General features: G+C 40.6%; 4 protein-coding genes across 11 annotated transcripts in view; 3 read left to right on the forward strand and 1 right to left on the reverse strand.

Moving 5' to 3' along the window:
• Positions 1 to 8,999: 8,999 nt before the first annotated feature.
• Positions 9,000 to 10,990, forward strand: LOC307019828 (zinc finger BED domain-containing protein 4-like; the record flags this gene model as incomplete). The annotated part of the gene is made up of 3 exons (XM_079650933.1): positions 9,000 to 10,492; positions 10,752 to 10,947; positions 10,985 to 10,990. The coding sequence occupies exons 1-3, from the start codon at positions 9,177 to 9,179 to the stop codon at positions 10,988 to 10,990; spliced, it is 1,518 nt and encodes a 505-aa protein (XP_079507059.1). The 5' UTR covers positions 9,000 to 9,176.
• Positions 10,991 to 10,999: 9 nt separating this feature from the next.
• Positions 11,000 to 46,249, forward strand: LOC307019417 (uncharacterized protein). 4 transcript variants are annotated; one of them, XR_013802649.1, is made up of 3 exons: positions 11,000 to 14,176; positions 14,812 to 14,877; positions 15,003 to 15,439. XR_013802649.1 is itself a non-coding variant. In XM_079650283.1 (3 exons), exons 1-3 carry the CDS (start codon positions 13,939 to 13,941, stop codon positions 42,184 to 42,186), a joined length of 1,416 nt encoding a protein of 471 aa, XP_079506409.1. In that variant the 5' UTR covers positions 11,000 to 13,938; the 3' UTR covers positions 42,187 to 46,249. The 4 variants fall into 4 exon arrangements, 3 of the variants coding, with proteins under 3 accessions (XP_079506409.1, XP_079506410.1, XP_079506411.1); XM_079650283.1 differs by lacking the exon at positions 15,003 to 15,439 and adding an exon at positions 41,075 to 46,249; XM_079650284.1 differs by lacking the exons at positions 11,000 to 14,176; positions 14,812 to 14,877; positions 15,003 to 15,439 and adding exons at positions 27,990 to 29,210; positions 41,075 to 46,249.
• LOC307019418 (E3 SUMO-protein ligase ZBED1-like) lies at positions 21,818 to 24,831 on the forward strand. Its single transcript, XM_079650286.1, has 3 exons — positions 21,818 to 23,709; positions 23,921 to 24,107; positions 24,255 to 24,831. Exons 1-3 carry the CDS (start codon positions 23,207 to 23,209, stop codon positions 24,726 to 24,728), a joined length of 1,164 nt encoding a protein of 387 aa, XP_079506412.1. The 5' UTR covers positions 21,818 to 23,206; the 3' UTR covers positions 24,729 to 24,831.
• Positions 46,250 to 53,291: 7,042 nt separating the features above from the next.
• Positions 53,292 to 72,089, reverse strand: part of dbn1 (drebrin 1) — a 96,510-nt gene continuing 77,712 nt past the window's right edge. The window contains exons 4-15 of one of the 5 annotated variants that reach the window (XM_079650279.1): positions 69,655 to 69,729; positions 68,580 to 68,723; positions 67,911 to 67,988; positions 66,196 to 66,347; positions 65,417 to 65,474; positions 64,403 to 64,459; positions 64,118 to 64,232; positions 61,731 to 61,856; positions 57,270 to 57,377; positions 56,025 to 56,476; positions 55,825 to 55,921; positions 53,292 to 55,424 (exon numbers count right to left, since the gene is read on the reverse strand). In XM_079650279.1, coding sequence (XP_079506405.1) covers positions 55,369 to 55,424; positions 55,825 to 55,921; positions 56,025 to 56,476; positions 57,270 to 57,377; positions 61,731 to 61,856; positions 64,118 to 64,232; positions 64,403 to 64,459; positions 65,417 to 65,474; positions 66,196 to 66,347; positions 67,911 to 67,988; positions 68,580 to 68,723; positions 69,655 to 69,729 — 1,518 coding nt within the window. In that variant the 3' untranslated portion in view covers positions 53,292 to 55,368. Of the gene's footprint in view, positions 55,425 to 55,824; positions 55,922 to 56,024; positions 56,477 to 57,269; positions 57,396 to 61,730; positions 61,857 to 64,117; positions 64,233 to 64,402; positions 64,460 to 65,416; positions 65,475 to 66,195; positions 66,348 to 67,910; positions 67,989 to 68,579; positions 68,724 to 69,654; positions 69,730 to 72,089 lie in introns of all 5 variants that reach the window. The other 4 variants (XM_079650277.1, XM_079650278.1, XM_079650280.1 and 1 more) reach the window with 4 other exon arrangements.

The following is a 72,089-nucleotide window of genomic DNA, read 5'->3' on the forward strand; positions in this document are numbered from 1 at the left end:
GAAGAGCGAGAGCAAACCATACAAGACGTGGCAGATGCTAACAGCTACAACAATTTGGTATTGTACAAGTAGGCCTACTGTCCTACTCTTAAATAAACAACAAACTACACTGAATTCAACGGCCAGAAATCACCCCTCGCCTGTTAAATAACGGCAAACGGAATATATGAAGAAGGAATACGTAAAACATGGTTGCCAACTTTGGGTAGCCTACCTGGCTGGAGTGAGATTTTTATATCATGGGTTTGATTACACATATGCGCACTAAATGACTGCTATCGTGTCAGCAGCGGGACCTTAGCATATATACAGGATATATATATATATATACACAGGGTTGCCAACTCTCAAGAATCTGGCGTGTGACACACGCTTTCACTCTCAATCTCACGCTCTCACGCTGCCCAAACTATTCTCACGCCAAAAACAAGAATACCGAAGACTAGAAACGGTTTTGAAAACTTTTGTCACGTAGTGATCGTCTTCTCAATAGAACATCTTTGATAATGTCTTCTGGCCAATCAGAATCAAGATAACGGCGTTGTTGTTGCAGGAAGTCCCGACGGAGAATACTTTTGCTGTAGTACATCTCGATATACATCGGTACAACTATAAGACCCCACGGTTTGATGATTGATAGGTGTGTGGGCTGTCTTTCATTTTGACACACAGAACAATAGGGGCTATCCACCCTTGTCCACAATGTAAAGTAATTCACACGGCCTCTTCTCTCAGTGAGGAGCAGCAGGTTCAGCTTTCAGAACAAAGCAACTAAAAACTAATAAGGCATTAATTGTTTAAAAAATATGTCGTGTAGTAATAGATTCATTTTTTTTTCTTCTGTTAAATATGTTCTTTATTCTCGCGTCCAGGAGAGAAGCTTTAAAATGAGACTAAATGGAGTCTCTGAAAAGATTCAAATGGGATACTTTAATTAAAAAAGGCGCGGTAGTGTTACAGACAGAATATTGTTCCGGCAGAAAACAGCTGTGATCTGGCTCTCCTGAGCAAGAAGAGAAGAGACCGGATCTCTCCTCCGGCGCTGTTATATATCCTCTGCTGGCTCCTCCCCGCCAGCCGGCTCACCTCGTCTCCAATGTCCGTTATTGCATTTAAACAGAGGATAGGTTCTTTTCACATTCAATATATGCTTAGCACGCCGTTTCTCCTCATATTCTCTTTCATCACTTTTCATTTAACACATTCTAAACGCTGTAATCAATACTCTAAACAATACTTCTCGGCTCGTTTGGTTTCCGGTCATTCCGGATGTTGTCACATGCTACTCTCGTCTGTAAACAATAATGTATTCAAATAAACTGTACTTTCATTTAATATTCAACATGGTAGTACCTCGACATCTATAGTTGTAGTGTTAAATCCGTAGGTTTCGGTTTGCACCACTCCATATCATTTCGCTACTCAATTCACCTCTTTAGGAAATCGTATATTAGCCACATGCTAAATGCTAACCGTAGATGAAGGATTTTCAGAATAAAAGCTTAACTGCTTGTGCACAAGAATTTCTGGTTTTTCAGTATAAAAGAGCGTTTAAACTGACGGTATGTTTAAGCTACATTATACCATCAAAACATTGATTTTAATTTCTAACACTTCTCAAGAGAGTAGCCTACCAGAATGTGTATTTTATGTTTGTATTTCAAAAAATCTCCTGGGGTAGAATTCCCCCAGACACCCCTGCAGGGGTTGGGTTTTCACCATGTGAATTCACCTGTGGGGAAATTGCAGGTTTGGCTCCAGGTCGCCCTTTTTATTTACTACAGTTCAATTTGGATTGAGACAGGGAAATAAACTAAACCTCACGCGTGGCGTTTCACTTTCAAGGGGAGCGTGTATGTAATTACATTGCAAATACTGACTTGAGCCCCACCACTGTATGGGTTAGCCCTACTGCTTTCAACTGCCTGTATTGACCATTCTGTCAATTTTATTGACAATTTTAACTTTTCTGGGACCGCAGACATCTTTTTAAGGCTAATGGAGTTTGAATGAACAAGTCAGGAGTGAAATTGTTTATCTGTAACGTATTCAACTGCACTCAAAAAAATGATTTGTTAAACCAACATGATTTAATTACGTGACAAAATTCCACGCAATTACATTATGTTACTCTAATTTAAATGAAATATGTACATAATACATGATTCACTGTTGTTGACCCAACACATGTTTATCTCATTCATCCAATGTAAAATTAATGCTTCAGGGTGACATAATTTACCTTAGTTAACCCAACACATGTTTATCTCATTCATCCAATGTAAAATTAATACTTCAGGTTGACATATTTTACCTTAGTTAACCCAACACATGTTTATCTCATTCATCCAATGTAAAATTAATACTTCAGGTTGACATATTTTACCTTAGTTAACCCAACACATGTTTATCTCATTCATCCAATGTAAAATTAATACTTCAGGTGGATATATTTTACTTTAGCTTAACTAACATGTGTTTACCATTACAGTAAATTACATTTACAGTGGTTGCCTATGTCATCAATCTATTCCCTCTGCCAAGGACAAGCAACAAGAGGAATCAAAACAAGAGAAAGACACAACACATCGCTCAGAAAACCTTGAAAATCTATCACTGCACCCGCCTGAGGAATGTCTTGATTATGAGAGACAAATAGAGAAGTCTCCACCGCCCTTCATCCCCCCTATCACCTCTGAGGATACTCTTCCTTCACCCCACAGCTCTCTCTACTCTCCGTTCACCCTTTCACCCTCGCCCACCCTCCTGGAGATCGCTGAACACACATGAAGGAGATACAGAGGGTTGGCACCGATTCCTTCCTGGAGTTCAAAGACCAAACTAAGGCTATACGCAGCTCGCAGCATGTCCTTTACCCCCGCTCCTCAACGACGCCCACCAAAATCACCGCAGAGACGCGCACCATCAGCCCCGTCTTCATCACCATGCCTACCTCAGCCACCTCCCCCCCCCTGGCATGTCCTTTACCCCCGCCCAACAACGCCCACCAAAATCACCGAAGCAGAGACGCGCACCATCACCCCCGTCTCCATCACCGTGCCTACGTCAACCACCTCCCCTCCTTTCAAGAAAGCATCTGCAGTCTCCGAAGCCTGATAAGGATGTGTGTGTACAAAACACAACAATCTCTTACTGATATGTGCTGGATCCAGGTTCAAGGGCGTATGGCACTCTCAACTCTTTCCAGGACATGCCGGGGCCCTGCCTGCCTATAGCTTTGCCGATATCTGTTTTGATAGGTGATAGATTAAGAGCGGTGAATCAGCTTAGAAAGAGGAAGTGCTCAAACGTTTGTGTGAGTTTATCAAATTTAGCAGTGATTCCATGTCAGCCACAGCTTGTCACAAAAAATCTTACTGATAGTGTATCCAACCAACTTAAACTAGCTTTATTAAATGGCAGGTCTTTGGCAGGTAAAACATTTTAAATCAATGATTTTATCACTGAGCACAATCTCGATTTTATGTTTTTAACGGAAACTTGGATTGAACAAAATAACAGTGCAGCTGTTCTTATCGAATCAACACCTCCCAACTTTGGTTTTATGAGTCAGGAAAGAATGCATAAGAAGGGAGGTGGAGTTGCTATTTTGTACAATGATTCCCTTCAATGCAGAAAGACATCTTATGGGAACTTTGCTTCTTTTGAATATGTGGCCCTTCAGCTGAAATGCTCCTCTCAAGCTCTGTTCCTAAATATCTATAGACCACCCAAATACTGTACAAGCTTTTTTGATGATTTTACTGAACTGCTGTCTATAGTGTGTATTGACTTTGACCGTCTAGTCATTGTTGGTGATTTTAACATCCATGTTGACAACCCCCAGGACAGAGGGGCTAAAGAACTATTTTGTGTTCTTGATAGCTATGGACTGACTCAGCATGTGACGGAGCCCACGCACAATAAGGGGCACACTCTGGACTTAATTATCTCAAAGTGTTTGAATATCTCTAAGGTTGTGGTGACTGATGTTGCACTCTCTGACCATTCCTGTGTTTTCTTTGAGAGCTCTATTTCTGTTCACAAAAATGTTCAAGAAGAGGTTACCACAAAGCGATATTTAACTGAAAATACTAGGGAAATGTTTACTCAGAATTTTTCTTCCACACCTGCTAACATCTCAGTAAATGAGCTAGTAGATCATTTTAATTCAAAAATAAAAAAAATGTTATAGATGCCATTGCTCCAACTAAGGTAAAGGAAGTGACTGGGAAGAAAATATCTCCATGGAGAAAGGCCATGACCGTGAGAGCAGAAAAAAGAGAATGTCGAAAAGCTGAACGTAGGTGGCGAAAAACAAATCTCCAGGTTCACTTTGAAATCTATAAAGAGAGACTTGGCCTTTATAATTTGTAATTGAAAAACGCACGACAGTCTTTCTTCTCTGCTATCATTACCAAAAACAAAAACAACGCACGTGCCTTGTTTGCTACCGTCGACAGACTAACTAACCCCCCAGTGTCAGTAGCCTCTGAATTTCTATCCACCAGGGCATGCAATGATTTTGCCTTCTTCTTCACTGACAAAATTCAGAAAATCAGAAAAGCAGTCAGTGTCTCTGCATCAGGTACAGCAAATGTGTTGTCCCTATGTCCACCTAATATCAATTCAAACACCATGACAAAATTCCATCGGATTAATGATAAAAACCTCGAGGACATTATTCAACTTCTGAAATCCTCCTCCTGCTGCCTTGATATTATTCCAACAGGATTTTTCAAAGATGTTTTTCGTTGCATTGCCTCAGATCTACTTCATATAGTAAACAAATCTCTTCACTCAGGTATTTTTCCACAGGATCTGAAAACTGCAGTCATTAAACCGCTCTTAAAAAAGAATAATCTAGACGCTTCAGTAATGAACAATTACAGGCCCATATCAAACCTGATATTTCTAGGTAAAATCATTGAAAAAGTTGTTTTTCAACAGTTGAGTAATTTCTTGCATTTAAATAACTGTTTCGATGTGTTCCAGTCAGGCTTTCGTCCAAACCACAGCACTGAGACTGCTCTTGTGAAGGTCTTCAATGACATCCACTTAAACACAGACAGTGGCAGAACTTCAGTGTTAGTATTATTAGATCTCAGTGCTGCGTTTGACACTGTTGACCACAACATATTACTCGACCGACTAGAAAAATGGGTGGGACTTTCTGCAAGAGTTCTAAATTGGTTTGAATCCTACTTAAAGGACAGAAAAAACTTTGTTTCTATAGGTAAATACACATCTGAGTTGACAAATATGACATGTGGGGTACCTCAAGGCTCCATCTTGGGGCCTCTTCTCTTTAACATCTACATGCTACCACTGGCTCAGATAATGAAAAACAACAAAATAAGTTACCATAGCTATGCGGATGACACACATATTTACGTAACAATTTCACCAGGAGACTATGCTCCAATTCAAACACTGAGTAAGTGCATTGAACAAATCAATGACTGGATGTGTCGGAACTTTCTACAATTAAACAAAGATAAAACTGGTAATGGTTTTTGGAGCCAAGGCAGAACGTATAAAAGTTAGCGCTGAGCTTCAGTCTGCAATGTTCAAAACAACAGATAAAGCCAGAAATCTAGGTGTAGTCATGGACTCTGACCTGAGTTTCAACAGTCACATTAAAACAGTTACTAAATCAGCCTACTATCACCTAAAGAATATATCTAGGATTAAAAGACTGATGTCACAGTAGGATTTGGAAAAACTTGTCCATGCTTTTATCTTCAGTAGACTGGACTACTGTAATGGTGTCTTTGCAGGTCTCACTAAAAAATCTATTAGAAAGCTGCAGCTAATTCAGAACGCCGCTGCTCGAGTCCTCACTAACACTAAGAAAGTGGATCACATCACTCCTGTTCTGAAGTCTTTACACTGGCTTCCTGTATGTCAAAGAATAGATTTCAAAATACTGCTGCTGGTTTATAAAGCTTTGAATGGTTTAGGCCCAAAATACATTTCTGACCTCCTGCTAAATTATGAACCATCCAGATCTCTCAGGTCTTCAGGGACGGGTCAGCTGTCTGTCCCCAGAGTCAAAACTAAACATGGTAAAGCAGCGTTCAGTTATTATGCTCCAAATATCTGGAACAAACTCCCAGAAACCTGCAGGTCCTCTGCAACTCTGACTACTTTTAAATCCAGGCTGAATACTTTTCTTTTTGTCGCTGCTTTTAATTGAACTATTCACATCTTAAACTGCACTGTAACCTTTATCCATGTATTTTTTCTTTTAATGTTTCTTTTATTATCTTTTCTTTTTAATGACTGATTTTAAATGCCATTTTCTTAATGTCTTTCCTTTTTTGTAAAGCCCTTTGAACTGCCTTGTGTTGAAAGGTGCTATATAAATAAACTTGCCTTGCCTTGCCTTACTACCCAACAAAAATACTCTGGAGCCGCAACTGCCGACCCGTATTGCGCATGCGCAGATCTAAGATCCAGTAGAAATGATAAAAGTACTCTACTAGGCCAAAATATTGTCAAAGAGTATATGAGAGTGAGAGTGTGTTAATTAATATATTTGGCAGTTTGGAGTAAGTCTGTAGATTTGTCTGTGTGTGTGTGTGTGTTTCATGTATAGGCCTCTCACGATAATTAATTTTGTTGGATACATTTTCCCAGAGATTATTGCAATAAACGATAATATTGTTGGCACCGTTGTATGACCATTTTAGACCACTGACATAATGATAATATATAATAATAATTCAAGTAAACCCTTTCAAACTGCTAGTCACATCCTCATGTAAATGGCAATTTATCGAGTTCATTTTTATTTATCGTACGATAAGTTAATTAATTGCTTATGGCACACAATAAAAGGCACACAATGAAACAGTGGAAACAAACATGTGTTTGACTTTCATTAGTGAATGAAACTGTGTGCCCTTTATAGTCTGTGTCAAATATTGTGTATTTGTATATATTGTATATATATATATGCTAAGGTCCCGCTGCCAGTAGCCTACTCAAGTTGAAGGGGGATGAGGGGGGATGGCATCCCCCCTGAAATAAAAACGGTCAAAAATCATCCCCCTTCTAAAACTGCCATCCCCCTTTCCATCCCTTATGTCATTTTATAAATGAACGTGGCACTGGTATTACTGCTATTTCAACATTAATTTTGCGCATATTGACTAAAATACTGTGGACGAGGGAGCACGCACGTGTGCAATGACATTTTTACCAAGTTACTGACGCTATGCTATGTGAGTGCCCTAGAGGGCGCCAGAGCGCCGTCATGCGCCTGTTTGATTCATAGATATATATTTGAACACTAGATGGCTCATGGGAGATTTTCCAGCGTAGCTCACCGGCCGCCATCTTGCTACAGTCAACAGCTACTCTGGTACGCGCTATGGTAGCTGTTGTAAGGTGAGTGATCGGCACAAAAATACTCTTAAATCGCTGAAATATTGACTGATTTACAAACGGTTTGGTTTATTATAAACATTATTAGAATGGCTATGATACAGGATGCTTGGACATGTTGAAATCGCAGCTTTTCTTGGTGTATGTGCCGTGGTTGTATTTATTAGCTGGCTAATAACAAGAGGCTGTGAGTGAGACCTAGTATTTACAAAGTTGACCCAGCAACTTTACACCAGTGGGAGAGGCATAACTGCTCTTTCTTTTCAACATAACTTAAGTTACACATGATTTCTTCCAAGTGGTTTGGCTTGTTAAAAACATCTTACATTTTAGATACATTATGACACAGGAAATCGCTGGCTTTGTGTTTACAGAAGTACCTGACTATGCCGGACTTTTGTGCAGCCTACGGATGCTCTAATCGCCGCAGTCTGCAAACAAGAACCCATGGAATCACCTTTCACGTGTAAGATATGACAATATTATGACTATAATTAGGATAATCGTTAATTACTTAGTGGATGTATGTACATTACAAGTCCTGCTACACAGGATCAGTGGGGCTATGTGAGATAATAGTATTGCAAGATTGATGTTGACCCAGCCTCTTTAGAATATGTTGCTACCATTTCTTTACACAATTATTTAATGTTTCTTTTGGACACCTTTTTTATAACTCTTAGTGTGGTTGTCTTATTCTTAAAGTATACATTACATACATACATACATACATACATACATACAATTACCCCAAACATATGATAATTTCGTTGTGTATTTTTGTCCTTACCCTTAATGTTAAAGGAAAGAAGGGAGGATAATGTTGACAATAATTTATATATCTGGCTACCTTTCTCATGTTTTTAAGGTTTCCCAAAACCGGAGAGAGGAGGCGGCAGTGGGAAGTTGCCCTAAGAAGGGACGGTTTTGTTTCCTGTGGCAGGACAATGCTCTGCAGTGATCACTTCAGTTGTGAGGACTTTGACAGGATGGGGCAGACTGTCCGGCTTAAAGATGGTGTTGTGCCAACAATATTCAACTTCCCAGCTCATCTTCAAAGGGTATGTGTATCATTGGCCAACAAGAATTCAAGGTGTATAAGATTGATATATAAATATGTGATTAAATGTCACACTTTAGTTTTTCTTTCTGCACGTTTAGGAATAAATAATGTGTTGTGTATTACAGCACATTTTAAACACTCAAAATGTCTTTAATTATGTTTATTTTAGCCGGAAGCAACAAGAAGCACAACCACTTCAAGAAGAGCAGAAGATGAACCTCAGCCTAATGTTGTGAGTATTCTGAATGTGGCCAAGACCAGAGAGATGGTCATTGATTTCAGGAGGGTGAGGACGTCTCCTCTACCCCTGTGCATTCTGGGAGAGGATGTGGCCGTTGTGGAGGATTACAAATTAGGGATGTCCCGATCCGATCACGTGATCGGGGATCGGGGCCGATCACGTGATTTTCCAAAGATCGGAATGCATCGGAATCGAGAGCAAGGAGATCGGGGATCGGGAAAAAAAAATGTTTTTTTATAATTTTATTTAATGTTACAAAACAAAGATGACCATGTTCACATCTTAAAGTCATCCTGAGGCCTTAGTTTTGGTTTAAAATTACACAACATCATGTATGTGTTGCTTCTTTTGGGCTTGTTTTCATATACCTGGTTGCTTATTTCTCTCAAATCTGGCAACCGAGTGGGCAGGGCGCAGTGTCTAATAGTAGCAGTAAGCTAACGAGAGGCTACGTTCAGCTGGTGACTCGGGACACTGAAAATGTCAGGAGTTTGGAACTATTTTAAAATTGAAAGCGAAGGCAGTGTAACAGCCAAATGCAATGTTTGCGAGGCGGAGGTTCCGCGTGGTGGAAAGAACAGAGCTTCGTTCAACACGACCAATCTTATACGCCACCTGAGAAACAAACACCAAGAGGAACACGAGGAGTACACATCGACCACTCGGGCAAAGGCACTAAAACAACCGACACTTTCTGAGACTTTGAAAAGGAAAGAGAAACTGTCCCAGAACAGTGACAAGGCCAAACAAATAACAGCCAAGATAGCTGAATTCATCGCGTTGGATGACCAGCCGTTATCTGTGGTGGAGAACGTGGGGTTTCGCCGTCTCATGGAGCACTTGGAGCCACGTTACGAGTGGCCTTCTCGTCATTTCTTTACAGAGAAAGCTCTGCCTGCCCTTCATAACAAGCTTCGTGGCCACCTGCAAGCCCTGTTAACAGACGTGCCTGCTTTCGGGTTTACCACAGACATATGGAGTTCTTCTGTGTGTCCAATGTCACTCCTTAGCTTCACTGCACAGTGGATCGACTCACAGTTTAATTTACGACATGCGACCTTGCACGCTCAGAACTTTCGCGGATCTCACACAGCAGATCGTGTGAGAAAGGCCATCGAGGGGATGTTTAACAGTTGGGGAATAGATAAGCCTCGGGTCCATGTCATTTTGCGGGACAACGCGCGAAATATGGTGAAAGCCATGGATGATATGGAAATAACGAGTGTAGGCTGTGTTGCACACACGCTCCAACTTGCTGTGCATGAGGGTCTGCTGTCTCAGCGCAGCGTCATAGACGCACTGGCCACCACGAGGAAAATTGTTGGCCATTTCAAACATTCCCCGTTGGCCTATTCCCGGCTGGAAAATATCCAGAAGGATCTGAAGATGGACGTCAAGCGTCTACAGCAGGACGTGCAAGTGAGATGGAACAGCAGCCTCTACATGCTGCAGAGCATCCTGGAGCAAAAGCGGGCTCTCTCTGTGTACGCAGCTGACTACAGCCTGCCAGTCACACTGACAGCCAACCAGTGGACCCTGATGGAGAAGACAGCTGAGGTGTTAGCTCCATTTGAGGAACTCACCAGGGATGTGAGAAATCCCACTGCATCTGCAGCTGATGTCATCCCTGCAATAACAGCCCTCAAACGTGTACTCTCTCAGGAGAAGACCACTGACCAGGGGGTCAGAACAATGAAGAGCACGCTCCTAGAGGCGGTGGAGACCCGCTTTGCTGAGGTAGAGGAGAAGCCACTGTACAGCATCGCCGCTCTAGTGGATCCAAGATACAAAGACAGGCAAGTACAGTAAATGAATGTACCATTTGAATGCTATTATAATCGTATCTATTACGTTATGAATTATGTATATACAACCAACCAGTATTCATTATTCAAGCCAATTTCAATTTTTCTTTCCTTTTTAAATGTAGGTTTGTTAATGATTAGATTTGTATAGAAGTAAGGCAGTTGCCTGACTTAACTGTTGTGCTGTGTGGTTCTTCTTGTCTTATGTTTTTCTTTGTTGTGGGTAATTGTTACATTTATCTATTTTTAGATTCTTCACAAAGTCAGACAATCTGAGGCTTGCCACGGATAACCTCATCCTGGAGGTGGCAAAGATAGAGAGGGCTGCCAGTGAAGAGCCAGAGGCAGCAGAGCCTATGCGCAAGACACCACACCAAGAAGCAAGCAGCAGCCTGGGCAGCGTCTTGGATGAGATCTTGGAAGAGAATCAGCCAGAGGCCCGGTCCGTGAGTACATCAGCTGATGTCTCTCAGAGCAAACCAGCCCTAGGAAAAGCAATCCTCTACACTACTGGAAAGATAATGCTTCATGGTTCCCCTCACTGGCTACTGTTGCAACCAGGTTTCTCTGTGCCCCCTGCACCTCTGTGGACAGTGAGAGACTCTTTAGTGCAGTGTCCAACGTCCTTGATGAGAAAAGGAACCGGCTCTCACCTGACAGGGTAGAGATGCTGATTTTCCTTAAGAAAAACCTCCACTTAATTGTGAAGCCTGAGAGTGAGTAAGAAGTAAGAGTGCAGCTTACATTCAAGAGCTGACCGTCCCTTGATTTAAAAAAACAAACGGTGCCTTGCAATTTTATATCCATTTTTGTTTACATTTTATATTTGAATTACTGTGTTACTCCAGTAAGATGGAAATATAATACTTTGTTTATTCATGTTATGTTAAGCTGCTATTGTTCATTGCACTAATACTAGACTAGTTAGTCTTAAGGCTAGAATTCTGCACTAAGCCACATTTTTATTTTATTTTATTATTTATTTGTGACTGAATGTGAACTTGTGAAGCTAGTCAAGCTACCTCTTTCCAGTAGAGTTATTTTAATTTTGTTACTGCACTATCTGCACTCAATTTGTTTACATTGTTATTTTGTAGTGGACCACTGATAAGCTTTATCCAATGCTGCTTTGAAAAAAGAATATCCTATATCCATGTTGGATAGAATGGGTAGTTGGGTACTGTCATTTAAATAAAAAAATACCTTAAGGGACAACTTGAATGCTTTTTATTTTTTAATGCATCGGATCGGGAAAAATCGGTATCGGCAGATTGTCAAAATCAAAGATTGGATCGGGAAAATCGGTATCGGCAGATTGTCCAAATCAAATGATCGGAATCGGATCGGGAGCAAAAAAAGGTGATCGGGACATCCCTATTACAAATACCTGGGAGTGCACTTAGACAACGGGCTGAACTGGAGGATCAACACTGACGCTGTGCACAAGAAGGGGATGAGCAGACTCTATTTTCTGAGGAAGCTGAGATCCTTCCACATGTGCAGCAAGATGCTGGAGATCTTCTACCGGTCTGTTGTAGCCAGTGCACTCTTCTTTGCTGCGGTCTGCTGGGGGGGCAGCATAAGAGCCGGTGACACCGGCAGGATCAATAAACTGATCAGGAAATCTGGGTCTGTCATCGGCATCAAGCTGGACCTCTATGAAGCTGTGGTGGAGAGGAGGACACTGAACAGGCTGTTGTCCATCATGGATAACCCCACCCATCCTCTCCGCCTGCAGCTGGACAGTCAACGGAGCTCCTTTTCCAACAGACTGCTGCAGCTCCGCAGTGCCATAACTCTGTACAACAAATCACGTCTGGCTGGAAGATAACTCTCTGTTCCATAGTTTCTCTTGAATATAACCACGTTGTACATTTTACACATATATAATCTGTTCAATATTTAACATTAATATTCCATATGCCTTATATTTATGTATATTATATATATAATATCCTGCCAAACTCAACATGTATATTTTCCTCTTTATTTTTCTTGCTTTTTTCTAATTTATTGTAAAATGCCTTATCCCTTATGCTGCAGTAACAAAAAATGTTTCCCCAAATTGGGATCAATAAAGTACCATCTTATCTTATTTGCATGTGGAATGTCACTAACAAATGAGAGCATAATTTGGCTTGTCATATTAAATCCTTTATCTCGGTGGTACCCAGGAAGGTCTATGATGGTGTTAGTAGGAGAGCCCAATATAATTTGAGGTGGTACTCTGTGTAAAAAGTTTGAGAACCACTGGCCATCTCACTTGTTCTATGTCACTCATACACTTGAATAAACATGTGCAAACATTGAAACTACACCCAGGGGTTGGCAACCTTTACAATCAAAATAGCCATTTTTGTCCAGAGCCTCAAAACATATTTTTGCCTTACAAGGGGACAAGCCTATTAAGATCAATTTCTTAAATGTACGCGTCTAATAATGTGTCTAATAAACCCATACAATGGTTGTGAAAGAATACCAAAGCTGAGGCTAGACGATGATTGATTGTTGGTGTGCCATGTGTCACCGTGTGTCTTATTGGTTTTGTGTTATACTGTATTTTACTCCCCACCTGCCCCTGCTTCCTACATCCCCTCCACACCAAGTTGTTCTTCTTAATAATAATACATTTTTTTTGGGGGGGCCGCCTTTCATAACACCCAAGGACACCTTACAGGGCATAGGGGCAATATAGGGAACAATTAAAACAGTGGATTTAGTGAGATATCAGCCGGGGTAAGACAAGACAAACAACAGTAAATGGACTACAGAAGGACACAAAAGGACACAGGGTACAGTTTATATTATTCTTGGGCTTGTTTCGACTACAAGAACTCAGCGCACCGTGCTGTGAAGTGGTAACGTATTTCAAAGGTTCTGGATTTGTTTACAAATCTAGAAACTAAATACAAAACTAGGACGATATGAAGATCTGATGTCAAAAATAATTGTTATAAATGACACAGAACTGGCCTGTCTGTGAGCTCATTTTATGTTGGTTTGGTTCTTCTGATAAAGGTGTGAATATCTAAATAATATACCACCATATGCTATTGTCATTAGTTGTGTCCGTGTTCTTCAATCTAAGGCATTGCTAAATTAACAACTCTTGGCTTACAGAGTGGTAACATGAGACCGATTTTTATATATAAAATATAAATATATTTTTATTTTATAATTTATTTTAAATATTAACAATATAATAAAATAAATGGAAATATATACACCGACAAATATTTAATATAAATACCTTGTGGTTCCCTCTCTGTGTGTATAGCTATTGCTTTATCTGCTTAATGTTATTTTCATAAGAAAGTCCATGATTATAAGTATGCAGTATCATAACTACATCTTTGATGTTTATAAAAACCAAACCGTTTGAAAATTGGTTGAAAATTGAGCAAGCTATGGTTATTTAAATAGTAAACCATAATGTTATGAATGAGAGCACTGCCTGTAGCAAGATGGCGGCCATGTGGCAACGTCAACGTCGGTCTCCATTGGCCAGCAGCGTGGGTGAGTCATCTAGTGTTTATATCTATGGTTTGATTGATGCAAGAAGCTGCATAGCAGCAGTAGCGCAGGTAACGGTCATCATCACAATGGCCAAGCGACCAGGAGGACAACGTGATCTGAGGGACTTCCTATTTAAAAAGACTAAAAATAACATTTCAGGTAAGTCTAGAGTCAGTAATCTTAGTCATTACTCATTACTTTAGTCACCAAAGGTGGAATCTATGGACATAAGCAGCAATAACAACTTAGTTTGGAGTTTAGCTACGTTTTTCTCTCGTGTTAGCTAGCTAGTTAACTAATGCTAGCTAGCTAGCTAAAATATGAGGACTTGAACTTCATTAGCTAACTAGGCTAGCATTAACGTCAGCTAATCATGTTAAAAAGAGGAACACGACAAGGGACACTGACATAACGTCAACATAGGCCGAGTTGGGAGTGAGAATGTGTTGATTCAGAAGCTAACAGAATTGAAGGTTTGATAACTATTAAGTTTAAGATAATTAACTCTTTCCAAGTGCATTTTTGGGCATTTCTATTAATCTCTGGAGACTCAGAGAATATTTTGTTATATGAATATTTAAATAGTGATATTAAAAGGAAGGTGAGAAACTCCTTTTTCAGCCCCAAAACTGTTATTAGCCTATTATATCCAAACTTGAATGTTGGGCATTTTAATGAAAATATGTAGTTTTCTTAAAAATCAACTAGAAGAGTAATGTCACCTGCTTGCATAAGAAGTCTGCTCAGTCATTGTAACAAAACCATAATGACCTTGTTTTCCTCACATACTGTAGAGGACAACCATGGCCAGGAAGCAGGACATGACACAGCAGGAGAGCGAAGAGCTCGAGGAGGAACAGGTTTGATCATTCTTAATTCTACATGTTGGGTTAAGACACTGTTATTTTTCAATTGGCCTAATACAGCTCATTATGTCAGTGGACAAAAGGCAAATTAGTTTTATTATCGTTTTTTGTTTTTGTAGTGGAAAGAAAAAGAGGAGGAAGCAGCAGCAGGGCAAGATAGTGCTGAAGAAGATAGTGCAAAAGAAACAAGCATCCCAGATTCTGACGGCCCAAGTTACCAGGGAGAGAGCAATAATAATCAAGATATCCCTGAATGCTGGAGATCTAACATGTTTAGAGAGAAAACTAAGCAATACCCATGGCTAATATGCCAAAACAAAACACTTGGTTGTCTAACTTGCCAGAAGATAAAAGCAGTTGGGCCAAATGCTAGTGGGAGCCAGGTGCATATTGCTGACGAGTGGTCTAAAGTTAAAGTGACAGCCTATGGTGCAACGAGAGCAGCACAGCTGCAGTCTCTTCGGAAGAAGATACACAAGCATAGAATGTCAGACTATCATCAAGCAGCTGAGAAGACCATGGAAACGGCAAAAGAAAAAATAATGGAAACGTTGACTTAAGATATGCAGAGGGATCACTTCTTAACTACTGATCGAGTATTTCGCACAGTTTACAAGATTGTGAAATCCGCAAGGCCTTTCACAAACTGATATTGATCTGCAAGTCATGAATGGACTTGACATGGGAAGCAGTGGCGTCAATTCAGCCAAAGCTAAGGTATGGCAAGGTTACTAGTCACATGACTTAACTACAGTATCAATCAATATACATGCCCAGCAAATAATCATAACAAAAGTGACAAGTCTGCTATGTAGCTTTTCTGTGTGGTTAGGAAAATTTGAACTTTTTCAAATGCAGCCTCACTCACATCCCGCTAGCGCAAGTAACTATGGACACAAACACTTAACTACGCACGTCAATCAATCAATTCAGTCAAATGCGCCGTTACGCATCCGTTTTCAGCACCATGGATAGCAAGCGGCAGGGTTAGACAGCAGTAATAGCCTTTCTGACACAATTTCACTCTTTCTGTTCACTTCATTCACTATGTAATTGCAACAATATCACGTGAACATACCAGGTAAACTGCTGTAAACTGTTAAATTCCAAATATAAAGAGGAGAGGGAGGGAGGGAGGGAGGGAGGGAGAGAGGAGAGGGAGGGAGGGAGAAGAAAAGAGAAAGAGAAATCATATTAATAAGATGTTTGGGTATCTTACTTTGAGATGAACTTTATTAATTATTCCACAAGTGGATAACGGCGGGTCCTCAAAGCAGCAAAGTTATTGACGAGTTCATCTGCGTCCAGGGATTTTACGACAGCAGGCTCAACAGCCATCAACATGAGGTTTGTGAGCCTGTCATCGCTCATGGTGGTCCGCAGGTAAGTCTTGACTCTTTTTAAAACGGAAAAGAATCTTTCGTTGGATGCAGTGGAGACAGGAATTGTTGCTGCGATCTTGAATAGCTTGATGACCTCTGAAAAAGCGACAGACATGGTCTTCAGTCGTGTCAAAGCCAGCATTATGTTTTTCTCCTCCTCCACGTCCTCCTTCATCTCAAGTTCAAGGAAAGCTTTTGCTGTGTGACACTGGGAACTGAGAAGGGTGGTGTCGATCAGTTCATCATAGAGTTGTGCAAACTGTTCCATTTTAACTACATCCATGAAATGGGGAGATGAACAATCAAATGCCTGGATAGCATTAAGTAGCTCATCATTATCTGTAAATCGGCGATCTAACTCAGAGATGAAGCGGTCCAGTGTTTCAAAGTATAGTCTTTTTTCTTGGTCATCTCCTGTTTGTCTCTGGCCACTGGATGATCCGACAATAAACCCTGCCAAGGCTTTGGACACACTCCGTGCTCTTGCTGGTCGCAGAGGGGCAGTGTCGCTGCTTGGGAGGCCGAGCTCTGTGGAAAATGCCTTGGCTCTGCTCAGTGTGTCCTGGTACTCTTTATCTGACCTCATCTTTTCCAGCTGGGCCTTAGTACTCCGTATGAGGTTGGAAGCCATCGTGATTGCAATGTCTTTTGTCTGAAGCTGTTCAGACAGTCCATAAGTGAGATTTAAGATTTTTTCTAGGACATGAAGACGCACAACAAAAGTGACTGTCAGCATATTTGTCCGAAGTCCAGCAGCTTCAGTTGAACCCTCTGCATGAGCGTCAATAGTGGCATCTAACACAGCTAGTATAGCCTCGTAGCGCAGTTTTATCTTCTGTAGAGCCCTATACCAATACAGCCACCGAGTGGGACAGGTGCGCTCCAAGTGCAGTATTTTGTTGTGTCCCAACTTCTTTTGAGCCTCAATGAAAAGCATGTGTCTGGTATTGCTATTTGCAATACAAGTATATAGTGTTTGAACAACACCAAAAAACTCTGCCATCTCTGGTATTTCAGTTATCGAGCTCACAAGCACAAGATTTAGTCTATGTGCATGACAGTGTATATACGCTGCATGCGGCACTTTTTCACGTATTAAAGCCTGCACTCCACGCACATTACCCCGCATAACACTTGCACCATCGTAGCATTGTGCAACACACAGCTGAATATCTAAACTCGATAATTCCTTTATTATTTTCTGGGCCAGGTATTCAGCTGTCAGGTCCTTCATGTGATAGGTTCCAATGGCTCTTTCCTTTATAATCCCGTCATGTACATAACGGATCAAAATGGCCAGCTGCTCCTTCTTAGACAGGTCTTTCGTTTCATCCACTAACACTGAAAAGTACCGTGCTTCTCCTACTTCATTTATGATTATACTTCTGATATTTTCCCCAATAACTCTCACCATATCATTCTGGGCTTCTGGGGAAGAATAGTGCGCATACCTGCGTTCCTGTTTGCTTTTCACGTTCCTGTCATCTGTTGCAATAACGTCCAAAAGTTCAAGGAAATTTCCTTTATTTTCATCCTCATCTCTCTCGTTGTGACCACGGAGAGGGAGGGCCTGTCTTCCCAGAAATGACGTGATTTTGAACAAGGATTTGACGTGAGCCCGGTTCTCCTGCACCTCATCTGTCCTGTTTGCGTCAATCCGACTTGCGATGGATTCCTTATGTCCGCTGATCACAGCCTTAAAGTTAGACCACGCTAATGCAGCACAATTGTGTCTACTGCTCCCTTGATGATCCCGGAGATTTTTTTTCATGTTCTTCCAACATGTGTATCCAGTGTCTATGAACACACGCAGTCCATGCCTGTCACCTGTTAAAGTTGAGGCTCCTCCAAAATGACGGCATGCAAAGCAATAAACTGCATCTTCTTGCGCAGAATATTCAACCCAGTCATATTCCTGATACACACTGACATTAAAGCGTCTTCCATTTCTAGTTGGGAAGTGGGTCAAACGAGGACGCCTGAGTCCGTCTGTTTTACATCCACTAATATCCTTCTTCTCTGCTCCAGTTGACCCAGAGGCTGCTACTGCTGCTGCACCCGGGCCTTGACCTTCCTTATCGCTGTCCACGTCTGATCCAGCTCTTTCAATCTGAGAAATTGGTGGGGACTCAGACTCGGATTCAATTCGAGAAGTCGGTGTGGACGAGTTCTCAGCCTCCATGCATGTAGTCTCCGTCTCCCTGTTAGCATCTGCATCCCCGGCGCAGGTGCTGGAGTGGCTAACAGCCTCGTTAACAGCTTGAATCCCACCTTCACTACCTGGTCCTTCTCCCTCTGCTGCTGGGGCAACATTGGAGCCATCACCTTCACCTGCCTTTTTTTTGATAAAAAAAGATTCTAAAGTTCTTTGCTTTCTTTTCATTTTAGTTAATTAGCTTAGCCGAAAAATTTAAAAAAACGCGATAACATGACCCGCTCTGACCTCCGGCGGCTTCTCGTCAGGAGATACCACATTTCAAGATAGGGAGGGGGGATACGTTACGATAAGTATTGGGAAAGATAATATCTAGACTAGAGAAATTGATTGTGTTGTTCTGATTTTCATTTTTATTTAATTTATATGTATTAAATAATAGAATAATCAATACAAATTGACACAGAGTAATTCCATAAATTTATTTTTTTAAAACGAACATTTACATTTTCCCCTGGAGCCAAGGTGTGGCAGCTGCCATACCTTGCCATACCCAATTGACGCCTCTGATGGGAAGAACTTTACATTCAGACTATTCCTGTGCAACAATCAGCCGACACACAGGAAGTGAAATGAGAAAGAGAGTAGTCGGAAAGGTCCTTCAAAGTGGAACAGCATGTTCTGTTCTGATAGATGAATCTACAACTGACAGTAAAAAATCAGTTTTGATCATTTATATTAGAGCGAGCCTAGGGATGAGTGAAGAGCCACTAACATTCTTCTTGGATCTAGTTGAGCTTTCTGCTACCAATGCAGATGGAATTGATCAAGCTCTGATGAGTAACCTGTCACACCATGGCTTCTCTGAAGCTATTATGAAGAAGCGCTTTGTTTGCTTTGCTTCAGACGGAGCGTCCGTCATGCTTGGAAGTAAATCAGGTGTTGCAACCAAACTTGTTGAAAAGTTTCCCAACGTGATGGTGTGGCACTGCATGAACCATCGTTTTGAGTTGAGTGTTGGAGATGCTGTTGAGGAAATTGCAGGGATGAATGATTTCCAGTTTTTATACAGACAAAATATACAGTCTCTATCATGCATCCGCCAAAAACCGCCGCGAGCTCACTGAATGTTGTGAGGACCTTGCGTTACAGTGTCTGAACATAGGGAGAATTCTCAGCACTAGATGGGTGGCATCCAGTTATAGGACCATTAAAGCTGTATGGCAACAGTACCCAGCGCTCCACAAGCACTTTTCTGATGCCTCAGTTGATCCTAGAAGAAGATCAACAGAGAGATGCATGTTCAGTGGTTTAGCAAATCGCCTCTCTAATGCAACTTTTGTCCATCATCTTGGAGTCATGTATGATGCTTTAGAAGAGCTGTCTGAATTCACGCTCTCCCTTCAAGACAGGAACATGATTCTCCCCAAGGCCGAAGCAAGTCTCAGTCGGCAGATCCGCGTGTTAAAGTCAATGGCAGAGCAACCTGGACCAAGGGCAGAGGAGACTCAGACAGCAGGGGATTTGAAGCTATTCAAAGGAATGCCAATGACAAATAATTCAAGGTACAGCAGAGAAATAAACCACCAACGTTTTTTTCATGCCTTGGCTGCTAGTATTGAGACGAGAATGGGTTGCCTGCCTGGTAAACAGAGAAGCAAGGAAGAATACCAGAGCTTTCTTAACAACGTCAAAGTGCTGCAGCCGTCTAGCTGGCCAGATGCCTGTGGATTTCGTTATGCTGAAAAGGAAATACAGGAACTCTGCACCTTTTTCAAGCTTGATAATGGCAGACAAATTCAGAGAGGGATGAGGGAATATATTGACATGGTCAGACTCAAAACTGTTGATGAAATGATACCACCAGCACGAGCAGAGCTGAAACCCCTCCTTCAAGCAGTGAACACTCTGGTCATCTCCACAGCTGAGTGTGAACGTGGGTTTAGTAAGATGAACATTTTAACCACAACTACAAGCTCCCTAGAGGTAAAAAGCATGTCAGTCCTGCTTTTCATCAAGTGTGTTGGCCCTCCACTGAACAAATTCAGTATATGTCAAGACTTGCCTTCAAAGCCATTGCTTAGCTAACAATCCGAAAGCAAGAGCCAGAAAAATTGAGACCAAAAAGCATGATTATGAAAATCTTTGGAAACTTCTATGAGATGGGGGAGAGTGGAGTAGGCAGCCATTGACAAAATTGGTCCTATTTTGTATTATCTTATCACTTAATGCCCTGTTAAAAAAAGTAACATTGGGAATGTTGACATAAAAGATTTGTATTTGAACTGCAATAAAATGATGACGGATCCAGATTTTTCTAATTTTCTTCCTCAATTTTTTCATGAAGTGTTTAATTTACATAATGATTTAATTAATCACGATACAAAATTAACCCTTTAGATACCAGTTTTGATTGTATACCAGTAACTGCTTTTTTTGAAAAAATACACTATTTCAATATTCTAAAAACAAATTTGACTTTATTATTAGTATCATCAGCTGATCCATCTGAATAATAAATGAGAAGATTGATTTTGGTGCATTTGAACTTTTTGTATAATGTCAGATTGAACAAAAAGGTACTTTGGGACTGTTAACCTACGTGATTTGTACCATAGACTTCCATTATAACCACATTTTTTGATCCCCTCCCCCCCTTTAAATTAAAGTGAAAATAAGTTTTTTTGCAGTAATTGTCCTCTGCATTTGACCCTAAATGTAAGTGGTGCCATGGCAGCCCGGGGACAGACTCCAATTCTGAGGTGTCTTGGTCAAGAGCAATGGCAGGTAGGCCTGTCGCGATAATCGATAAATTGACTTATCGTACGATAAGTAAAAATGGACACGATAACTTTTCTGAGCTCGATAAATTGCCGTTTACATAAAGATGTGACCAGCATTTTAGCCTGGAGCGCTGTGGCTGCCAGGGGCGCTGTGAGGGGCGGGGCTGACACACAGCCAGGTCAGGACACTCCGCGTGCACGTGCAGCAGCATAGCAGCCAAATTAATAATATAGCGACAAGCGGGAGACAACGTGTGACTTACTCACGGGGAATTTAAAGTGAAATGGAATTGGTTACAAAACCTAACTACACATCTCGATTCTCCGGTGTGGCAGTATTTTGGATTCAAACCAAATCAACGAGGCGCATTGGTTTAAAAAAGGTAGCGACAAAAGCAGGCAATACCACACATTTTAAACCACCTAAAACACAACCACCCCATTCCGTTTTTCCAGCTGGGAGCAAACACGGCAGCTGGAGATGGAGAGCCCCCGCCCTACAATGCAAACATGTTGGTGTTCCTTGCTCGAAAACTTAGAAAAACAGATTTGGATATGGCCTGTTGAGGCATCTGGGTCTTTGACAGTGGACTGTACACTTGACTGTTGTTTTTTTTTGCTTGTGAGATAATGTGTGCTCATATTTATTTATATATATATATATATGAGAGAGAGAGTTCTGTTTTCCAGCCTGACTATTTAATTTATTGTTTTGGTTAATTAATTATCGTGACAGGCCTAATGGCAGGACTATCTGAACATCCATAACATGTTTGATGTTTTAGGAGTATAATAATTATCTTTATGGTGGTTGGTCTCCCACCCTCTGCGCGTTATCAGCACAAATTATGATTACATATTATACATATGATAAAATCCACCATCCCCCCTGATTTATTTTTACAACTTGAGTACTGCCCGCTGCTGACAGGATAGCAGTCATTTTGTGCGCATATGTGTATTTAAACTAGTGGTGGGCCGTTATCGGCGTTAACGTGCTGCGTTAACGTGAGACTCTTGTCGGCGATAAAAAAAAATATCGCCGTTAATCTATTCTCAAAGTTGGGTTGGGAGCTGGGTCTATACTACGCAAGCGATGATGACTTTCACCTTGATAATTTAGCGCGGATGTATACCTAGCCGAATTGCACTGTAGGGGGCGAGATCGAGTCTTTGACCTGTGTTTCTTCTACTGTCTATGGATCTGACCCCAGTCAAATCAGCCACATTAAACGTGACATGCTAACATGGATACAGCAGGAATGAAGCCGCGGGGTTTGCTTCAGGGGAAATTTATTTTTAAGAAGCTTCCTGATGGAAACCTCGACAAAAATAAGGTTGTTTGCACCTTGTGCAATGCGGAATTAGTTTACTGTAGGAGTTCATCCAGTCTCAAGTACCACCTAAACGCAAAGCATCCCTTAGCTAATGCGGAAGATGCCGGTCCGAGCACTGATGTAGCGCGGGGGAGGACTCGTCGTCAAACAACTATGTTTGAGTGCAACCGAGGCAAGCCCGTCAGCACAGCTCTATCAGCCAAGCTAACTAGTCTCCTCGCTCAGTGGATTGCCACCAGCTGCAGGCGCATTAGCGTGGTTGAAGATGACGGGCTCGAGCTTGTTCTCCAGGCGGCCACAGGTGACCCATCTTACAAACTACCTGCGAGGCGAACTATCATGAGGAGAATACATGACCAGCACGCAGAAGAGAAAGCTACGAAAGTTGAGAAGATGGTAGAGGCGAGGTCTGTAGCACTGACTGGGGACCATTGGACGTCCGTTAACAACGACAACTACCTCGGCGTTACAGTACACCTCATCGATGCTAGCTGGGAACTTCACTCCTTCGCTTTAGGTATGCTACGTTATGTCATTTTAAATTACATAATTTAATTTCGTAGCCTTTTAATTACCACCACGTTATGTTTGCTTCTTGATAATTGCTAGTTGTTTACTACTAGTAGTGAAATTATTCTAATTTACTTTGTCTGTCCGTTAGGTGTGATGAAAACAGAGGAGCGTCACTTTGCAGAAGCGTGTGCAAGGCAGTTCCTCGATGTCGCTAATCAGTGGGGGATAACTGACAAAATAAGCACTATTGGAACAGATAGCGCTCCTAATATGGTGGCAGCAGGGAGGATACTTCCATTCGAGCACTTGCCCTGTGTTGCGCATGTTGTACAGAGAGCTATTGTAATGTCATTTCGGGAAGGTGGTTTTGATGGTGCACTGGCCAAGTGCCGTAAAGTGGTCGGACATTTCAAACACAGTCCGGCCAACTCAGACGAGCTAAATGTCCAACAATCCTCCCTTGGACAAGTTAAGGAGTCACTCGTGCAAGATGTTCCAACACATTGGAATTCCACTCTTGAGATGATAAAGCGCGTGAGGCGCAACAGAGACGCACTGCACACAACGCTGTCGCTGCAGAAGCACAACCTGGCCCTCCCAACAAATGCGGATTATGAGAAGTTGGCAAAGCTAGAGAAACTGCTGGAGCCATGCAGGTATGGTCTACAAAGATAGTGTGTTCATGAATTGGCATACAAGTTTTTAAATGTCACTTTGTATGTAAGAAACACCTGCCCTTAAATGTGTAATCTGAGTTAAATTAATCTGTCACTAATAATTTTTTGCTGTGTGTCTGTCTGTCTGTCTGTCTGTCTGTCTGTCTGTCTGTCTGTCTGTCTGTCTGTCTGTCTGTCTGTCTGTCTGTAGGTACATCACTGAGCTCCTTGGTGGAGATAAGTATGTATCCTGCTCTGTGGTTCTACCTGCCCTGTGCCACCTCCAGCATGCGATGAACATCTCAGATGATGATCCTGCCTATATTGTGCGATTCAAGGCTGCCTTCATCAAGGACCTCAACCAGCGGAGGGAGAAAATAAACATGGAATGGCTTAAGGTATGTCAGAGTGACCAGAAGATAACTACATTGTATGACCATAATAGACTGTAAAGCCAGATGAATAAGTCATGAAGAAATATGGAGGTTGGATTTGGAAAGTGACATTTTCATCAATCAATAATTATTATTTTTTATTCATCAAAGGTGGCGACTGCTCTAGATCCACGATTTAAGGACCTCAAGTGCTTGCCCAGAGCAGAGAGGGAGCCAGTGTGGGCAAAGCTAAGTGCGTTGATGAAGGGAGAAGAACCTGCTCTGCAGCCACTCAGGGAGGAGAACCCTGAGCCACCCAAGAAGAAAACAGCCCTGCTACTGATGGGATCCGACTCAGAATCAGATGAGGAGACATCAGAAGATAGTACAGTGGAGAGGTACAAGGTAGAGCCCAGTGCCAGTCTAGATCAGTGTCCACTGAAGTGGTGGTCGGAGCACACTGCTGTCTATGGTAAGATGGCCCAAATTGCCCGTAAATACTTGGGGACTCCTGCCACAACTGTCCCATGCGAGAGACTTTTTTCTTTAGCAGGCCATATTGTGCAGAAGAGGAGAGCTTGTTTGTCACCAGAAAATGTGAACAAACTGGTCTGCCTGAGTGACTGGTGGAAGAAGGAGAAATAGAGCTTTGACTGACACAAAGCTACTGACTGTAAACAGTTCATTACAACCTGTTATATAGGCCTACTGTTCAACTAAAAATAAACAGTTAATAAACACAAGTACATCTCATTGCCATTGATTTATTTTCATCACCAGTTATCATAGAACAGCTTTCTCAAGCAGTTTGTGATGCATTTTGGAAACTGGAGATGAGCCCCTGGTCTAATGCACCACCTGGCTTGAGAAACCCGTTCTCAAAGACTTACTTTTAGTCATTATTTGGGTAGCACACATATTCTGAATGCCTTCGGCAGAATTCAAATGAGCCATTTTAATCTAGATTAATCTAGATTAATTCCAAGAATACAGTGAGATTAATCTAGATTAAAAAAATTAATCTATGCCCACCACTAATTTAAACCCATGATATCAAAATCTCACTCCAGCCAGGTACCCAAAGTTGGCAATCCTATACAATATATACAAATACACAATATTGGACACACACTATAAAGGGCACAAAGTTTCATTCACTCATGAAAGTGAAGAAAATACATGAACGTCACTGGAGTCACTCCTCAGTTTATACCGTGTTTTGTTTAAATTAATGTTTTTGAGAATTAGTTATTATTTTATTTTATTTATTTGGGTCTACAACAGATGATACAAATGAACTCCGGTTCAAGCTCCGTGCTAGAGCTTTTCAGGTTCAGAACCGGTTCTTCGGTTTAGCGCCAGCTCTTTTCACACTGCCCAGAGTCCGACCGTCACTGCGTCATCGTTTACGTCATGATGTAACCGTTTGCGTCATGATGTAACCGTTTGCGTGCCTGCTTCATAAAGCCAAACCACGCGGAAACCCCTCACAGCTGACACCGACAACAACAATGGCCGATTGTGCTCCAGCTTCCTCTGTACCTCTTCAGAAGAACAGATTCCCAGTAGGTAGCTGGTCTCTTCAGTGGACCACTGCTGCTTGTTAAGTTTCTCCATCGTTGTGTACACACTGGATAAAACGCAGGCTTTTTGTTGTTGTTCAGGAGTTGATCCCGCACCTGCCCCTGCCCCCGCCTCGACGTAAGCGTGTCGTATGTGGTGCTTTTGCTCTGGCCGGACAATTTTTTGGTGCTCGAAATGAACCGGATTCCGGAGCTAAGAGGCTGCTCCGCTGCGGTGTGAAGAGGAAAAACCTGGTGCTTTTCAAGCTCCAGCTCCGAACCGGCCCTGAAACACTGTTGGTGTGAATGAGGTATAGGAGTGGTGGGGGCGAGGAGCATGGGCCCCGGATGTTTTTTCTTTAGCCCCTGACAAATTCTCCCTCAATAATATAATAGATTAACCATACTTTACCTAGAGGACGGCAAAATTGTAATTTCCCGTGTTCAGTGAATGCAACAGAGGCAAGACACCACCAGACCAGAGCCATATAATAGAAGCTATCAGCTAACAGCTATCATACTGAATAAATATTTACTATGAATGTATGGAAAAATGTATGGCATATGGCTGTCTAACAGAAGTTAAATTAATTTCCCACTTATTCTGACAATGTACTTAACCCCAAATAAAAGAACCCAATGAAAAGAGTTGTTAAATAATAGTGAAGTCAGTCACGTTGTAATAACAATAACTCATCTCTCTCGAGTTTTATTTTCAGCTTTGCCAAAAGCCACTAGAGGTTTCTCAATACTCAAATTTCCCCTCCTCGACTCTTCGACTTGTCGGTCCTCCGGTAGTGACCCGGAAATGAATTTCACCGCGCCATTTTGAAGGACATCTCATTTCTCTAAATGCACTTCGAGGACCCAGGTTGCGTTCCGATAATCCAAAAATCAGCTCCTAAATTCTAACCCTATCTCCTATTCCTTGACCTCTGAGTGAAAAGTCACGGGGTTAAGGGATAGTGGATAGGAGAATTCAAAAGGACTTAGGAGAAGAGACTGCGGTACTTTAGAGAATCCGAATGCACTTTCACTATCCGACGTGTTTATGATGCGCCAGCGGACGTCATTGTGTGCGTCTGCTGCTGTGGTGAAACTATGGAAACTACAGTGTTCTATACAACGGACTACATGGATGTTTAATAAGAACGAGGGACTACTGTAAACTCATCTAGAGACTGTGCACCGTACTCTGATGCTGTTGTTCTATGCTTTATGAATGTGGACAATAGAGAAACCTATTCTTCATGACCAAAGTCGGAATTGAAATAAAAAAGGAAAGTGAAACTTATACTCGTCACCCTCTCCCTCCGGTCCACATTAATACAAATGATCCCAATACGTATGATTGTATGAACTATGAAAAGATAATAAAATCAATACAAATGTATTTATTATAAACGTTAGTCCTTAACATCTATCATCACTGTGTATATCACCATTCAAACATCTTTTAAAAGTTGAACAAACTCCACACAGCTCAGTAAAGACTGAAATGTTGACTTTATTTGATCATTTCAGTAAAAACTAACGTTCATATTTCTCTTTTTGATTATAATATTGATGAACGTTCAGAACAAAGCACTTTGGCAACTTACCACATACGTTTTAAAATGCTTAATAAGCAACGTAACGTTCATGATATAATTTCTCGGTCATAATCGGTTGTTTCCGTGAACGGCCGACTGTTGAGTGACGGCAAATGCTGCGGCTGCAATGAATTGTGGGGCAGCATTTTCTCCTCTCCTTTCGTCAAGGGAGGTCCAGTGGTTCCTAAGCTAAAGGGGGTTATTAAGGAAGTTTGAAACCTCCTTTCCTTTCATTTGGAGAATTGGAACGGCACTTAACATGGCTGCCACTGACGTACTTCCGGGTCATTTCACTTGGTTAGGAAGGTTCCTAAGCTAAATGGACTATTGGAACGCAACCCGAGCATCGAGCATCGAGGAGGCTCTCTGGAGGAGCTCTAACCGAGGAGACACTGATGCATCCTCCACGGCTCCTCCACGGATGCATTTCCGGGAACGGTGGAGGCATGACGCACGGCCGGACTTATCTCAGCCAATGACGGCTCTGCATGCATCCCCTGGATATTATTTTAGTAACTGCTTTCATCGCGACGCGATGTTTACAGTGAAAACAGCTTTGAGGTCCGTGCAGAAAGCAGAGCAGTGTGTAAAATATATATCACTCAGTATAACAGGCCTACATTACTTTCTGTTTTTGTATGCTGTAGTTTAGTAGATATCTACAAACAAAGAGTCTACATTTTTCTAAGACCATTTATTGCTTCACATAATAAAATACACAACGGCTGTAGCCTGATTATGCTTTAGGAGCAGTAGGTGTGTGTGGTACAGTGTGTAGGTGTGTGTGTGTGTGGTACAATGTCTAGGTGTGTGTTGTACAGTGCGTAGATGCGGCGGACAGACGGGTCTCAGTTGGTTTGGTGTCCTATGCTTACTTTTAATACTTGTACAACTTGTGGCCCGTAATTTCAATCCCCCATTTCAGCGACCAGAGAGAGGGGGGGGGAGGGGGGGGATATATCAAGTCTCTGATTGTGTTACGTTATTATGAGAGTGCTCTCATACTTGTTTAATTCTGAAATTGTAGCCTATATATTTATATAAATACATGTGTGTGTGTGTGTGTGTGTGTATGTTCGCATCTGTAGCCTGTTATTGTCTCATTATACCGCACTGTCAATGAATTAAAAGTAAATATATAGGTCGTCATGAACACATCTGTCCATCAGAGTGCTGCTGTGCCTCCTGTCATCATTAATGGACGTCTCTTTAAAATGACCGCTCAGAGGAGAGGAGTTCTCATTTCTCTAACCGCCTGCTGCTTCCACTCCTCTCTCCTCGGTTCCCCTCCTCAGTCGTCCGCTCGCATCTCCTGTGGGAGGCACCACGTCTCGAGGATAGGAGTCGAGGAGGGGAAATTTGAGTATTGAGAAACCTCTAATCTGTGTCAAGTGTCCTTCTTGGGTTGCCGTCCGGAGTTCTCCAATATGGCGGACCATCTCGCACATGCGCAGTACAGATCGGGCAGGGTGACGGATCGGTTAAATGCCCAGCATTCTGCGCCACTCTATTACGTAGTATACTTGAAATAGTTGCTCTGCAGCATGTGTACTCGACATTGAGAAACGGCCGCAGTGTTTTCCTGACAAAGTGTGTGTGAGCTCCAGCACTATTGATCCATCATCTGTGTGTTTGGATAAACCTCTGAATGGATTGTGTGCTCTTTTTTCTGGAGCGTTTACCTTGGACTATAGGAGCTAGCTTATTATGCTAGCATGCTTTGATGGAGAGAGAAACGGTGTGTTTAACGGAGTTTGCAGGAACAGGTGATCTAGGAAACATGAGTAAAGTCAAAATGCTGCTGTCGTTGAAGAAGCAGCGATTCACTGCTGCTGCTGAAGAGATATTTGCTCTGTTTGAAAAAACGATAGCAGAGCTCGAGGAGGAGCTGTCTCTTTCCAAAGAGGAGAACAAGAGACTCCAGAAACTACTTGACGCTGTTTTACAGCCTCAGCTTCGGATACACAGAGCAGGTATGTTCCCTTTACTCTTAATTAACACTTTACACTCTTCAGTAGCACTTAATTATCAAATTAATAACACTTTAGACCAGTGGCGGCTGGTGGAAATTATTTTAGGTGGGGCTATTGTAATGGTGAATAAACCACACGGGGAACATTTTGAGAAATTACCCCTTAAATTAAATTGGCTACACTATTTCATCGTTGCTGTTGTATGATTGGTGTTCAGCTACGGTATTTAGCGTCTACAGCACCTCCGCTTTTAGGGTTGACGTAGACCCAAACGTCGCCCGAAGGTCCCCCGGTGTTGTTGCGGGAGCTGCTGCACTAGCTAACGCTCCACTAGGCTAGCGCTACATTAGCAAAACAAACTCTTATTTCTTTTGCAAATGGTGCGACGGGGTTCAAACACGTTCCCCTCCACTGGTTTCAACCAAATACGGTTGAACTGACACTTCCCCATATTAATTTGTAAGTATATTCGAAGATACATGAGTTTCTGACTGCCGCAAGCTGAAGCTTGGTTGCTAGGTTACTAGCTGGGTGTTCTCTAATAAGGGGCCGGGGGAAACAAAGTTAGTGATTACTGGTTCCATGTTGATTTAATTCAATGCAAATTGTTGGAGGGGAACTGAAAGGCTATTACCGTACTGGTTACTTTGCAGCCCGGACATTTCCCCCAAAACACATTTAGACGCTATCGCAACACAGAAGTACCTTTCAAATCCGATCATTTTTAAGACCTTCTAAATCATATTTAAGACCTTTCTTATTTTTTTGGTCATATTTAAGACCTTTTTAAGGCCTTAAATTCAGATTATCAAATTTAAGACTTTTTAAGACCCCGCGGGAACCCTGAGGAGACTAAATACGAACATTATATGCAGACACAGACGTGGTTCAGAAAACAGACCATTAAGGCAACGTGTGTGTGTGTGTGTGTGTGTGTGTGTGTGTGTGTGTGTGTGTGTGTGTGTGTGTGTGTGTGTGTGTGTGTGTGTGTGTGTGTGTGTGTGTGTGTGTGTGTGTGTGTGTGTGTGTGTGTGTGTGTGTGTGTGTGTGTGTGTGTGTGTGTGTGTGTGTGTGTGTGTGTGTGTGTGTGTGTGTGTGTGTGTGTGTGTGTGTGTGTGTGTGTGTGTGTGTGTGTGTGTGTGTGTGTGTGTGTGTGTGTGTGTGTGTGTGTGTGTGTAGAGAGAGAGAGAGACCTGCGCAATTTCGATCAACGTCTTGCTAGTGCGTTGCATTATAGTTAGTCATTTTGTCCGGCTTGGTCTGGAGGCTCGCCGACATGAGACGTTGAAATCTCGCGGGACAAAGACGCCCGCAGCCTTGAGAGAAGAAGAAGGCGCAGCATCAGAAGAAGAAGCCGACTCGGAGCTGTCCGACTTCAGGCGAGCTTTTTGAGAAACAAGCCTAGTATCTGTCCCCGGCTGTTTGAAGAGCAAGCATGGGAAACAAAAGACAGTGTTTACCTCTTTGCATCCAGCTAGTCACACACACACAGTTACAATCACACTCCCTTTAATTGACATAATTAATAGATAGTTTAGCTTCTCACCATAATTTGCTGTGGCCCACTGATGTTAACGATCGTAACTGAAAGGCTGCCTGTCAAACGTAAACATTCAGCCACGTGACTTCGCAAACTCTCGCGAGAGTTTTACACAAGACTGATCCTTTCTAGCCATAACCCTCCACCGGGCGCTGACATTAGCGCCCGGTGATCATCAGATTTGACGACGCTGATTGGCTGAAATTATGTTTCGGAGACATAGTTTACAGATAGCAACAGTCAGCTGCTAGTGGCTGCTGCTGCACTGGTTGAGGGCTCCTCTCTTATCGCCCAGACGAGAGAGGGTAATGATACACGGGCAAGGCCAGGCAGGAAACATGTGACTTATCAGTAACTTTAGACATTGTAACACCATTTTAAACGAGATTTTATTGTAGATTATACATTTTACTGATACCAATTATATAATATTTACCTTGTTCATTAAAAATTAAAATAAAAAAAATATATATATATATATATTTTTTTTTATTTTAATTTGTAATGTGGGAAGAGGTGGGGCGGCGCCCCTAGCGCCCCTATGGGCCGGCCGCCACTTCTTTAAACCCTTTATCAGCACTTGCTGCAGGTAGTAGCATAGATCCTGAAGTAAAAGTACAAACACCACACTGTGAAAATACTCCGTTACGTTACATTAAGTTAAAGCATTTCATATCTTTAAGTTTATCTTATTTAAGTAAAAGTATGTAAGTATTATTAGACGCATGTACTTTATTATAATAATTAAAATGTATTACGGAAGAGCAAACCTACCACAATAAATATATTTATAAAAATACATACATTGAATAGTATGCCACTTAATTTACTGACATGTAGGCACTAGGGATGGGAATTTGAAAGCAAATGTATATTCAAATATTTGACCCCCAAAAAAACGGTTAACCAAAATGGATATCCTATAAAAAAAAAGAAGAAGAAATGTGTGAATGTTTTCCAAAAAAAACCAGAACATTTTTAATTTTGAAAAATAAATAAATACATGTTCAAATAAGTATAAGAACCAAGTCAAATTTTTCAAATGTATTGAACTGGTGATCACAGTTTGAACAGTTGACAGCTATAGGCCTACAGCTTTCATGCTTAAAACATAACTCGGTTTTTAAATGAAAGAGGGATCAGACACGAACAACATAACGGGTTATAGCCCCTACACACGGCGGCGTGCGTTGTCGCTTGCCGGCGGGGGGGGCTGAAACTCGACCAACAACCAATCACATGAATCTCCCGCCCCAGACACACAAGCACGCGGTTTGATTGGCTAGAGCTTGGACTGGCATATGATTCGATTGGCTGACGCCTCTGTCGAGGCGTCAAAAGTAGAGCATTGCTCTACTTTTGCAGCGAGCACCGCAAGAGAAGCTATGCTTTGCTCCCACAATGCAGTTTGGCGAATCGTGACGTCACCCCATTCAAAGTGAATGGGCAGAAGCGTTGAAGCGGCAACGCACACCGCCGTGTGTAGGGGCCGTTAGGGTTGCGCAACCCTATTACAACAGAGATCAACAACCTATAACCAAGCGGCAAACTGTGGGGTAGAGCCGGGACGCCAATACGGAAGTGCCACACACTGCAGTTCATATATTGGCCGATAGGGGCTGACTGCAGAAAGGAGCAATTTCCATAGACCCCCATGTTAAAATGCCCAACTTTACAGCAGAAAAAAACATGTTTCTACCCATGGATGCAATACATATTATTATAAATATAGTTAGATTCCACCTTCATGATTATGGATCTGTGAGTGAATTGTTTTCTAACACGACCCTTTTATTTATATTAGGTCTTAAAGTTTTTGCATAAATTAGGGCGTGGTCACATTGAGTGACGGCTCTGTCAAGGGCCTTCTGCTGCTAGCTTCTTGTCTCTCTGCTAGCTGCTCCGTGAAGCTACAGGGACTCTGCCTGGTCAGTTCATCCAGGAAACACAACTTGATGCCCGCCGCGGTTGTTTGTTCTTCATGCTTATATATCGGACTATTGTGACTCGCTCTGCGTTAAAACAGACGGTGCATGAATGCGGTTTTGCGGTAAGTGAAATTTGAGTACTTATTTATGTGTTAATGATTTTAATCAGCTACGTAATGAATGTTAAGGCTTGGGTTAGCATGGAAGCGAGTGGTAGCTACATCGGTGCTAACGATGCTAATCGTAGCCTCCAAGTTAAAATCATAGACTGTGTATATATAAAGGTTAAAACGAAATAGACAAGCGTTAAGCGGGATACTACTGTTGAACAAACGGCTTCTGTTTGAGGTTGATAAAATAAGGTCATCCTTGTAACTTAGAGATATTTTATTATGTAGGTAGGAACTGTATGCATCGCTAAGGTTAATTTAAATTGGCTATGCTCAAGTATGTCGACAAGCTAATGTCGGTGAAATCAACCTCACAATAAGATGTCTGTATATTACAATTATTAATTTTATATTTCAAGATGATTACTTAGATATTACAATTAGGGCCGGGACTCGATTAAAAAAAATTAATCTAATTAATTAGAGGCTTTGTAATTAATTAATCAAAATTAATCGCATTTTTAATCACATATAAATATTTGACCTGAGAACAGTGAGAAGCAATTTTTTTCACATGGATTTTAGTATACCATTGAATAATGACTGAATACATAAGCTTAAGCAACAAAACATTGTTTATTTTTTTCAAGGTGGTACACTGGCCATAAAGTGTAGCAATAGCATATTTAGGAATATAGTACATTTCAGAGATTCAGGTAGCCTATAGGTAGGTAAACCTTCTGTAAACTATAACACTTTGTTTTTTTAAGTAAAACACAATACTTTCAAGTACATTCAGAACATTGGAAACCCTGACTATTAGAAAACATCTCTCTGTTGCTTCAGAGGCCATAACAGACTTTGTTGATTTACCAACAGTTGTTTTCAAAAAATCTAATACATTTCAGTCCAACTCTCTCAATAACCTTGGCCAAAACAATAAACAGTTCAACATAAAGTGCCAGTTGCACCAACAACGTAATAAATAGTTCAACATAAAGTGTACCATTTAAAATAAAATAAAAAAAGTGCCAGTGATTGACCTCAATCCCTCCTATTATTCCAATATCCTGATGAAAAATAAAATCTCTCTGTTGCATAGGCCACTGTTTGATCAACGCGAATTGGGTGTGGGTCCTTGTACTCCGAGTCGGGCTAACGTCCACGCTAGCTGCTATAGGTTTTGCATTGAGGTGATACTTGAGGCTTGATGTGCTGCGGTGATATGCGAATTCCTTTTTGCATAATTTGCAAACAACCGTGCTCTTATCGACGCTTCCATCCGTCCGTTTTTTAAAACAAAATGTCCCATCCACGGGGCCAACCAAAGCGGTCTCATCAGCTTCTTCATTCATGTTTGACTATTGTTCACTGTGGTTTGTTGTTGTCTGAAGTCATGAACGTTAGTTGGTGCTCCAGTATAATCGGTACCCCTGAAACTCATCCAGTGAGAAACGTTCCGCGGTGCAAAAATAAGTGCGATTAAAATGCGTTAATATGGTTGGTTGAGCTGGAGTTCATTATTGAGCTTACACTTTAACGTCACAGTCATCTGAAGAACGAACCCAAACCTTGTTGTTTTTATTAATTGCATTACCAAATGGATATCAAATAAACAGTAAGAATTGGTAACACAACTTCCAAAGTTACAGTAAAAAGGACTCGGACAATCCAACATGTTCAACAGAAGAGAATCGGTTATATTGTTTGTACACATGGCACTTTATATATATATAATGAGATTTTAAGACCAGTACACTAAGAAACTACTTTTATCGTAAAAACAGTCAGCTGATCGAATGCACCTATTTCCACATCTACACTCCATCAGCTGATTATTTCTATTTGCCTCGCTTTATGAGCTTCACATCACTTGTGCCTTGTACCGCAGAGTTTGCAACGTCACAAATAAATGGGGCCAATCTTCAGTCGGATGTGAATGTGTAATCTAACATTTTCAGTAAGAATAATGGACAAAAGGAGTGCAAATACAATTTATTTAAATGTGAACCAAAAGTTAATCAAATGTTTTAAATTAAAAGCACATATGGACAGAAGGCGTAAACCTATTAAATGTATAAGTAAACACATTTAGTCAAATAATGTGACAGACTAGGCCTGTGCAGTTGGTATCAGCTTTGCCCAGCATGGGCTCCTCCATCAGGCCTGGTCCTCCTCGCAGAGGAAAGACCCTCAGGCCCCGGCCCCACGAGGATGCATACGGCTAAACGCATAGGAGTAATGCAATCGCAAAAAGCTTCCATCCACACGCAATATTCACAGGATAGTGTCTGTCCACAAGAGACAGCTCCATTTAGCTCCAGCTGGAGAAGCTGCAGTACATATGCAGGGGCCTGTATGTGGCGCTGTAACTTCCTCCACAAAAGCAGCGAAGAAGCATGGTTGTCATGGTTGCCCTTCTGTTTATTCTCCGCGGTGGGGGCCGAGGGAACCGGGCAGAGTTTTTCGCCAGTCAACGTGTATTAAAGTTTAAATCTTCCGGACAAAATTATAAAAGTGCCAGTCAAAGGTCTTCTTTGCTATTTATTGAGCTTTTAAAACAAATGAATAACTACTCTATATAATAATAAAATACACGGAGCCTCTCTTTTTCCTCCCTCTCTTCTGACAACGTCAGTGTCTGTCTCATGCAGCAGCTGATCCAGTATTGAGTGACCCGACAGTAAAAAAATAAACGTATAAATACATTTATAACTAGTTTAGGTAGTTTGAGGGGTAATTAAAATAGCTAAGGGTGATGATCTGACTGAAGTGTGTGTTTTGCTACGTTCACCGCTGCATCACAGCGGGAGGAGCTGCAGGTGAGCAGAGCTGCGTGTCTCCGTCCTGTCAGATTAGACTTCACTCGTGTTTATGTCCATATCGAGAGAAAGATAAATAATCTGAATTCAGTGTGCAGTTTACTTCGAGGCGGGGGTGAGCAGCAGAGGTGGGAAGAGGCAGGGCTATTGCGTCATCATTATCAGAAAATGATCGTATAGGGCGTACACACGGAGCCGTTGGACCCCCCAGAGCGTTGCGTTTGCCGTTCTATCCACCTTGGGACCCGTTATCGTTTCCGTAGTTGTTTACTGTCATATTCGGTCGTCCTCGTGTGGCCGAACGGTCTATATGACACTAAACAGTAACGCAAACGACCGTTTTCGTCCTCGTGGGGCCGGGGCCTCAGTCCTCTCCGGGCCAAACAAACAGAGAGGACGTCCATCACACGGAGGTTTCTCCCTGAAGTCTCTGCACCTCTCTGGACACCACGCTGTCTCAATCTGTCCACACTGAATATGAGAGGGGGAAAATGAAAATAATAAATGCTTTAGACAATAAGAAACATAAAGTTGACTGTTGAGTTGCTTAATTTTTTTTAGATTAATAATAATAATAATAATAATACATTTAATTTTATAGTGCTTCTCATCTGCCAAGACAAATCTCGAAGCGCTTCACAGCAAAGGACACTGATACACTACTATTGTCAATACTATTACTGTATAACTAATATATCAGGTTAAGAGGCACATTCAAATAAAGATTGGTCTTTAAATACATGTTGTCTTTTGAATTGTTTGTCTAAAGTCAAGGATCTAGAACTGGTACTTAGTTTTAATGATACAGTCTGGTTATTATGCTGTTTGGAGGAGGAATCACAGGTAAGAGCACTAACTAGCTACCATCACATGTACCTTAGCTTGGCTTAAATGTATTAAACATATAGTTAAGTGATATAAAAATATAAATAACTAATGTCATGCAAACATATTAATATTTGCTTGATTCCAGTGTTGAATTTAGCACAATTGCATACAAACGTTAAGGGATTTTAAGATTCTGAAGTATTATGCTAAAAACTCAATAACTTAGATTATTATTTATAGTTTTGCTGAATAGCTTCATGTCCGCTCACCTTAGAAACGTAAAATGCCACGGCAGTGTGCAGATGGGGAGCATGTTAGCTTAGCTTGGTAGCCTCAGCTAGCTCTGGAACATTCAGCTCGGTGGCAGCACGTCCCGCCTCGGCAGGCTGGAGTAGGCAGGAGTTGAACTCTGACGTCACTGTTGGCTAACCCGGAGCTAACGGGAGAATAAACTCCAGTGGACGAGCAGCACTGCAGCGGTCGGTAAATGCCGCTGAAACACATTAATAAACAATGAACCACGGCACTCTGGAGAAAAGTATAAGCTTGGAGAAGACGTTGTTTTATTTAATCTGACTTCGTATGATTTAAAAGCAACACGATCATCGACTGACGCAGTCCCCCGTTGTTGTTGTTGTGAGCGCCGTTGGGGAGCAAATCAGCTATGTAAACGGTGACGTCATGACGCAGCAGCGGCTGCACCAGTCGGGCTCTGGGCGGTGTGAACAGAGCGGGAGCAGAAAAGGGAAACCGGACCTGAACCAGAAAAGCTCCAGCTCGGAGCTAGAAAGGGAAAAGCGCTGGTGTGAAAGCCGCAAAAGACACGGAGGTTGGAACCAAAAATCTCTAATTTGGACCGATCAGACCAAAGTACAGATTTCCACTGGTCTAATGTCCAATCCTTGTGTTTCTTGGCCCAAAAAATTGTCTTCCTCTTGTTTTTCATCCTCAGTAGTGGATCTTTGCAGCAATTGGACCATGAAGGCCTAATTCACGCTGTCTCCTCTGAACAGTGCATGTTAAAGGTCCCACGTCATGCTTTTCCTGTTATTACCCGTCCCCTTGTGTGTTATGTAGCTTTTTCTGCAAACGGTCTGCAGAGTCACAAACCCTCAAAGTACATCCTGCAGCGAGTAAAACTCTAACACAAAAAAGACCTGTCTATTGTTACGACCCGCCCTCTACTCCGTGGTAGTGGCTAGTGGGGAGACCCGCAACATAAAATAATACACGCAAAAAACAGTACTTGATAACGATCATCTATGGAAGTACAGCCGTTTACTCACACAAGCAATCCGGCAAACGAAAAGAGGTCTGGAGGACTGGAGGGGAGCATGCAACATCTATGCTGCCCAAGAACGCCTCGTTGGAGATTTTTCTTTTTCCATTTTTTCCTTCCGGGGCATACTGTCGTAACGAAGTCCGAATGGACCAATCCGCGGAGCTCCGCACGCACGCACACACTCACTCACTCACTCAACCTTATATTTTCTCAGCCGCGGTGCTGCGTACACAAACACACTCAGAGCTCAGGCTGAGCTCCTCGGTGTCTCACTGTCTCGCAGACCCCACGCAGCAACCAGGGAACGACACCACCAGTAATCCAGCTCACACTGTCTGCTCCTCGAGCCTCAAAGGGCAGAGCAGCGAGCCCCGCAACGTCCCGCCAACACGGCACCCAGACCCCACGCAGCATTCTCATCTGTTTGTCATTACTGGTGTCATTTTCTGGTTGCTAACAAACGCCATTGTAAAACATAAACACTGATATACAGCTGTAACGGTGGTGGACTCATCAGAACAGAGTGGGCGAGCTGACCAATCAGAGCACAGTGGGCTCATAGGGAGGGGGGGGCAGGAGCTCCAACAAGGCGTGTAGGACAGTGACGGCCCCTACACACGGCGGCGTGCGTTGTCGCTTGCCGGCGGGGGGGGCTGAAACTCGACCAACAACCAATCACATGAATCTCCCGCCTCAGACACACAAGCACACGGTTTGATTGGCTAGACCTGGTACTGGCATATGATTTGATTGGCTGACGCCTCCGTCGAAGCGTCAAAAGTAGAACATTGCTCTACTTTTGCAGTGTGAAAAGCTACGCTTTGATCCCACAATGCAGTTCGGCGAGGCGTAACGTCACCCCATTCAAAAGTGAATGGGCTGAAGCGGCAACGCACGCCGCCGTGTGTAGGGGCCGTGAGTGAATACACATACTATGCAGAGATGCTGTATGAGAAACCAATGTGATTTTGGAACATTGAACAATGTAAATCTATTCTAGTAGACCTCAACAATGGAATTATGATCAGTAGAAATGGCCATGACATGGGACCTTTAAGATTGTCTGCTCCTTGAGCTCTGTGATCATATATCTGGGCTTTAATCTGAGGTGCTTTAATTTGCGGTTTCTGAGGCTGGTAACTCTGATGTATTTATCCTCTGCAGCAGAGGTAACTCTTGCTCTTCCTTTCCCGGGGGGGTCCTCATGAGAGCCAGTCTCATCATAGCATTCAATGGTTTTTGCGACTGCACTAGAGGATACATTCCAAGTTCTTGACTGGCCTTCATTTCTTAAAGTGATGATGGACGGTCGTTTCTCTTTACTGGGTTGAGTCGTTCTTGCTATAATATGGATTACAACAGAAGTGAAATAGGGCTTTCCACTGTGCACTAACTCTACCTCTGCACAACACAACTGATGGTCTCTGAAGGCAAGTCATCCCAAACATTGACTCTTGACAAGGCACACGTGTTAATTGAAAACCACTCCAGGTTTCTACCTCATGAAGCTGACAGAGAAGCCAAGGGTGTGCAAAGCTGTCATCAAGGCAGAAGGGGCTACTTTGAAGAATGTAAAATAAAAATCATATTCTTGATTTTTTTAACACTTTTTTGTTAACTAGATTATTCCATATGTGTTCTTTCATACTTTTGATGTCTTCAGTATGAATCTACAAAGTAGAAACACATTAAAATAAACAAAAACCATTGGATGAGAAGGTGTCCAAACTTTTGACTGGTACTGTATTTAAAAAAACACACACATTTTAATATTTAGCAGGTTCCCTCATCTATAATCATTTATACAAGCGCAACTTTGTACAGCAGTAAAATGCAACATACGAAATAATCAAGAAACTTCATAAATTGAACCCTTACAGGGAACATTTTACTGCGCCATCATTACTTTTACATCAGGAGGTGCGGTAAAATGTTCTGATGACACTTGCATACTTTTACTTATAAGTATAAGGTTAATAAGGTTTGAATGCAGGGTTTTAATTTGTAACAGAGTATTTTAATTCTATACTGTAGGCGTAGTGTATCTATGAACGATCCCAAATACAATTCCTTGTTTACATTGCAGCTATTGCTAAGCCAGAAGAAAAAACCCTTTTTCATTTTTAACTGCAAGTGGAAAGGGCTGGGCTACATGAGGTGAATTTAGCCAACAAAAATATACAATAGGTGGGACTAAGAAAGATAATGTGAAAATATTAAAAAAAGGCATTAATTAGGGCTGCAAAATGTCTCCCATTGTAATGGTGATTAGATTTTTAAATGCTAACTCTGAGACCCACGGGTCGTATACGATCCCAAATATCATGTTGTGTTCAAAGCGTCAACTTCATTATGAAGCCACAGACATGCCATGTTTTTCCTCTTAAACTACAGAAACGGCAATAAACAACTCCATTAAGTTTTTAATTGAGAGGCGTTTAGTTATTTTGGTGAAACGAATGAGCGTAGAGTTTTAAAAGATTGGGATAGTCTCACCTTGATTCTGGCGCATTGCTTATCGTTTTCTCTTTTATAGATCTATTCTCATCCACCATCTTTATTTGTGACGTAAAGAGTGAAAGAGACACGTTTCTGAATTGGACACTGAGTGGATGCAGTCACAGCCAATCGGAGTCTGATTCAGAGGGTTGCCTGCCAGTTCTGTTGTTATGTTTACTGAAACGAGAGCCGGTATAATACCATGCGCGAAAACAAAAATAAAAGTTGGAATACGTTATTTTTGTGTTTTGAAAGTAAACTGAGGTATGGCAAGGACGATGGCTACAGCTGAGGCTTCAGAGCAGATTTTTCATGGGGACAATGTTGATACAAATTCAGACGAATCTGTTCAGCATGCCATGTGTGATTCTGGACATGATATATATCATGTGTACTCTTCAAAATTGGCAGGACAAAAAATGACAATTCCTCGCAAAAAAACGCCCATGGACACTGCCCAAAAGAATGGGCATAACTAATGAACAGAATAAGTTAGAATCTTCTAATCAGTTCTGATACAATGATAAGAAATGTGTTTAATTTTCTGTGTTGAATGTTTCTTTCAATGTTATGGTTAGCAGTTCTTTTTCATGAAATAAGTAAATAATTCAAGCTCTGTTTTGTATTTGTTTTTTATTTATGGGCAAATATCCCCTATTATATTGTATATAAGTCTCTAATGAGTGACATATATCATTAGCTGAGGTTGTGCTGATTTCTGGGATGTGTAAAACTTGATTTGACTGCAAAGAAATTACAATTTATTAGGCAAAACACAAAAATATACAAAAACGGAAATGTCCCTTGTGGGTCTCAGAGGGTTAACAGTTTGTTCTGACTGTGTGTTTCCTGCAGATGTCCAGCTGCTGGTGGTGGTTAAAGAAGAGCTTCCCCCTGACCAGCAGGAGTGGAGCACCAGTCTGGACCAGGAGGACCCAGAGCCCCCCCCACACATTAAGCAGGAACAGGAGGAACTCGGGATCAGTCAGGAGGGAGAGCAGCTTCAGGAGCTGGAGGAGGCTGAGATCACCAAGTCCACTTTCACTCCCGACCCTGTGAAGAGTGAAGATGATAAAGAGAAACCTCAGTCCTCACAGCCTCATCAAAGACAAACTGAACACATGGAAACAGAAGCTGATGGAGATGACTGTCGAGGACCAGAACCAGCCAGGAACTCAGATCCAGAGAGCAGTTTACAACCAAAGACTGAGGACGACACTAAAGACTCTTCTGAACCTGACACTGAAGACTCTTATGAACCTGACACTGGCGGTGCTGATTGGAAAGAGACCAGAGAACCTGCATCAGGCTCAAACTCACTGAAAAATAGACATGAATCTGTCAGTGATCCACGACGTAGTGCTGAAAAGAAACAATTCAGCTGCTCAGTCTGTAAGTCAGCTTTTTCACAGAGTGGAAATTTAAACGCACACATGAGAATCCACACAGGAGAGAAACCATTCAGCTGTACAGTCTGTAAGAAAGCTTTTTCACAGAGTGGACATTTAAAGAAACACATGAGAATCCACACAGGAGAGAAGCCCTTTAGCTGCTCAGTTTGTACCAAATCTTTTGCACAGAGAGGACATCTAAAGGACCACATGAGAGTCCACACAGGAGAGAAACCCTTTAGCTGCTTAGTTTGTAAAAAAAACTTTTCACGAAGTGATCATTTAAAGAACCACATGAGAGTCCACACAGGAGAGAAATCATTTAGCTGCTCAGTCTGTAAAAAAGCTTTTTCAGAGAGTGGAAATTTAAAGAAACACATGAGAGTCCACACAGGAGAGAAACCCATTAGCTGCTCAGTTTGTACCCAATCTTTTGCAGTGAGTGGACATCTAAAGGACCACATGAGAATCCACACAGGAGAGAAACCATTCAGCTGCTCAGTCTGTAAAAAAACGTTTTCACGGAGTGATAATTTAAAGACACACATGAGAGTCCACACAGGAGAGGAAAAATAGAGCTGTTTGTGACAAAATATTTAAATGGCATAATCGTTTTCAAAGACACAAGTGTGTTGGTCGTCAGCTGCTTCTGTAACTGTAAGGAAATACATCTGTCTATTTTGTATCCTAATCACCTAATGCCGTTACATGTCAGACGTTACCTCCTAGGCCTGATTTCATCCACTTCCAACCGATTCGCGAATAATCACAAATGTTCATTTCTTTGACCCCTTGACTTAACTATTTCTTGTTTAATAATCGTTACATCTCCTCAGGACCAAGTTCCTGTGTCCTGTCTTTCACCTGCTGATCACCCACTGCTCATTTAAGGTGGACTCATCTTTACAAGGGACCAGCTAGTCTTAGTGTCTTAATGCAAACGTTTTGTAAAGTGATGCTAGACCAACAACGTGCTGTTGGGTTGTGTGCTCTGCAGGATGGTGTCTACTCAAAGATTGTTGATGAAATGAGAGCTTCACTCTGTTTTTGTTGTCAAAACAACGCCAACAGAGCGATACCTCTTCTTTCCAGCCGATGGCATAAATGTTACATCATCCAGTTCAACTGTCATCCACATATTAATGATTCAAAACAGCAATGTGTAAGATATTGCAAGTAATTGACTATTTCAACAGAATGTGAAGAGGTTACAGTCTTGAGGCCACGTCTAATATGTTTGTTTTGTTTGATTACATCTACTGAAATGAACCTTCAATGACTAAATTATTCTTAATTACTATCGTTACATCATGGGTTTGCATTGCAATATTAGAACGCATAAAACCCAACTTTATTTCTTCCAAGTTGCGGGGGATCATTGTTTAGAAGTCTGCTATGTTTCATCCAAGCTTCCACTTTGTGCTCCGATTATGCTGAAAGTATCTGTTGTATGCTTTACCTGTTCCAGTAACAAAAGTGTAATTCACTGGACAGAGACAAGAGATAGTGGATGGATCCAGAAAATAACCAGAAGATAGTCCGTATAGAGCAGGGGTGCCCAACCAGTCGATCGCGGGGAGATTCCCAGTCAATCGCGAGATGTGTCTAAAATTAGAACAACAATATTCTGTGTTATCGTTAATGTCCTATAAAATAATCTTCCTGTGCCGGCGTGACCCCATGTGTCGGGGCGGGGCTGGTGGGCAGTCCAAACTAGTTCGCTGACGTTGTCCGTGTCAACAGGAGTGACGGCCCGCACACACACAAGACCGCAAGTATGGCAGAAGCAAAAAAGCCCAAAATATATAATTTTCACTCCGAGTGGGAGGATGATTATTTTTGTATCTATTCCAATTCAAAGTCCACCTGTCTCATCTGCAATGCGAGCGTGGCTTTATCGAAGAAGGGTAATTTAGGAGCGGCATTTCAAAACAGTGCACACACGCTACGAGATGGAATTCCCTCCTAATTCTGCCCTACGCTCCCAAAAGGCGAGGGACCTGAAAGGACAGTTAAATGCACAGCAGTCCATTTTCACCAGGCCCAACAACAAGAGCAAGGCTTCTACCATAGCATCTTATCGTGTCAGTCACGTTCTTGCGAAACACATGAAGTCTTTCAAAGACGGCAAAGTTGTGAAAGAAGCATTCCTGGAGGCTGCCGACGCGCTTTTGGGGGACAGTAAAAATAATGGTAGCATTTCAACAGGTTTTTGATATAATAAAAACTAAAGTTAGATACTGTTATTAATCAGCTGTAAGTTTTAGTTTGTTTGAACTTATTCATTTAAACTATTGTACAAAATGGTATAAGAATGCAAACATTAAGATCTGTTCCATTTAAATTGATTATAGTCTATTATCAATTCAGGTTAAGAAACTAGTGTTGCTTGCATCCTATTTTAAAGGAATTTCTTTTTATACTCTACTAAAATGCAACAATTGCACTTTGGCAGCAGATTCCTGTGTAGCTTCAGATCTGAGTTGTCTTATTAGTAAGCCTAATTTATACTTTTGTAGCAACACTATTTTTAAATAATGGCAAAGAAAGGGTTCAGTCTTTTCTTTTTTCCCTGTGTCATGTGTGGCAGCACTGTTCAATGTTTCTTGAAAACATTACCCACTGTAGTATGTGACATGTGAATAAACTCCAACTCTGTATCAACAACACTGTTGTGTAGCTTCAGTTAAATACTTGTATGTGTGTAGATTAGAAAGAGGCAAGATAAAGGATCTGCAGTATTTTATGAAGTATTCATCGTACGAAGGTCAGTTTTATACAAGTAGAAGTGTGTATTTACCTGGTAGTTGGCTTTCAGTAATGGCTACGACTCTCTATTTGGACTGGTAGATCTCGGAAGACTGGCAACTTTAAAAGTAGCTCTCGGTTCAAAAAAGGTTGGGCACCCCTGGTATAGAGCCTTCAGGTTCTGAAAATGATCAGGGACAGAGCTAGAAAAAAACTCCAAAGAGCTGAATAGAGCTAGAAGATAGCCAGTACAAAGCCAAGAAAGACCCAGTAGGAAGACAGGAAGGAGCCAAAAGAGTTTGTATTTTTTAATATTCAAGCTCTTCTCTTAAGATATTAGAACTTCCTATCTCAACATGTATCCTTTTATGCCAATTATTGAGATTGTTTCACAGCTTTATCTTAAATATTTAGACTCTTTTCTTTACATATAGATTACATAGCACGATCCACTCTGCTGGATTCTGCCCAAATCTGCTCCAAATGCATGCAAACATCTCGCTTTATCCATACTCCTGCAGTTGTATTGTTCTGGATTCATAGTGAAGTGCATTCGATGTTCTGCACTCTTATTGTTATGTATTTAATATAAAGTTAAATACCCATAAAGTCAGAAAAGAAAAGGGACTCTCTTAAGGAAAAAGGTTCTGAACCAATGAGTTCTTAATTTGCACATAAACTTGGTACAATATTTAAAGTTGTGACCCGATGGTGTCGCCCTCTGCACACATTTAACACTTTGCATTTTATTGATTTATTTTGCCTTTTGTACCACACTGCAAGTCTGACATTTATTAAAGAGACGATTGGAAGTTACCCTGCAGATTTAAACACTTATAAACACAGCTCAAGTCTTTCACAGCCAGAAATATTTCTCTGTTACCTTATTTAATAATGCGGATACAAGCGGCCGAGATGGGTTTTCTCCGCAGGGTGGCTGGCGTCTCCCTTAGGGATAAGGTGAGTAGTTCAGTCATCCGGGAGGGACTCGGAGTTGAACTGCTCCTCCTTCGCGTCGAAAGGAGCCAGTTGAGGTGGTTCGAGCACCTAGTAAGGATGCCACCTGGGTGTCTTGCTGGGAAGAGACTGAGGGGTAGACCTAGGACCAGGCGGAGGGATTATATCTCTTCGCTGGCCTGGGAGAGCCTTGGAATCCCCCAGTCAGAGCTGGTTGATTTGGCCAGGGAAAAGAAAGTTTGGGGCTCTCTGCTGGAACTGCTACCCCCGTGACCCGACCACGGATAAGCGGGAGAAGATGGATGGATGGATGGACCTTGTTTATTATCTTGCATTTTTACCTTTCTAAATTTACAGTAGCCTTGTCTTCAATGTCACTGATTGACTCAAGATTAAAATACTCATTTCCAAAGTTGAGATCCTTGTATTGGAGCCTGAACTGTTGTTCAAGTCCAAAATAAATCTTTATCTCAAGGACAAGTTGATCCACAGATGATGGCATTCCTGACTTGAGGGTAAGTTTTCTCGCGTCATCTACACCAAGAACAACTCGCAGGTCGACAGGACATGACATATTTCCCCTCAATGTATTCTAGGAAAAAAAGTTAGGACAAGTACTACACCATCACTAAATATTAACTTGTAACATTTACGTAATTAATTGTTATTTTATGCTTGTGTTGTGCCTACACAGGGATAGCTGTAATGGCATGGAATAGTGGTTGTTACTTCTTTATATGCGCATGTGCTCATGTTTTACGCTTACATGTTTTGTTTTTGTATGCTTTCTAATGTTTTCTCAAATGCAATCATCCTGCTAGAGACTGCAGGTGAAATTTGGCACATATGGCTACATCTAGCACCTTTACATGATGGGTGTTGTTCATGTTAATGTTCATTGTCCCTTTTTAAATAAAGAAATATCAACAAAGTATTCAGCTTTCCTTCACAGCTGTTTAAGTCACATTCAGACCAACCTTAAACAATGATATGCCTTTTCAGGGTAACCATTCGCCTTACACCGGCAGTGTAGTCACAGAGTGGATAAGCATCGAGCAGGTGTTCAACATCAACGAGGGCAACCTCTCTATTCAGAGATATGGTCAACTCATACGCTCTGAAGTGCTCGTGATACCATGCACACAATACCCTTACAACAAAGCTCACACTGTTTTCAACAATGCATATTTGAATTATTTCAGCAAAATCAGGCAGACCACCAGTTGAGCCATAAGGAATGAGCATGCCAACTCTGTTTCTTTAAGGGTTGCGTGCTTTGCAAAATGTACCTCGTTAATAGTTCGGTATTTTTGCCTGAGGTGTAACACTACTTCCTGGTTCAGTACATCCACAGGAAGCATGGAAACATTTGAAACTTCCATTGTGGATTTAAGGTGGGATGCAGTGATATGATATGCAATCATTTGCTGATGCTTGAATGCCAATGTGAGAGGTACATTCCTGAAGCAATTTGTGTGACGAGCAACTTTCTTGAAGAAACTGTGCTTTGCCTCAAACCTCATGGTCCATTGCCCAACTAAAGGTCAAAAACGTTCAATCATTTGAGGATAATGTTCAATATGGTGATGTTTTGGTAACAGTTTCGTAGGGAAAAGCTCCAAAAATCTATTTCTGTGTTCGACGATTTTACAGTCCAGGTAGATGCCAGGTAGGTGATTATGAAGAGGGGCGACAGAGAGTTCAACAATTTCTTTTAAATCAAGCAAAACATGCCAAGCAGGCTCTGCCTCTGGTATCAAGTCTCCAATTCTAAATGGCAACAACCTCAACAGATTCCAATTTTCATGGACGTTTCCTCCAATGGTCTTGAAAGCGGCAAAAGTGCGCGGTATGGTATGAGGTTTGTTAGTTCTGTCCCCCCACTTGTATGGAAAGCTCAGGATAAGCTCATTTAAAGTGTTAAGAGATAGATATTTCTTGGAAATAAACAAACCAATGCAAATGGCAATCTCAACTGGAACAACACCCTCAAATAAGTTGTGTGCAATGTCAGGAGAGTAGCCCGGAGTAACGTGAAAATAAGAATCTTTTTGTAAAAACACACTCTCTTTACCCCACAACAGATGGTGGCATTATCTCTTGGAAATGTAATGTGCTTGTGATGCAAGTCTAACTCTTTCACAGAGAGTCCAAAGTGGGCCAGATCTTTGAGCTCGCTGAGATGGGTCTTGAGTTTGGTGAATGCTGTTGTCTTTCCTATTCTGTACAAACTACTTGTTGTGCCACAGCCAGTGAGTGCATGACATGCTGGTAGACAGTTAGACATATAGTTGTCGCCCAGCTTCAGGACCATCTCCAACTAAACGGCCTCTTTGAGAAATTCCAGTCCGGTTATCGTTCCGCCCACAGCACTGAAACAGCTCTGGTCAGGGTCACAAACGACCTGCTGATGGTGGATGACACTGGTTCCCCATCTCTCCCCATCCTCCTGGATCTGACTGCAGCATTCAACACTGTCGGCCATAACATCCTCCTTCAGCGCCTCCAATACACCATCGGACTCCGCTCTGAGCTAGTTCCAGTCCTACCTGTCTGGAAGAACAGAGTACGTCTCCTTGGGAGGTGCGAGGTCCCAGACACACCCTGTCACCAGTGGTGTCCCTCAAGGGTCGGTCCTCGGGCTCACTCTGTTCACCCTGTACACTCTTCCCCTTGGCCGTGTCATCAGCCAGCATGGAATATCATTCCATTGCTACGCTGATGACACGCAGCTATATATAAAGACAGACCCTATCCCACATGCATCCTCACTGTCACCATCATCATCACCGTTCCCATCAACATCCTTTAACACCTGCATTGAGGAGATAATGGCTTGGATGCAACAAAACTTCCTGCAGCTTAATAGCTCCAAAACAGAAGCTATTTTAGTTGGCACACCAAACCAGTGCCAGTCATCCCCCATAACCCACATCACATTTTCTGGCCAAAACTCCTGTCAGATGCTGAACAGCTGGTCCATGCCTTCGTTTCCTCAAGGCTTGACTATTGTAACGCTCTCCTTAGCGGGAGCCTTCAGAGGCTCCAATACGTACAGAACAGTGCCACTAGGATCCTGATGAGGGTGAGAAAGTAACCACATCACACCCGTCCTTCATTCCCTCCACTGGCTTCCTGTCTCATTCAGGATTGAATACAAGATCTCACTGCTCGCCCATCAGTGCATCCACGGGAACGCTCCTTCATACCTAAAATAACTACTCACATCACAAACCTCCACACGCAACCTCCGTTCCACAACAAACCATCTGCTTCACCCCCCAGGACCAAACTGCACAATGGGGGATCGGGCTTTCTGTGCAGCTGCTCCTCACCTGTGGAATTCCCTCCCAGACCACCTCCTCCCCTTCGTCAAATCCTGAGTGTAGTCTCTGTGGGGCAGCAGTGACAATGTAGTTGCTCACAAACATGCACAGTTCAGTCTTGTTTCCACTACTCCTCAAGTACTTCCTGTAGTTTGGGACATTTGTTTTGCTCTAGGTTATAACAATTGTGTTATTCTTCACAGCTGGGTCCTCATTACAGATCTGCACTTTTTTAAATGCACCTGACCACCATTGACACACCCGTGTGTTTGGCACATATTATATATATATATAGAAAAGAAGAAATTAAATGTGTGGTCATGGTATTTGACAGGTATGACGGCCCAGAGTCAATCAAAGATCTGTAGAAGCAAAGGAGAGGATGGAAGGCCTGCACATGTTATCACTGGCAAAGCAAATGTCCCAAACTACAGGAAGTACTTGAGGAGCAGTGGAAACAAGACTGCACTGTGCATCACTGCTGCCCCACTGAGACTACACTCAGGATTTGACGAAGGGGAGGAGGTGAAGAGCATCTGCACAGCAGGAGTAAGCAGTTTGACATCACTGTACAGTGATCAGGAGGAGACAGACACAAGGATGGTGCTCCATGCCATACATCTTGCAGAGTCATATTCCCGCATCATTGTGAGGTCTGATGACACAGATGTGGAAGTACTGCTCATATATTATGCAAGCAAATACATGTTTGTTTCATCTCTAGTGTACATGCATGCAGGCCATTGAATGAGAGAGAGATCAGTCCCCATCAACACCATATGTGAGAAAATTGGAAAAGGCATGTCTTGCACTCACTGGCTGTGGCACAACAAGTAGTTTGTACAGAATAGGAAAGACAATGAACATCAGCAGGTCGTTTGTGAACCTGACCAGAGCTGTTTCAGTGCTGTGGGCGGAATGGAAACCGGACTGGAATTTCTCAAAGAGGCCGTTTAGTTGGAGATGGTCGTGAAGCTGGGCGACAACTACATGTCTAACTGTCTACCAGCATGTCGTGCACTCACTGGCTGTGGCACAAAAAGTAGTTTGTACAGAATAGGAAAGACAACAGCATTCACCAAACTCAAGACCCATCTCAGCGAGCTCAAAGATCTGGCCCATTTTGGACTCTGCCAGCTTGGAAGAGTCTTTGCCAGTCGCAAGAGAATTTGCGCTTCTGCTATATGAAAAAAAGGAAATTGGACTGATGTGCACAAACTTGGATGAACTGAGGTTCACAATTGCATCAACATCAGATGCAGTCTCGGAAAATCTGCCGCCAACAGAGGATGCATTTCAACAACATGTAAAGAGCAATGTTTCAGACAGCGATATGGTGTCACAGCCCGAACCCAAACCCTTGTTATGGAGTCCTATTGGCAAGGGGTGGATTGTCAGAGATGGGGCCATTCAACCAGTGCTATTTACAAAAACCCCAGCAAATAGAGAAGAGAGAGACATTACTCACTTGTATTGCAAAGATGCAAAGTGTGGAGAGAGTGGAAAGTGCCAGTGCCTCTCTGTTGGCCTTCCCTATACGGAGTTCTGCACCTGCTGTGCACAATGTCAAAATGTGTTCCCTAACGTTTCTGAGGAACCTGACATTTAACATTATATTCTAGTATCTATATACTTCACCTCTCACTGAATTATTTGATGATTTGTATACTGTACTTTGAATTAAGGTTCCAGTTTCAATAAAGCCTGTACTATTTACACCTATGTTTTAGATACTTAACTTCAAATTTCTGCTGCTAGTATAGCAGGAAGGGCCCTCAGATTTCGAGATACCCCTACCCGAGGTAGAACAAATGACAACAATGATTTTTCTTATCTTTAGGGTCTCCAATTAATTAAATTGATTGTTGTCAAATTTTATTTTGGGGGGAAAAAGGTTTTTTTGGTTGTTCTTTAGAACTACCCCAATCCCTGAAAAAGAGCCAAATTAGACCAGGCCGAATATGGAAAAGGTGACATAACTTGAGAATGACCTCTCTTTTCCTCTTCAGATTTGCTGAAGTATGAACCAGGTGGCTGTCCTACATCACCAAATAGTCAGACAATTGTTTAACTAAAAGAATACTGAATTATAGTCCTGTAAACTTAGCTTTAGTTTAGACGGAAATTGTACTTTTTGGTGATAGGAACATAGGACTCAATCACTTTTCTGTCATTTATCAGAAAAATTGTGACTGTATTCTGATTACTTTCAGAGCCATGTATTCAGTAATCAGTAACTGATTGCATTTACAAAGTAACCCTCCCAACTCTGGCGATAGCATTGAATTGATTGATTTAAAACAAGGGACAATTTACATTAATCGACATATTAAAAACATGTAAAAGTACTCGAATTAGCCAAAAGGCTAGTTTTCATCGATAGTCCCTTTGCCAGATGGTGATAGACATCATAAAAGCAATAATAAAAATACCACAACATTGTTATACCATTGTACATATTTACAATAGATCACATCACTGAGTATAGATAAGAGCAAGTCATGATAATAAATAAAACATTTACAATACGCACTCATACACCCACACATCAGTGCTGACACTGTTGGTTTTCAATGAGCCACTTTTTAATACTGTGCTTGAATGAGTAGTTGGATGAGGATTCTCTTATTGGTTGTGGTATTGAATTCCATTGATGGGATGCGTGGAAGGAAAAGACAGCCTGGCTGAATGCGCTTTTCCTAAATGGGATGGTGCAGTCTCCCCTAGTCTTTTTTTCTTGCTGTGACTTCAGTGCAGTTGGGTGTTTTTTAGGCTGTTCCACTGTAACTGTAATTAAAGCATTGTCTCCAGAAATGATATGTTTAGGACTGGTGTCTCATCATTTATAGATATGTTCTATATCTCTTTTGAAGGTCATTTCCCTGTAGCTCTGTACTGCCATTTCTCTCTCTGGTGTCACAACTGTCCACTAGAGAGCGCTGCAGCTCCTGAGATGTAACACTGATGCTGCAGTGAGCTTTCTTACTGCTGTTGAATACATTCCAGTAAGTTCAAAAATATTATTAATGCCACTATTCAAAGATGATCAGTTTGTTTTATGGCACCCGTTATGCCATTGTAAATCAACACAGTTCTTAAGGAATGAACGGGACGCATGCTGTTTCCCTTTGTGGACATTTTATTTTGTGCTTATCTTAAGAAGCTGTTTGATTTCAGTATATTATTCTGAAAACTGTGAAATGGTTTTTACTTCATGACACCTACTGAACAATTTCATAACAGCTGTTTATATCCTAAAGCAGTGGTGTTGGATAGTAACTAAGTACATTTGCTCAGTTACTGATTTTTTTTTAGGTCATTTACTTGAGTATTTATTTTTTCTGCTACTTTTTACTTATAATCAAATAATTGTTCATGTATAATTATAGAGCTTCATTGGCCCCTATGAGAAATGTGCAAGCTACCCTGCAGTATATAAAGGTAAACTTGCTTTTTATTTATCAGAGGCAACATTTGAGCATTAATGGATTCAGATTTATGATTTTAAAATATAAAATACATTTTTCAGAATATTACATTTTTCAGGTAGGCTACTTTTACTTTTACAAATACAAGTATCATTCGACAACTCAAGGACAAAGTATTCAGCACCTTAACTTACATATAAATAATCATGTGTAGAAAGGATCAACACAATACAAATAATTCCAGTTTTTAAATCTGATAAACACATGAATGCATCAATGATTATAATCAAAAATTATTATATATATTATTCTGAAATGGGTCGATCTGCATATTGAGTACTTTTACTTTTGTTACTTTAAATATATATTTATGTGCCAATACTTTTGTGCTTCGGTAACATCTTGAATGCAGGACTTTTACTGTAACAGAGTATTCCTACACTCAAGTACCAGATCTGAGTATTTCTACTTTTACTCAAGTACAAGGTCTGAGTACTTATTCCACCTCTGCAGCTTACAATAAGCCAATCAACCACAAGGATGCAAACTCTGAACAGCACGAATCCTGCGAGAATATTAGCTTCAGATATGCCAAACATTTGGTTGATGGAGAGAGGCTGGCAGCGACAGATAAAGAGAAGGCAGATATGTTAGGAAGGACACTTGCAGCAGTACATAGTGGGGAGCATCTCAGTGATATTCATAGGCTGCAAAAACAGCAGTTACTAGCAGAGAATGAAAACGTGAAGGAGAAGAGACAGGATAATAGGTCAGCTCTGGATGTGGAATTTACAATGTCAGACTTTGACCTTCCTGAGGTTAGACTTTGATGTGAGAAAGGAACAGTCTGAATTTATGTTTGGGAGAATTGAACCCTAAAGGAATTTTTTAAACATCAGCCGTCAGAACACAGAGATTACAGCTTTACATATGACATAATTATAACATGTTTAGTAAGACCGGAGTAAACCAGATCAGAGAAGAGGACAGGAAGCGACAAGCGTCCTCTCAGAAGTGGAAAAGTAATGAAATGGGGCCATCTAGATGTACAATGTTTAAAAGTTAGTTATTTACTGTAGAAGTTGATTAAGTATTCCCTTGATATAAAAACCATACCACATAACTTGCCTATTTATTAACTAATTAAGTCAAAAAATAAAAAGATCTTCAAACAAACTTTCTTTAGGCAGTTGAACACAGACAAACACACACACACAAAAAGGAGGTTATTATTGCCTAGGAGTTTTTATTTTCTACAGGAATTTACAGCAAAAAAAGACTAACACTGTTGTTGCTAATATTCAAAAAGGTCCTGAAAATCAATTCTAGCACTTTTTTGACAGGTATTAAAAACACACACACCTCCCGTCTCGGCCCCGCCTCTCACTCCAGTTTCCAGGGCAAGTAATATTGCATCAATAAAAAATAAAAATACATGATAGTTTTTTGCATTGGCACAGAACAAAAGCAGACGGGCAGCAGACGTGGGGCAGAGAGGATTCAAGAATCTCGTTTAGTTTTAAACTGCTAGGAGAAACAGATGTCAGGAACGTTTTTAAATGTTTGAAACTTTTTATTTATTTTTCCCCAAAAAACTGAAATGTTCTCTTTTTTCTTTTCCTATTCCTGTGTGTTAAATGCACAGGATGAGTAGCTTTTGCCTTTTCATCGCAGGATTCCTTTTATGTTTCCAAATGTATCGAATTAATTCCAATTTCCTCCTCCTTTGCCCTCTGGATCTCTCTATTTCTGGCTTTTTAGATTTAGATTTAGATCTTCATTTGCAGAATTTGCTAATTCACAGATGACTGAAGCCTGTTTATGTGCTATACTGTATTTCTCGTTACCTGGATGAATAAAACACTGAGTGGTATGACATGGTGGCATTGCTTCTTACTTTAAAGTTGTTGAAATGTTACAGACGCCTTTAACTTTAACTTCACTTCCAATACATTAAGTACTTAGGAAACCGTTACAATTGTCAAATTAGAAGCAGAAGATCATGAGAAAATGTGGACATCTGGTTCTCCATGCAGATTAAAACAAAGTCAGAAAATAGTATAAGCAAACATAGTGCGGCCCAAGTTTGCTTCCAGCTGTTTGTGGGACAGTAAGGCCTAAATACTGTATGCCCGAAATAATACAAATAAAAATGAATGCTCTAAAATAAAAGGGCGTCCTGCTTAAAACCTCCACATCTTGGAAGACGAAAACTGTGCCCACTGTTGTGTAGAAATGCCCACATTATGAAGGGCTTGGTGGAAAACTTTATAATTTTTAGCCTTTGGAGAAATGTTAGAAGATTCATACAAAAGCTTCATTTTGTTCTACTTTGCACTATCTGAAGATGGCTTTGTTTTCATTACCTTAAAGCCTCCTACAAAACACTTGGAAAAATATCTACAGTATATTCATCTAGATTTGATGCAACAAATGTTATTTCATTTGCTTGTTTTAATATATAATTGGGGTAAAAAGTAGGATTTGTATGGAACCAGAGGGGAGGGCTGATTTAGAAGCAGCTGTTCATCCACAGAAGAAATAAAAGTGCACTGGAAAAAGCAAGCAGATTTACAAGCCATTTAATCTTGAATTCAGTCTTAAAATCATACAAAAGGAGCGAAAGAAAGACCAATACATAGCCAAAGTTAACTTTTATCATGAATTTCATTTACGTTTAGATAGACCAGAATAAATAAAATATTTCACTTTTTTCCAATTGAGTGAGAGCTAAATACAAGATTAACTGACTTGCAGAAGTGAATGTTTTTGGATATTAACAGAGGAAGGAAGGAAGGAAGAATAGAGGTGAAAAAGAGGTAAGAAAAGAAACAGAGTGAAGGTATACATGGCAGCAGTTTTATAGGGTGTTATTAAAGCACTACAGACTAGGTGTGCCGGCTGCCTGCCACATACTGGGCTTCATTGTTTCTAATATGCAGCAGTGCGCTACGTTAATGTGTAATAAATCATTTACACAAACAAAAGTCCCCCTCCCGCTCCCAGCTATTACATCTGCATTGCAAAAGAAAAAACAAATAAATAAAATAACAAACACCGGAAAAAAAAACTGAGCCTTCAAACCGTATTTAACGCAACCCCGTATTTTTTTTCCCGGTGGCTACTGTTTTGTTTTCCTCTAAAAGATAATACAGAAGTAGTTTCGATGCAAGATTTGTTATTAATATTATTTTTTTTGTTTGTTTGTTTGTATTTTGTTTTTTAGAAAAAAACTATTTTTCTTCTTAAAGCGCACTTTCTACTTCCTCTTGGTCCGGTGGTGTCTTCTGATTGGCCGGTTAGTCGCTGTCTTCGTCGCCCACTGGATCTGCGTCCCAGCACGTAATGTCAATCTCTGAGCAACAAACGCACACAAATATGGTATGATATTAATATTTGTTGGTGTGATTTTGTTGATATGGAGTGTTGGACTGCTAACCTTGATTGATATTAATGGTGTATAATAATAATAATAATAATAATAATAATAATAATAATGTATTATTACCACTACCTTCTTTTCCTTGTAGATTTTTTTTACAATAAAGTCTACCAGGAATGTGAGGGCCTTATGCCCTATGTATAGTATGTATAGTATGACTGACTGTATCCTAAAAGCAATCTTAATTGAGAGCAGCAGAGTTGTGTGTATGCATCAGGAGAACAGTTACAAATTGAGTTGTGTTAAGGTTTTATAAACTAAAAGGCATAAAGACAAAATATATTGTATACATGTTTTTAGACAAGTATCTCACCTGGTGGCTTGTTATAAAAGACAGGCGCAGGTTTAGCCGAGGACTCCGATTGGCCAAATTGTTCCTCCTGTGATTGGCTGAAATAGCCCTCACTTGCCTTTAAGAACCAACAGACAAGAAAAACATTAAACAAAACTATTAATATGAAAAATAAAACAGAAAAACCTGTTTACTTAAAGCTCATCAGAAGCATTATTAACCTGTCTGACCTGAGTCCCCTCCTTCATCTCCCCGTTGGTCATCAGCAGCTCCTTCTTCTCCCCAGATGCATGCTGCAATGCATGCTGGTAGCTCAGGGTCATCTGGTCCTCGGCCATCACGTCCACCAGGCTGGTGGGGTCGTCCTCGGGGCCGGTGGCCGAGCACATAGACCCCTCAATCATGTCATCGAAGCTGAGGAGGGGCTGAGGCTTGGCGCTGTTGCCGGGCGGGATAGCAGCGTCGCCCATCAGGTCCACCAGATTGGAGGACTGGGAGTTCTGGGACTCGGGGGCGTCGGCGCTGCTGTCCCACAGGTTGACCAGGCGGTCTGTCCCGGACTCCCAGGCAGAGAAGCCGGAGGAGTCGCGGGTCTGCGGGGCCACGCTTTGCACGGGCTTCGTGGGGGCCGAGTCCTGGGCCGGGGGTTTCTGATCCTTCTTTGGCTCCGAACCTGGTGAAGAAAACGAAACACAACTTAAGCAGTGATTCCTTTTTTTTCACATAATAAAGGGGGTCTGCATGCTTTGTCCCAATAGCCTCATCAGTATTCCTAAAGAATTCAATTTGTTTTTGTGGATCACCCAAAACCAAAACTTAATCCATGTTATTATAAAATTATGTTTATAGTTGTGGAGACAGAAATTGCAATACATTTTTTTTAATGTTGACTTTAATTAAATGTTTTATCTCAACTGATTACACATAATTGCATAAGGTCAGTTGAAAGCAATAATGGGTAAGGTAAGGATAATTGTAAGATGAAACTGATCCTTTTTATTTAAACTGAATATGATTGCTTTCAACAATATCATTATCTGTAATTTGTCGATGTTTCAGTTTTTTCAGTGTGCAAGAGAAATCAAAATCAAAATGTGGACTGATAAAACAAAAACTATCTGCATAAATGGATACCACAAGATCTCAGTGATATACATATTTTGTTGTGAATGTACCCTTAAAAAATAATCAAAATTAAAACAAAGCCTTTGATGATGGTTTGATTTTAAGAGGATTTGTACCAAACAAATGTGTTTTGTTAACTCTGTACAATATAATGTATAAGTTGAAATATCTATAAAATGTCCTAATGCTTTATCTATAATTGTATATTAACACATACTAGACCTTTAACAAATATTCCGCTTCCTGCATTTTGAATGTTCTCCAAGTCCACATTGCGACTACGAGGACATTTCCATTAATTGATTAATATATTTCAACATTGTTTTGAGGTTCACTCTCACCCCACTCGTCTCTGCCGTCCTCATCCTCCCTGGTGAAGTCCTCTATGATGGAAGTAGTGACTATTTTAGGGATGGGTGACACGGCGGCCATGTTGAGATCTCTGCTTCCTTCATCGTCAAAATCGCCTAAAGGAACAGAATGACACAACAACATCGAAAGAGTACGGAGCAAAAAGTCACCGGCAAAACCTCCTATAAAATAACACGCATAAGACCAGATGTGTTAATCTACTGTAACACAGGATGTTCAACTGGAGCTGTGTTTTATATTATTTTTTGTCAAAATATGCCAGAATTTGGGAACGAAGGAACATTAAGCTGATTTAAAATAGTCTTCCGATTTTTGTTTTCTGATATAATCCTAATTCAAATAAGGTTAATATTTGTACCTCCAGTCACATCCGGTGTTACTTCAACACATACAACAGTGCACGAAACAACAACATTACATCACTTAGGCTGTAACACAACCAGCAAACACACAGATATGGTCACTGAGACAATCTGAGTTTCTAACATTGTCATCTTTGTTTAATACTTTATTATTAAGAAGCATAACTCCCCAAACTATCTTTGGCACTATGTAATTTTTGAGGAGCATAACTTTAGTAATGCTATGGATTTTTTTTCCAATACATTGGTATATTATCTCATTCCTGCAGATTTCCATCAGCTTCTGTTGTACTTTCTGCTTATTGCCAATGAGCAATGCCTAACATTATAGCTGCACAACATCAGCATGTTAGAAACGTTGTGCTAATTGCTTTGTGTTGTCATGCAGAGCCACTAGCATGACTCTAAACTCTTCATAAAGTTCATCATATTTGTGTCAAAACATTGAGACTTTGCAAGACATTTGTGCAAAAAGCCCAGGTGACATTGTTTAGAGGACACACTGGACATGTCATATTGACAGAAGAAGAAGTAAATGGAGAGTAACCAGTAAAGTTGAAGTTAATAGATAGGACAGTGACATATTCCTGGTACCATAATCGAGACACAACACTATCATGGAGCATGTCATGAAACAACCATCAAATATCCTCTGAGCATTCATTATAATGGCATCACTGCAGTGGGACACAGGTGAGTCACAATGCTGTTGCCACATCCAGGAATACAACTCATTATGACAAACATCAATACAGTCAGGAGAATCACTGCCACCATGAAAATGTCGCTCGGGTGATTTCATGCTTGTTGGAGTCAGACGTCTGAAGATTTCCCAGAAGACATGAACACAACAAACCACAGATGAAGAACAACAGTGTCTCTTCGAGTAGAAACAACATGGCTGACTGAGATGTGTGACCCTGAAAAAGCGATGAATCACAACATGCTCAGCGGGGTCTTGCTTGGGTGGGTTCTCCAATTCAATTTACGGTCAAAAGCCTCTGAGGGAACCAGGCTAATTGCTGGAAGAAGTGTTTTAAAAAAAAAACAGTCATCTTCTTCACCAGTAGAAGAAAATTAAACACACTTTCAGATTAAAAGGAAGGATTGTAGTTCCAGAGCTGTCTTTGAAAGGTGTCATTAAGGACAGGGATGAACTGGTTCTTTGCCCACCCAGCATAATATCTACCAATACAACACCTACCACACCTACCACACACACCACACACACACACACACACACACACACACACACACACACACACACACACACACACACACACACACACACACACACACACACACACACACACACACACACACACACACACACACACACACACACACACACACACACACACACACACACACACACACACACACACACACACACACACACACACACACACACACACACACACACACACACACACACACACACACACACACACACACACACACACACACACACACACACACCAGATCATAAGGGTGCTCTGCATGCTTTTGCCCAGTAGCTAACTTATTGCTGTTCATTGTCCTAAGTATTTCATATGTTTTAAAAAAATAACATTTTGTTCAATTATGCAACGCCTTTGTTTGTTTTGTTTAGCTTGTGAGATCTCTTAGACTTCTTCCCCCAATTGAGATATAAAAGGTGAACGATAGATTTGTGAGAATATATTTTTTTGTAAAACTGACCATTAAAAACGAATACAAAATAGTTGTCTCGATTGCTGTTGTGAGAAATACTTAAGGAATTTAGGACATTGAGTGTTATTTTTCTGCTAAACAACAAACACTAATGCTAAGAATAGTCAAAAAACATGTCTGGTTTTTAGATATCAGCTGGCTTTCACTTTTATAAAGCATCATTTGTAAAGTTAGGACTTGGATGCCAAAAGGTTTCTTGAAAACAAGGCAGAATTTTAAATGATTGGCAGTAATGATTGATACTTACTGATGCAGTTAATAGGCTAAAACATTCAGAATCACCATTATGTTCTTTTAACACATTGACCACTACATTGAGATCAAAGGGCAAAGATCCATATTCAGTCAAAGGCCAATAAACAGCGGTGACGACTGACGGACGGCTGGACGACGTCACACACACACACACACACACACAAACTCACATTTGGGTCAGTCGGTCAGGATTAAAAGCAGCAGTGTTTATGTGTGTGTGTGCAGGGAGGTGATGCAGATCCAGGATCAGAGGCGTGAGATGGAGGATCAGAAGAGGAAGGAGGTGAGAGAAAACCAGTGAGATTTTGAAGTTAAAGTAACAGCTCTTTATCCCTGTGAAAGTAGAACTTTCTTCAATAAAAAACATAAAACATCAGGAAAAACATTTTACAAAAAATAATTTGACATCAGCGGCTGACTGGACGACATCTAAAGGATGAAGACTGAAGGGAGGACACACTCAACATCTAGAACACAAACCGACAAACAGCTTTATGGTTTGCAGCCATAAAGGATATTTAATTGTCTACTATCGGTGAGTGAAATGCTAGTGAGCAGGTTAGCGTTTTAGCTTATTATAACCCTAAAAAAGGTTCATGGCTACATATCGGTTGGTTTTTAATGTAATGTAGGTGTTCCACCACAGTACTGATTCTAAAATACAAGTGAAAAGAGGTATTCTTGTTTAAATCAAACCTTATTTAACTTGAGATTCATTTTGTACAACAGGGAAGTTGATAGGTGCTGAAATATCTGCACTTGAAGGATAATGCTGGCTTTATTTTATTTGTTCTTATTGTCAACAATAAAAAACATCTCAAAATACTATGACTTCCTGTCTGTCTTTCTCAGATCCACTCCCATTCATATATACTGAAGACATCAACCCTTAGGAATACGATTTTCAGGTAAATGCTGGGGTAATTGAAATGTATTGGTCATTTAAAAGAAAAATTCAGTGTTTTCTAATGTTGTGTTTTAGTGGGTATATCAGGCTTTATACATACACAAATAATTGTTAGTAGATGCATTCAGTGTCCGTTTTGGATCTATTTATAGGATTTGCTGACAAGAAGAACATTTTTAATCATCACCAGACTTATCCTTCAACATAGATCATTACTAATCTGAGAACCAGCTACTTCAAATTACGACGTAAAGAGGTCAGGGGGCGATGGAGGTTGTTTGGTGTCGGGGGCAGAGGGAGGGGTTTTGGGGTGAGTTCAGCGGGGAGTGGAGAGGGGGATTCTAGGGGTTGGTTTGCAGATGTGTCGGGGTGAAAGAGTGAATGTGCTAAGGGGAGTGGGTTACAAAAATGAACTTTTTTGAAACTGGAAAGATGAAAATGCATGTGGACTTAAAACTGTGTTTGTCTGAGAGGCGTCATTTCATCGCTGCTGTCTTTCCAATAGGAGTCGTTTTGTTATGCTACGTAGAGTTATACAAAGAACGGTCAATAATGAAGCACAAATTGATCCTAGCTAGCGGCTAACATCAATTATCACATCTGTTTGAGCTTTATTCAATGTTACTGTTGAAGTGTGGAGTAAGGCAGTTACATTTTCCATTTAAAGTGATTTTCCAGAATTCTTTCTTGTCCCGAATTGAAAGTGGAAATGTTACAGTACTTGGAACAGTATTTCGAAGTTTACTTGACTGATTTGAGTTTTTGCAATTGTGTTGGTGCATGAAAAGATCAAATGATGGTTTACTTAAACTAGATACAACATCATTCTGGCTTTAAATGAGGCACATCATTCTGTGCCTCATTTAGGAATATTTTCATCTCATTATTTTAAGGGGCTTGAAAAGTAAAAGATAGTTTAGATGGATTGCATAATAAAAAAAATTAGGTTATTTTAGGATAATTACTTTTCATGAGGTCAAAACCAGAAAAACACTGGTATATTAGTGTTTATACAAATGTACGCGGGGATTATTAAACCGGTCACATTTTCAATATCCACATGCAGTTTCATTCTCATTTCATCTTTGTTTTATGAGTCTTTGTATCTGTGGAAAGGGTTTTGTGATTGGGGAGGGGATATCGGACCATCTGTCTTCTTCTTCTGCTGTTTATCGGTTATGTGCTGTACCTACCGGCGGCGGTGGGCTGTGTCCGTGAGTGTGGCGGGGTGCGGAGGGGCGACGTGCCCCGGGGGAGGGGGCTCGGACTGGGGCTGCTGGGACTGTGCTGCTGCCTCAAGAAGGGGCTGTCCAAGCGGCCTGGTGGTCGTGGCGACAAACAGCCACAAAAACCCCCGGACAACGAAGATTCAACACAGACAAGTAACAAAAACACGGAGCGACGCCGGGAACAGAGAGATGTGGGGAAGATTGACAGGACAGGAAGACAAGACAGACAAAAAAGCAAGAAAGACAGCGAGAGTAGAAGAAGAGAGAGTCGAGTAAAAAGCAGAAAGGATTGTTGGAAAGGCAGAGAGTTCCGTGGATAAGAAAGAGAAATATAGACGAGGAAAAGGTGGATAAAAAGAGAGTGGAGGAGTGGTTGATAAATAAAAGAAGTGGGTGAAATAAATGATAGGGAATGAGGATGGTGAACACAAATGCGGAGTGGAGAGGAGAGAAATTCCTCAAGGAAAAAAAAGAAAGAGAGAAAGAAAGAGAAGACGTTAGTGTGGCTTTATTCAAACCGACTGTAGACAGTATAGAGTTACGCAGAAATCGAGTTTAACTTCCATTCCTGATTATTTAAACCAGCAAATTCATTATGTCAAGAAAAAAGGAGATAACTTTGTGTGTGTCTTTAGAAACTAATGCTTGGTGTTTGAAAGACGTGAATCTCCTGCTTATATGCATGAAAATAACAAAAAGATATTGACCTGGATTTAGTTTGTCGCAATATTAGGACTTTATGATAAATGGGCAAACCCTATTGTACTTAATATAATATTTGGTTTCACTGCCAGTGAAATGATACTGAACAATATATATAGGTGTTCTTGGGCTTTTACTATCTTATCTTTGATTGAACATCAGATCTAACATATTAGCTATGACTCAAAAAACAAATGTAATTGTATTTATCCCCTGCAAAAATGGGAATAAAGTAGACCAAAGCCTCCACAAATCAGGGAAGAAGTGGGCGTATTAAAAACATCTAATTACATTAATAACACTAATTACTACAATTATTGTATTGTTATTTACCTCAAAATACATTTATGAGGACTATGCCCTTGCATATTGATGGGTCCACGCCTTGCCGATTGTTCAAGTTTGCCATGGTTTACTTTTTTATTTACCTCAAAGGCGCAAGTAGAAGCAAAAGTCCAGCAACACTTTTAGTATATCAAATTAATGTAAAGCTTGAGGATGAATAATAGTGTATTTTGGACTTATTACTGCCCATAAAGCCTATAAAGTGTCAACAGTTTGAGAAACTCTCAGAGGACACAGTGGAAGGTTTTTAGTTTGAAAATCATCATGAAACTGTAAAAGCGTGGGCAACAAAATATCATAAAAGTGGAAATGACATCCTTGCCACTGAGATGTTGTCTCTGTTTGAAGCAGGGTCATGCAAACACTAAAGCTGCACGCAAACCACATGGAACAAATTAACTCAAAAGTAAAATCACATTAAAGAAGCTCAAGTGTGTCACAAGGCTCAACAGCATCCATCAAAGTGTGAGAAGAGATGATGGATTTATACTGTTGTCTCTTCAATGTTGGGATACCGCATGTTACATTTAAACTCTTTCCTCTTTGTCATTAGTTTTCTTTTTTTTGTGGCAAATGTGCATATCTTAAAATGAGAAAGTAAAGGTCTGGTCGGAAGGAAGTCGCAGCTGAGGTGATTTTGAAGCTGACCAGTGAAAGGTTGAACATGTGATAATTCAAACGTCATGAACCCTCACACCCACTGCCTCCCTCACTGTCTCCCCCTTCAGGTGTCTTATCAAACTAATGTAGTAAAAAGTAAAAAGAATCCCTCTTAAATATAGTGGATTAAAAGTATAAATTAGCATTAAATGGAAATAGTCAAGTACATTTTGACATAACTGTACAACAGTATTTGAATAAATTAATAAGTGATCTTGTAGGCAGGTGTTTACTTTTATAAATACTTGTTAGTGTCAGTATCTTACTGTTTGAATGTAAGAGTAGAAAAAAAATAATCTTGTCTTACAGAAAAGATTATTTTCATTAAACTGGCATATTAAAAAAACCTTATAATAATATAAGAGATAAAAGCACATCTTTCATTCTTTTAAGGTTTTAAACAAGTTGATCATTGTTTTTTTCGGCTGGTTTCAAAATAATATTTAATACAGCATAATGGATAACAGCCTAAGACTTATAGAGTACATTTACAGTTAGTTTCCCTTCTTTCTACTCGTTCACCCCTGTTTAACCATTGAACAATATTGGATTCTGGTAACACTGCAAATGTTTTTATTGTTCCAGTTTAAACCACAATAGATTGAACCTAGGAGAAAAAGTGTTAGGTGAGTTTTGGTGCTTACCGCTCCTGTGGATGGAGACGGGTGAGGTGTCGACGCTGATGGTCATGGCTCTCTCCTTCTGCTTGAAAAACTCCCGAGGGTTTCCTGAGCGCTGAGCGATGATGGCCTTTGCCTCCTGGAAACACACATTATATAATACACACAATATTCAGCAATCTGGACTACAGTGTTCCCTGTTCCATTCATGTCAAGCCAAATCCTGCAGGAAAGTTCAATATCTTTACTCAGAATTTTCAAATAAGAGTAAAGTTACTCCAAAAAATGACAGAGCCACTTTTGACTCACCTCCGCCTCAGTCTCCTTCTTGTCCAGGTTGAGGTCGTCGAGGCTCGCTTTCGCTGCCTGCAGAGAAGAGGAACACACATGAAGATTTAAAGAACAATCTAGGAAAGCTGTCATTGCAGTTGTTGCCTGTAATGAGCAGATGAGCTTCCTCTGCTGTAGCTGCAGTAATAACAGCTAAACATTTTTGGTTTGATAAAAAAGGTCTGATAGTGCTGACTGAAAACTGCCTGACCCCTGCTGCTTTCTTCCCCTCTTCCATAAGTTACAAAGCCTAAAGTTCCCACGATCCATGAACTCAACACAAGGACAGATATTAAAATGTTCATATGATTAGCCAAAATATATTTTTTTTCCTTCTTTTTTTTTTTCAAAGTCAACTTTATTGTCAATCTTTCAGTTTGTGTACAGACAGAGATCGAAATACCGTTTCCCACAATCCCGAATACAAAAAATACAAATATATATACAAATATGTATACAAATATGTATATACTTATATACACACAATCAACAGACACATGTATACATATGCACACATTAAGACATAAATAAAAGAACAACAATCAATATATACAAAACAACATTCACTTCAATTTCTTGGGGAAATGTACATTAGTGCAAGAATATCAGAGCTGTGCAACAACCCAGCAAGCAGCTGATGCAAGATGAGGGAAATAAACCACACACACTCACTGTCGGAGTATAATCAAACCCTTAAAAACAAACCCCACTGTCTGACAAAAAGATCAAATGTTTGTGTCTCAGAGTGATTAGAACCAGAAGTGTGTACAATGGTTCTTTTTGGAGAGGAAGTGATGCTCTGATGGGTAAAGTGTGAATAAGCTCAGGATAAAGTAAATGCAGTTGTGTGGTAAAACAGAACGGTATATTACTGTAAAAAAGTTGGATGAGCAAGATATCCTGTAATCTCACAATTATACAGTTTTTTCAACACTGACTTTGTCTGATATTGATTGCAGTCTTTGTGCCAGATGTAAAGACACAGGAACGTACCATGGCTGCCTGGCTCTGCAACCTCTCTTTGGCCTCTTCCTCCTCCAGCAGCTTCTTCCTGTTCTCAGATAAAAACACACAGATTAGAAAATACTTTACACTTTCCTGACACCTCGAAATTACCCGATATTTAAATACCAGAACCAGGGTCCTGTTTCCCTACGATCAATCTGGAAAGCTTCATGGTGCTAAATGTGACTTTTAATACAATTTAAAGTGCTTTTGCAAAAAATGTTGATGAGCATGCAAAACTTCTGCAGGACTGTGGTGGAAAAATAATTCAGATTCTTTACTTCAGTAAAAATACTAATTCCACACAGTAAATATACAAATGTCAAAGTACTGCATCAATAATGATTGAAGTGATTCATAAAATATTTGAAAGCAAAGCAGCAAACCTTCACATTTAAGAAAATGGAACTGTGAAATATTATTTAGAATTTCTGTCATGGTTTTAGTGACCAAAATACAATGTTGGATGGTTAGATCTAAACCAAATAATCATATTTTAAAACATTTTCCCTGTGCAATAATCTGAATTTGAAAAGTAGCAAGTCAATCAATCTGTAAAATAAATAAAGTGGAGTAATATGTACACAATTGGCCTCTAAAATGTAGTAGAAGTATTCGGTTGTAAAAAGCGAAAATTCTGCAGGACTTTTTTAAACAAATTAAACACAACAGTTATTGAGCCATTTGCAAATTGATAAAGGAAGTAGCACTTGACCTCTGCAGTGCTACTCCTGAAATAGATGTTCTCAGGGAGAGTAGTTCCTCACCGGTGCTCCTCGATCTGCTGCTCCCTCTCGCGGTATCTCAGCTCTCGGCTCTCCTGCTCTTTCCTCTCCAGCTCCATTCGCTCCTCGTCAAAACGCTGCCTCTCCTCTGCTACCTTCATCTTCTCCTCCTCCTTCCTCACCTCCTCCTCGCGCTGGAGAGCAAACACAGACAAAGAGATGACTTTACATTTCATTTGGCTGACGCTTTTATACAAAGCAACTTACAATAAGTGGAAGCTGAGCAATCTGGTGCCACTAAATGTTTTTAAAGCTCGGTTGGATGCTACTCAATCGGAAGCTATTGGTACCTGTTTCTGTGGATAATTATGTAAATGATGCTGTACTGATGTCCTTGTTGTTCCGTCTATGTTTCTATGTTTCATGTGGAACTACTTGAGCAGGTCTCCCTTGAAAAAGAGATCAATGATCTCAATGGGATCTGATTAAATAAAGGCTTGAAATTAAATGAAAGTGAATTAATTTGAATGCTTTTATTTTAGAATTTAATTAAGTGTTTTTGAGGGGTCCCACTCGATATTAGTGGTCTGGTTAAGCCAATCTAGTCTGTTGATGTCTTTATTTACAATTTATTAAATCTATATTTAACTATATGCCTAAACCCCACACCTTATATGCATAGTCTTCTAAATATGCACCTTATACAAATAAATGTATTCATTCTTACATTATGTGCATCACTACAGCGTTGTTCTGTTATGTGAGTTCATTGAAAACTCACGCACTTTACTACTCTTTGCACTTCCTGGTTGGACGCAAGCTGCATTTCGCTGTACTCTGTGCTTTGACAATAAAGTTGAATCAAATAATCTAATCTAGATTTCTTGTTTTGTCAACACCAAAAATGTTCAGAATTTGGTATTTGATTACTTTAGTTGTGGTGCTGGACCTGTGTGTTTGATATGTACACGTTCTGACGCTGTGAAGTTCAGATGGAGGAAACGCCCTGCAGCCCAACAACAACACTGTCCTTTCATATTTAGTCTGAACATGCTGAAGGCAGCACAGCTGGAGGACGTAGCAGTGTTTGACTTTGTTCTTCACTTCTACTGTACTCCCAACACAGTCATCGGCTTTATGGAAGAGTGAGACGAAGAAAACGGAAACCACTCTCCTCTTCATGAGAGTGATATCAGAAGTTTTCTTCTTCAATAATCAATGATAACCAGAGGTGGGAAGTAACTAAGTACAACTACGAAGGTAATGTACTTAAGTACCATTTTGAGAGACTGTACTTTACTTGAGTATTTCCCTTTTATGCTACTTTGTACATTTAGTCCACTACAATTCAGATTTAAATAGTCTACTTTTACTCAACTACATGTATTTATTGTATTTGGTTACTTTACAGAGATTAGGGTTGGTGGGTAAATGAAAAACCAAACCGTCAGTTATTCACATCTATCAGTATACTGTATAGGCCTTTGGATTTGTACTAAAGCCGAGTGCACAAAGCTTTTCTTGTGAAATGATGTAAGATTATTACCAACACTTGGAGCACCCTTAGTTTGACCTCTAAATAAAGTGAATGCAATTTTTGACTTTAGCTTTTTTCCCCAATGAATCATTTTCTAGTCACTCCCCTTGTCTAACCCATGCTTTATTCCCTTCCCTCAATCTTCCCTCTTCTTCTTCCATCTTGAATCCATCTCAATATTCCCGTGTCACTTCCTGCTTCTTTCCTCTTGCACACTTACCTTGGCTTGCTCCCAGAACTCCTCCCTATTGATCTTCTTCATCTCCACCTCTGCATTGGTCTTCTCGTACACTGTGCCCTGCGTCGGAGGGGACGTGCAGACAGAGGACCAGTTTCAGAAATAAAAATCACAGCAGGGGAACAGTGTGTGTCAACGCTGAATGATGTCAATTTCTATATCTATATGAATTGCTCAGCATGAACTGTCTGCTTTTAAATTAACGTTTTATTCCATAAATCAGCTCACTGCGTCATTCGGTACAAATACACCTTGCTCTAGTTGATCTCTTTTCTGTCTGTTGCGCAACATTTAACATTACATTGAGGATCCCAAAGTATGCAAACACATTAAATATGTTAGGTAGTATTTGGGGGAAATGTGTTGTTTAATTTGATGGTGGTGATTTAATGGTTTTGCATAACTTGGGAACAATAGGTTAGAATAAATATAATGCAGTAAAGAACAAAAATGTATCTGTTACAATGCTAAACCTACTGAACTTAATAGGGCAAGGGCGTAATCATTTGGTGAAAGTATTGAATACAGATATCTCCAAGTTGACATTTGAAGCAAAGATTATTTAATAATTCTTCACATTTTTGGTTTAGCACTTTGAATTTCGAAGTGTTTACTAATAACTTCCTATGTGTGTGAGTCTCCTCTCCATACCACGTCTTTGTTGTCCTCCTCTCGGGTCTTCAGGCGGCTCAGGACGGGACTCGCCACCACCGCCGTCCCATTGGTCAGCCTCTGCCCGATGGCCGACGGCTCGATGTCCTCCAGACTGCTGGCGTTCACAGTCAACTCCACCCCCTGGACAGAGAGATCACATTTCATTCATGAGTAAGATAAGATGGACCTTTATTATTGAGATTCAGGTGTTTTAGCAGAAACAGAAAAAGAGAGAAACATGAGAATACACAAGGAAGTGGTGGCCTAGTATGAGGTATTATAATAAGGCATATAGCAAAGTGAACACATTGTAAACATCTAATTGGACACTTAGATCTTAAATCATCCCTCACCTCTTATGTCTTATACTTTTGTGTTGATAATTATTCATTTATATTGTATTTTTAGATACATTTTTATGTTACAACAGTATTATATACATGTTTTTCATTCAGTGCTTTGATCTGATTATGGTCATTTTACTTAGGCCATTAAATTAACTAATAAACTTGAATTTCATGTCTTGGTCTTATTTAATGCAAATGGCTTACTTGATTTTAGCACATTAAATGTTTCATACATTTAATATGAACTAATGTGTTTTATTATGTATTGTTCAATCCTATGGCACAATAAAGTAGTGTATAGAAGTGTCAGTAAATACAGTTGGTGCATGTACTATCCTAGAAAAAGCCCCATTTTAAGTTGAGGCTGTGTGGGAGCAAGAACTGCCTGCCACTTAAAATAATCACACACACACACACACACACACACACACACACACACACACACACACACACACACACACACACACACACACACACACACACACACACACACACACACACACACACACACACACACACACACACACACACACACACACACACACACACACACACACACACACACACACACACACACACTAATTACAGTACATCCTCCCACAGGTTTACTGTGCTGTAGAGCGTTGATTTAAAAAAAAAAAAAAAGAAGGTATATAAACATTCTTTATGTGATAATAAAATGCATACTGAAGCAGATTACTTTAAAAAAAACATCAGGATCTCACCTGTAAGAAGTTTGCGATGGTGGCCACGTGGCTGGCACAGGCACACTTCCTGGCATCCGCCACGTCATCTCCGACCTTAAAATGTAAAAAGAAGAGAGAGCATGACCTTAAGAAATTACAAAAGAAGTTCAACAGCACCGGTACCATCACAGTGACGAGTTTCATTGCCTCTTTGTCTGCTAATTGTTTAAAGGACATATTCTCTTTATCCTGTTGTCATTCGAGCCTTTAGTTCAGCTTTGGTCATGTTCACTTAATGAAACAGTTTATTATTATAATAGGCTGGATGTAATTCAGTAATCATGGCTCATTCAGACCAATTCAATACAAATGCAGCGAGCAATAATTGCAGAGAGAGAGAAACGGCTTCATTTCCTGTGAATTGATGGCAATTTATTTCTCAATAGCAACATTTAACCACCTTATCCATCTGTGTGTGTGTCTAATAGAAGAGGAGAAAGCAAGAGAAGTAGCGTGAATGTGCTTGCCTGACTTTAAGACATTCTGGTACTGTGATATCTATCGGTGTATTTTCTGTTGCATTTTGAAAAGTGAAAATGTCCACCTTTACGCGGTTTGTTGCAGCTTTTTAGAGAACGTAAGTGCAGCAACAAATCATGCGAACAGGAAATAAAATATTTTATCAGTAAAAAAACATAATCAGAAACAACACATCAATTTTCGAGTCTTGCCAGTGAAGCTAATTAGGACATTATCACAAAAATGGTGTTGCAAAATTGTAGTATAAAATCGTAAATGATAGGATACTTGGGTGGCTGGAGATAAAGAAATTACTACTATTAATTTAAAAACAACATTGCTATTACTATTACAGGGTCAACTAGTTGGTTCTTCTCATTTAAATTGTATTATAAAGTCATTATATTAAATATTTTCTTTTTGTTAAAGCTTGTTAGGTTTAATTTCCAGCTTGTTTTTCACTTAGAATATATTAAAGTTTGATTCCCCAGAACCACACAGTCTCATCACCACAGCTTTTTGTTATGCTGCTAACAACCACACAGATCAGTGAATAATAATGTTCAACTTGTGGCTAAAGTGTGTTACAAATAGAAAGTGCACTCAGTGGTTGAAGTGGACACTTAACTTCATCACGGATGCACAAATTTAATTTCCGATCAGAGAGAAGTGCGAGTCATCTTTGACACATGCTGAATTAACCGTATGATGGGGAAAAAACTCCCCTGAGGAAATACAGCCTCAACAAGTTGTAACAAAATCACCGTCACATGTTGTTTTTCAGGGTCAAGACTTAACAAGTGTACAGCCATGTCAATTTGTTTTATCAAGATACAAATATCACGCTTTATGGCTTTACAGTCTTTATAAAATATGACCCTCTGACCTGAGACCCTCTATATTGATCAGTAAAAACTCAAAATCATCAGAAAGAGCAGTTGAGCAGGGATCCTAAAAAACACATAAAAACAGCAGCTGTATGATGAAAAATATGTGGTAAACTAAATATATTCTTCACAATAATAAACTCTGGGGTTACAGTAAAATGAAATCACCTCTGACAATAATGCAGACCAATACAACACCATCACTAACTATCACCTTACTGCTAAAACATATCAAAGAATAAAGACCTCTATGACGGTGGCAACAAAAACCCTAATAATTATAGGCATCAATACAAAATAAATGTTGTAATAGATTGCATTAGATGACACTGTACTACTACAACTAATACTACTAAAAACAGTTGGGTAAAAAGAGTAATCTAATGAGTTTCGATGTAGGAAAGACAATCTGGATATAGTTCATACCCGTCGTTGACACGGTGTTTCTAAAGAAACACTGGTAATTAAAAACATGCCGTGATCCTTAAAGGCCATGTAATGCATCTAACACAGGTGTTTTTTAACATGTAGTTTAGATATCACCAGAATAAAAATAAATAAAAATGTTTAAAGTTTCGTCATAATTAAATGACATATACGTTAAAAACCGATGTTGGTTCCGAAGTTTGCCGAGTACGCCCCCGATCACTCCCGAACGAGCGGTGACGTCACACGTGGCAAACATTGCCATTTGATCAAATCAGTCCAAATGGCAAGCAACGCGATAACTTCAGACAGCGACAGCGACAGCGATCATTCAAGCTCAGATTCAGTGGGTTATCTGGATTCAGTTACAGAAGTAGAGAGTGAACCAGCTAGCCTTTCACTTCAAGGCATTTTGCCTTATAAGTACGAGCCTCCTGCCCAGCAATCGAACAACGAGGCAGAAACTTGTGAAAGAGAAGCGGATTCCGCAGCCGGCGAGACTCGAGTCGGCAATACTGAATGGTAAATTCTGTTTTATTTAGTTTGACCTGCACTAAATGTCGATCTTAATTTGTCATCTGTTCCTCACACGTCCGGCAGATATTGTTTTGTTTTTTAATGTTATGTACAATATTCAGGTGT

The sequence above is a fragment of the Notothenia rossii genome (assembly GCF_949606895.1).
Source record: "Notothenia rossii genome assembly, chromosome: 9".
Taxonomy (NCBI): Eukaryota; Metazoa; Chordata; class Actinopteri; order Perciformes; family Nototheniidae; genus Notothenia; species Notothenia rossii.

Excerpts from the sequence above, each read along its gene's own strand:
- LOC307019417 (XM_079650283.1), top strand. The coding sequence starts at position 13,939 with ATGAATGAGAGCACTGCCTGTAGCAAGATGGCGGCCATGTGGCAACGT. Across the intron at positions 14,177-14,811 it reads GACTAAAAATAACATTTCAG|AGGACAACCATGGCCAGGAA; the intron begins GTAAGTCTAGAG and ends CACATACTGTAG. Across the intron at positions 14,878-41,074 it reads AAGAGCTCGAGGAGGAACAG|ATGTCCAGCTGCTGGTGGTG; the intron begins GTTTGATCATTC and ends TGTTTCCTGCAG.
- LOC307019418 (XM_079650286.1), top strand. The coding sequence starts at position 23,207 with ATGAAAACAGAGGAGCGTCACTTTGCAGAAGCGTGTGCAAGGCAGTTC. Across the intron at positions 23,710-23,920 it reads AAACTGCTGGAGCCATGCAG|GTACATCACTGAGCTCCTTG; the intron begins GTATGGTCTACA and ends GTCTGTCTGTAG. Across the intron at positions 24,108-24,254 it reads TAAACATGGAATGGCTTAAG|GTGGCGACTGCTCTAGATCC; the intron begins GTATGTCAGAGT and ends TATTCATCAAAG.